The 72,089-nt window shown below is 40.5% G+C and overlaps 1 protein-coding gene across 1 annotated transcript; it reads right to left on the bottom strand.

Annotated features, from left to right (window-relative positions):
• Window positions 1-22,685: 22,685 nt before the first annotated feature.
• ufm1 (ubiquitin-fold modifier 1) lies at window positions 22,686-67,607 on the bottom strand. The gene is made up of 6 exons (XM_080197949.1): window positions 67,546-67,607; window positions 65,828-65,884; window positions 64,386-64,443; window positions 44,324-44,363; window positions 42,228-42,260; window positions 22,686-23,245 (listed from the first exon to the last, which is right to left on the bottom strand). Coding segments are annotated over exons 1-6 (258 nt in total). The 5' UTR covers window positions 67,548-67,607; the 3' UTR covers window positions 22,686-23,177.
• Window positions 67,608-72,089: the final 4,482 nt, after the last annotated feature.

Below are 72,089 nucleotides of genomic sequence, written 5' to 3'. Positions count from 1 at the left end.
TGAAATATTTTTTGCTATCAGCACAGTTACGTAACAAAGTTAGCTAGACTTTTATAAAATGTGCTGCCTCTGTTCCTTATTTTTAGTCTGCAGGGAACATGATTTAGCTATGTTTCCATGGGATGTCCATCCTTGTGATCCTTCCTCCTCTGACTTTACTGCAGGAGAGATGAAAAATCAATGGTTACAAGATCCTACAATGTGATCATGACTGGGTAATTTATTCAATTATGGTTGATGGATAATTCGTCCATCCTTGTGGTCCTTCCTCCTCTGACTTTACTGCAGGAGAGAGGAAAAATCAATGGTTACAAGATCCTACAATGTGTTCATGACTGGGTAATTTATTCAATTATGGTTGATGGATATTTGTCAAGCAAGACAGCAGGATTTAAGTTAATCTTCCTCTTCACCCTAGTTATGACTGTAACACTACGTGCTGTACTCTCTCCTTTCCTTCTCAATGAACGGTATGTTTTGTCTGTATAGTGCACAAGAAACAATACTTTTCACTGTATGTTAATACACGTGACAATAATAAATCAAATCAAATCAAAAGTACTGCCTTGCTCTCTTCAATTTTTTGTCATGGGAATTTATATGTCCACCTGAGGTAGGAGGGTCTCAGTTTAAGATTTCATCAAAGGACGATGCCTCTGGCAGTGCAGCACTCCCTCAGTGCTGCACAGAAGTGTCAGGCTAGATTATATGCTCAAACACATATCTGATTGAATCAGGTATGAGTGCTACCACTGAGCCAGAACTGACAACCCTTCGGTTGCATACCTGTGAAAATAAAGGCATCTTTGAGATTCTGGAAACAACCTTTATCGAAGGAGATTGAAGTTTGGAAAAGTATGCTGTAACTTAACTGCAATATCCACTACAACTCTCAACAATTCTTACAGATGTACCAGAAAAAAAATCCTTTTCATTTGTATCACATTGCTTTGACCAAGACCACAAGAAACTCCAGTGGGTTGTGAATGCAGCCTAGTCCATCACGCAAACTAGCCTTCTATCCATTGATTCCATCTATACTTCCTGCTGACTCGGAAAAGCAGCCAGAATAATCAAGGATCCCATGCGCTCTGGACACGCTCTCTTCCATCTTCTTTCATTGGAAAAGAAAATACAAAAGTCTGTGATCATGTACCAATTGACTCAAGAAAATCTTCTTCTCTGCTGCCATCAGACTTTTGAATAGACCTGTCACATATTAAGCTGATCTTTCTCTGCCATCAGACTTTTGAATAGACCTGTCACATATTAAGCTGATCTTTCTCTAGCTATGATTGCAACATTACATTCTGCACCCTCTTCTTTCTCCCTTATGTACTCTATGATTGGTATCCTTTGTATGCGTAGCCCGCAAGAAACAATACTTTTTACTGTATCCCAATACATGTGACAATAATAAATCAAATCAAAGTATGGCAGGAAAAGCAGGCAGTGGAGCCACGGACAGCAGAGCATTTTTCCTGCCTGAGTTGACACTTAGATTTTTTTTGCTTTGATTACACCCATGCAAGAAAACCCAGGCCAATGTTAAATGGCATTGGGTGGAATTGACTTGCCCTGGGTGTTCCAAGCATGTCCATCTCTTGGTTCCTTCCCCTTGAACTGCTGCTGCCCTTGTATAAAGGGGCTTGCATGATGGTGTCAGGGAATTTCAGCAATTGCATGATGGAGCATGGTCCTCCAGTGAGTGTGGCAATTATATTGGACATCATTGACAAAAAGAAATGTTGCAAGAATTTTCAGAAAAGCCTGGAATAAACTTTTCCAGTTAATTCTTCATCCGTTGCTGATAACATCTAGTAATATCGGGTCAACAGACAACCTTGTCTCACTTTTTTTTCCAGAAAGATAGGTTTAATCATCTACAAACAAACAGAGGAACACATCTCAAGTAAAAGATTTAACTATGTACCCTGGCTATGGAAGATTGGCCCCTGTGATTTGTTGCTGGATATTCCCATCCCTTTGCCACATAGAGTTATAGAGGTTTACAGCTTGGAAACAGGCCCTTCGGTCCAATTTATCCATGCCACCCAGTTTTTACCACTGAGCTAGTCCCAGTTGCCCGCATTTGGTCCATGTCCCTCTCTACCTATCTTACCCATGTAACTGTTTAAATGCTTTTTAAAAGACAAAATTGTACCTGCCTCTACTACTACCTCTGGCAGCTCATTGGGGGCAGCATGGTGGCGCAGTGGTTAGCACTGCTGCCTCATAGCGCAAAGGACCCGAGTTTGATTCACAGCATGGGTCACGGTCTGTATGGAGCTTGCACGTTCTCCCAGTGTCTGTGTGGTTTTCCTCCGGGTGCTACGGTTTCCTCCCACAGTCCAAAGATGTGCAGGTTAGGTGTATTGGCCAAACTAAATTCTCCCTCAATGTAACCGGACAGGTGCCGGAGTGTGGCAGCTAGGGGATTTTAACTGTAACTTCATTGCAGTGTGAATGTAAGCCTATCTGTGACTAATAAATAAGCTTTAACTTCAACTTTTTGTTCCAGACACTCACCACTCTCTGAGTGAAAAAAATTACCCCTCTGGACTCTTGTATCTTTTCTCTCTCGCCTTAAACCAATGCCCTCTTGTTTTAGACTCTCTTACCTTTGAGAAAATATGTTGACTATCTGGCTGATCTATGCCCCTCATTATTTTATAGGCCTCTGTAAGATCATCCCTAAGCCTCCTGTGGTCCAGGGGAAAAAAAGGCCCAGTCTATCCAGCCTCTCCATGTAACTCAAACCATCAAGTCCTGGTAGAAACCTTAACTGTGTTTTAGAACACAAGCATAATGTGTCCTTTAGACAGCGTTTTAATCTGCCTCAGAAGATCAGTCCCAAGGTAGGCTGGTGATTCCTTACACTGTTCACTAAAAAGATGGGCCGAGTGGCCTTCCATGCTGTAACTTTTCTGTGGCTCTATTGCTATCTCCAATACTCCTTGCAACTTAGCGTTTAACCTTGCCCCTACCCAATTATCAACCAAAGGGTGAGCAATCCAGTAGCATGCCCATTATCCATTATCCATCAAGATAATTTTTTCTGGGCCTTCCACTCGACCAATTTTTCTGACCTCAGTTCAAGTGGATGCTGTGCCACAGCCCACTAATGATTGAAAACAGACATTAGACAAATGGAAAAACAACTTTACACAATGATTAAAAGCAGCACATGCATCAATTAACTCATTATCTTTGCTGCATAGAGCACTTAGCAACCGATAAACACCCAGGTATAATTTGATTTGCAACAATGACACTTGTGATGTGTAGAATGCTGTTTATTTCTTTTTAACTGTTCAATTATATTAACTGTTAAAATGATCTCAGTGTAAAACCAATTTTTAATATGTTGATTGACACAAATGGTGTTTACAATCATTGCATTAAACTTTCCTGTATATAATGTTCCAAAGTCAATTTTTACTGGGCTAAATTCTGTTAGATTTGTGATCAAAGGGGCACTCAGAGTTGAATTGACAAGCAATTGTTAGGAAAGCCATTTGTCTGAGAAAGCTAATGTTGCCCAGGGCGCAGTCGTCTTAAGACGCAGTCCTGTGAAAATTCAGAGTGGCTTGATATGTCACTGTCGATCTGCATCATATATAGGTGAAATTGATTTCCATTGAAAACTGTACATTGGTAGGAATACAATTGTTCTTAGCTGAGACCTATCCCTGACCTTGTATTCTGTACTGCCCTTTCCATGCACTCAGTCCTATTTCTGCCTCTCTTCAGTTCTGAAGAAGTCATACAGACTTGAAACATTGGGCATGATTCTCCGACCTTGCCCGCAGCTGGGATTCTCCGCTCCCGCTGCAGTGAACGGAGAGCGTCAAATTCTCCATTCTTGCCGACAGCGGCAGCGACGCGTGGACGGTGGGAGAATTCCAGCCGTTAACTCCGCTTCCCATCCCACAGGTACTGTCAGATCTGCTGAGCTTATCCAACATTTGTCTTTTTAACGCAATTGTCATGACGCTTAAAAATGCTAGCACCAGCAACAGAAGGTTGAGTTTAATTGTAAGAAAAACACCTTCGCTAAAAACGATTAATCACACTCTTCATTATTTTACATGTCCCAATCCTTGTTGAATTACATTTACCATTTGCTAGTTAAGTACTCTGTGCTGTATGGCGAAGTAACTGACTTCACTGACACCTCTAAAAGTACTGTGAAACGTTTAATAAACTCCAATGTGTTAATTAAACTTATTAAATAGCACAAACATCCTTCTGCAGTGAACTACTGTGAGTTGACCCTGCCTCCTTTGCAATATAAGCAGATACACTTCTTCACAGTGACAGAACTTGTTGAGGCTTTATGCACAGCAACGATATTGGTGACCGGGGGCAAAAGCTGTCCTGGACAATTGGTGCACAGTGGGATTATTAAAATAGACAGAATTATGCTGGTGAGCTGCATAAATCATTAACAGGGCTAATAAAAATTGTGGGGATTTATTTTTAAATAGGTTCTGCTGAGCAAAATTACTTACAAATCAATCATTCCATAGGGATTCTGTTTCGCTAGATTCCTTCAAGATGAGAGAACCTCTTGTAAAATGAAGTCATTTCCAAAAGTTGAAAACTAATTTCCAGAGTCTTGAGGCTACTGTGTGAGCATGCATTATAACTTATGCTGATGAAACATATCTGAATCTAATATTAATGATGATCATTGAGTTAGGCTGCTCACCAGTGAACATGATGGTAATGAGTTATTTTGAGTGCCTATTTGCAAAGACAGCACAAAATACATTCTTCAGTAGCTTTTTTCAGATTGCTCCCATTCCTAAGCTTGGAAACTACTGTTTCTTCGCAAATTATATACAAAATAGAAAACTTTTTGTTTCTTGTATGTTTCCATTGTTAATATATCGGTGATATAATTCTCAAATGTCTTTGATTTGATTTGATTTTTTATTGTCACATGTATTGGGATACAGTGAGAAATATTGTTTTTTGCACACTATATAGACAAAGCATATCGCACATGGGGAGAAGGAAAGTGGAGGGTGCAGAATATAGTGTTACACTCATAGCTAGAGTATAGAGAAGGATCAACTGGATGCAAGGTAGAGCCATTCAAAAGTCTGATGGCAGCAGGGAAGAAACTGTTCTTGAGTTGGTTGGTATGTAACCTCAGACTCTGGTGTCTTTTTCCTGTTGGAAGAAGGTGGAAGAGAGAATGTTCAGGGTAAGGGGTGGGGGGTGGGGGGGGAGGATTATGCTGCCTGCTTTCCTGAGGTAGTGGAAAGTGTTGACAGAGTCAATGGATGGGAGGCTGGTTTGCATGATGGACTGAGCTACATTCACAACCCTTTGTAGTTTCCTGCGGTCTTGGTCAGAGCAGGAGCCATACCAGGCTGTAATACATTTGGAAAGGATGCTTTCTATAGTGCATCTGTAAAAATGTGAACATGAGTGCACCAATTAGCTCCTTGAGGTGTTCCGCCATTCATAGATGATATTATAGTTGATATGTTAACTAATTCCACATGCTTGGCCTGTATCCCAAAATACCTTTAACAAAAATCTATCAACCTTAGTTTTAAAATTAAGAATTGATCCAACATGAAATGTCACTTGTGGAAGAGAGTTCCAAATTTCTACTTCCTTTTGCATGAAGCAATATTTCCTAATTTCCCTTCTGAAAAGTCTGGCTCTAATTTTTACATCATCCTAATCCTAGATTATCCACCTCCCCCCCCCACCACCCCCATCTCCTCTTCCACCACTCCCCCTCCAACTGAAATTGGGAAAATAGATTATCTTTATCTCATCTATTGGTTGCCCTTCTGAGTAACATTCACACCACACAAGGACCAGGCAATGAACAGCTCAAATAAGAGTGAATTTATTCATCTCCCCTTGACATTCAATGGCATAATATTCACTGAATCCCCCATTATCAACATCTTCTGGAGTTGCCATTGAGCAGAAAATGAACTGGACCAGACATGTAAATATAGTGACTACAAGAGCCAGTTAAACTTTGGGAATTCTGCAGTGACTAACTCAATTCCTCACACCCAAAAGTTTTCCTTCCATCTCCAAGGCACATATCTGGAATCTGATTGAATACAATCCACTTGCCTGGATAAGTGTGGCTCTAATAACACACAAGAAGTGCAACATCATCTAGGACAAAGTAGTCCACTTGATCAACACACAATCCACCAATCTAAACATTCACCTCTTCCACCACTGATGCATAGTAGCCCCAGCTGAATATAAACTGCAAGCAACTCATCAATGCTCCTTAAATAGCACTTCCAAACCCACAAACTTTACCACATAGAAAGCCAAGGGCAGAAGATGTATAGAAATGTCACCAAATGCAAGTTCCCCTCCCAGCCACATACAATTCTGATCTGGAACTAAATTGCTGTTCGTTCACTGCTGCTGGGTCAAAAGCCTGGAAGCCCATCCTAATTGCACATTGAATGTTCCTACACCACATGGCCTAAAGAAGCCAGCTCTCAAAGACAATTTGCAATGTGGGCAGTTCAGGCCTTGCCAGTGTTGCCCACATTTCAAGAAAAAATAAATAAACTCTTAAAGCACCAATTAAATGACCTTTTAACAGTTTAAATTGCTGGAAGATAAAGGGGGGACGGTTTAGAACGGAGTTGAGGAGGAACTTCTTCACTCAAAGGGTGGTGAATCTCTGGAATTCTCTGCCCGTTGAAGTGGTGGAGGCTGCCTCGCTAAATATATTGAAGACGCGAGTTGATAGGTTTTTGATAAGAGAGGGGATTAAGGGTTATGGGGAGAGGGCGGGAATGTGGAACTGAGCCACGACAGATCAGCCATGATCTTATTGAATGGCGGGGCAGGCTCGAAGGGCTGGATGGCCTACTCCTGCTCCTATTTCTTATGTTCTTATGTAAGTACAACCCTAGTTTGTTTAATTTTTCCTTAAACCTTGGAACACAGGTATCCTTTCAGCATGTCTGCATTCCCTCCAGTGCCAATATATAGGCCAATTCCCAAGATGTAGTGCCCAGAATTGCTCACAGTCTGCCGGGTGTGGTTTAACAGGGCCTTTGGCTGCTGGAGCATGACTTTTATTCCTTTGTTTTCAATTCTCTAAATATAAAGGCCAACATTCCATGAGCCTCTGCTTACTTTCCATACCTGTTCATGACACAATGGCACACACTAGTTAGCACTGTTGTTTCACAGTGCCAGGGACCTGAATTAGATTCCCAACATGGGTCACTGCCTGTGTGGAGTCTACACGTTCTCCCCATGTCTGTGGGGGGTTTCTCTGGGCATTCCAGTTTTTTCCCACAGTCCAAAAGATATGCGGGTTGGGTTGATTGGCCATCCTAAATTGCCCCTTGGTGTCAGAGGACTAGCAGGGTTACACAGACAGAGCCTGGGTGGGATTGTGGTCAATGCAGGCTTGATGGACCAAATGGCCTCCTTCTGCCCTGTCGGGATTCTATGATTCTATTAAAGGAATCAAAGTTGGCCATTATCTTTCAACCTTCCTTAGATTCAGAGGTGGTATCAATGGACTGGGGAATTGCAAATGATACGTGTTCAAAACAGGGTCTAAGGATAAGCCCAGAAACTGCAGGCCAGTCAGTTTAGCCCTGATGGTGGGAAATCTCTTAGTGATGAAGTAGATTGTTTAAGGAAAGCCATCATGCACTTCTTAAAAGCAAATCATGTAAAACTGAGTTGATGGAGTTTTTTGCTGATGTAACAGAGATGGTTGATGTGGTATTTGTTCCCTGTGACACAGACAGAGCCTTGTGGTGACTGGTTGTTTTTCAGACTGGAGGATGGTAGAGAGAAGGGCTTCAGCACTAGAACTGCTGCTTTTCTTGATCTACGTGCATGACATTGGATGCTCAGGGCACAATTTCAAAAATTGAAGGCAAAACAAAACTCAAAGAGATTGCAAACTGTGAGAGGGAGAGGGTGGGAAGGTGGTGGGGGCGGTGTGTGGTTGCAGGCATACGCAGGATGGTGGCAGAACGTGTGTCAGATAAAATTTAACTTGGAGAAGTACAAAGTGGTACATTGAGGTAGACAGGATGAGGAAAGGAATGACAATACAAAGGACACAATTCTAAAGGGAATGCAGGAGCAGAGGGATCTAGGAGTATGTGTACACAGATTGTTGAAGGTGGCAGGGCAGTTAAGACAGGCATGGGGTTGAATTTTACATATTTCACTGGAATGAGAAAGACAGAGTAGAAAATGAATGGTTGATTTGCTCCCGATTCTCGGTTTCGGATCATCGGAACAAGCCAATTAGCTTCCTCCAGGTGCTCTGATATTCTCCCACAGTCCAAAGATGAGCGGGTTAGCTGGATTGGACATACTAAATTGCCCTTTAGTGTTCTGGGATGCTTAGGTTAGAGCGATTAGTGGGGTTACGGGCATTAGGCCGAGGTGGGATTGTTATTGGTGCAGACTCCTTCTGCACTGCAGGGATTCTATGATTCTTGTATGAATGGTGGACCTTTATAAACTGGAGTTTTGTGTCAAATTTTGTACTCCACACTTCAGACAGTATGTGAAAGCATTGAGAAAACATTGTTTGAGGGATGAGGGACTGCTTACACAGATAGATTGGAGAAGTTTGGATTGTTCCCCTCAGGGAAGAGAAGGTTGAAAGGACATTTGATTGAAGTATTCAGTATCATGGGGCATCTGAACAGAATAGTTAGGGAGCTATTGTTCCCCTTGACAGAAGGGTTGAGAACAAAAGGACACTGATTAAAGGTGAGTTGCAAAAGATCTGAGGAAAAAACTTCTTGGTGCAAAGAATAGTTAGGACTTGGAACTCAAGTTTGAGATTGGTGAGGAGACAAATTCAATTGTAAGTTTCAAAAGAGAATTGGATAAGCAACTGGAAAGATAAAGAATTACAAGTAAAAGGCAGAACCCTTGCAGAGAGTCAGCATGACACAACGGACAGAATGGCCTCCTTCTGTGCTGTAACCATTCTTCTCTGACAGCTCTAAGAAGCCATGAATCTGCTATTCTTGTTCTGGATAGTAGAGGTTGCAGGTTTGAACTGTGCTGGCATAAGATCCTTGACAAGTTGCTGCAGTGCATCTTGTAGATGGCATGCACTGCTGCCATGGGTGGAGGGAGTGAATGTTTGGGTGGGTGGAGTGTTAACACATGGGTTCTTTTTATTCATTCATGAGACGTGGGTATCGCTAGCTGACTAGCAGTTATTGCCCATCCCTAGTTGCCTGAGCAAGTCGACAATATTGCTGTGGCTCTGGAGTCACATAAAGGCCAGACCAGGTAAAGGACAGCAGATTTCTTCCCCAGTGGAACATTACTGAACCAGGTGGGTTTTTCTGACAATCAACAGTGATTTCATAGTCATCAGTAGATTCTTAGTTTCAGATATTTTTTAGTGAATTCAAATTTCACCATCTGCCATGGCAGGATTTGAACCTGGGTCCCCAGAACATCAGCTGAGTTTCTGGATTAATGGTCTAGGGATAATGTCAGTAGGCCATCGCCTCTCCTAAATTCTTCTAAATGCTGCCAATCTCCTTATATGTTGCTGGTAAGTGGAGAGTAATCTACTGCGCTCCTGACTTCCACCTTGTAGATAGCGGCATCAAGGAGTCAGTTACTCAATGCAGATTTCCCAGCATCTGACCTGCTCTTGAATCCACAGTATTTACATGGCTAGTCCAGTTCAATTCCTGGTCAATGGCACCCACCAGGGTGCTGATGGTGGGAGATTGAATGATAATAGTAGTTAGATTCTCTCTTTGTTGCAGATGGTCACTATCTTGCACTTGTGTGGCACAAACCTTACTTGTCGTTTCCCAGCCAAAGACATTGTCTGTTTCTTGTGGCTTGCTGCATTGATTGCTTCGGTATCTTAGGAGTTACAAAGAGTGCTGAACCTTGTGCAAACATCAAGAAACATCCTCATTTTTGACCTTACACTGGAGGGAAGGTCATTGATGAAGCAGCTCAAAGCGGTTGAGCCTAGGACATTACCTGGAGGAACTCCTGCAGTAAAGTGTTGTGACTTTCATGGTGTACCTCCAACAACCTCAACAATTTTCCTTTAAGCGAGGAATGACTCCCTTGGAGCATTTCCAGGATGGATGGCTGCGTGAAGAGATACTGTTTGGCGGGGTAACAACAATTATCCATAATTAGTGTTACTTTGACATTGCTTTCATCCTATGCTGACATTTTAATTACAGGAATATCGTTATAGAGAAGTTGAGAGCAAGACTGGTGAAGAACAGCATGGTGAAGCTCAGGTGCTGCGCAAGTTCTGAAAATCTGACGTGAAGATGAAGGAAGTGTTGTAATTAGAGAATAAGTCAGACAGCAACTCTGTTAACCTCTCTTTTACAGGTGCTGCTGCTCTATTTTTCCTTTGGACTTTTTCTCAGAACTTTTTTTTCTCCAGACAATTTTAATCCACTATGAAAGTTACATTGAGAACCATTGAAGGTGTAATCGCACATCAGAGGCCGCTATTAAATGTGATTAAATTTGGACTGTGCTTGTTCACAAACACAGAGAATGCTAAGCAATATTATTAATTTGGCAGTTTGTATATTACAATATCAATAATTAATACATATAATTATTAATATTAAATATTAATATTGGTATTATATACATTAATAAGTATAAATATATACAGAATCAACACACTTTTATTTCAAGAAAGAGCCAATTTGAAGCCATGGCTTTCCTCGCAATCATTCTTCTCCACTGGGAGTGCGGGAATACAGATCCCCTAAAATATCAGGAGAATCTGTCAAGTAATGATTGATATGACCATTTGTGAGGTCCATTACAAGCACACGTGGGGGGACTTTTCTAGACACCCACATGCTGTGTTTTGCAACAGGGGAGGCAGCCGCCATTGGCCAGTGGCAGGATTTTCCAGGTCCACCAATATTGACCTTTTTTTCTCATTACTTGCATTCTCTGCCGCTGGGGAACCTGCGTGGTGGTGGTGGTGGTGGTGGTGGTGGTGTTGGGGGGTGGGGGTGGGGGTGGGGGGGGGGAGGTGGTGCAGGAATTGTCAGCAACAGAATTTGAAGATCCCACTGGTGAGGAGGGCCGGAAAATTATTTGATTGGTTGCCATTTAACGGATTAACGTGGAAATAGTAATTCATTGTCAGCTGTCAATATCTGAGCTATTACAGAATTGGAATTGCAATGATCTAATGCTTCTTCTGTGTGAGCTACGTCTAAGTCAGAAAGTTGTGGGTTCAACTTTCAGATATAGGAAAACAAAACCTACGTTAACATTCCAGTGCAGTACTGAGGGAATCCTACACTGTCAGAGGTAAGAGGTGCCATTTTTTTGATGAGGCGTTAGACCCAGTCCTCATCTGTCCCCTGAGGTGAATGTGACAGTTCCCAGGTAGTATTTCAGAGAAGGGTGAGGAAGTTATCCCAAATCTCTTGGCCAATACTTATCCCTCAATGTACATCATAAAAACAGATAACCCGTTCTTGTGGGAATTCAGTGTGCACACATTCTTACGTCACAATAATGCCTACACTTCAAAAGTATTTCAACAGCAGTAAAGTACTTTAGTGTATCCTCGAGATAAAGTCACTGTATTCTCAGATGACCATAGGCTGTTCTTCCCTTTGAGGGAGAAAGCTGGCTGTTGGTGATTTAACCTGAGGATCACTGCACCTCAGGCGAGGGGCAAGGTTGAGAAGGTAGGACCTTCATGATTAACCTCAGCTCGTACGGGAGTTGAATCTGTGCTGTTGTCGTCACACTGCATCACCAGCCACTTTATCCAGTTAACTGAGCTAAGCTGACACTCATCCTAAGGCTATACAAAGCACTGACCATATGCAAGTCATTGTTTCTGGGTTTTATCATACATAAATAGATTATTGCACTGAATATAATCACCAGGGTTTTAAATATCAGGAATGACTTTCATGATCAGTAACAGTGATATCATGCAGAAACCTATTTAAACATATGTTTCTGTGCTGATTTTAAAGAGTCATAGAATCATAGAGGTTCACAGCATGGAAACAGGCCCTTTGGCCCAATTTGTCTATGCTGCCCTTTTTTTAAACTCCTAAGCTGGTCCCAATTGCCCACATTTGGCCTATATCCCTCTATATCCATCGTACCCATGTAACTGTCTAAACACTTTTTAAAATACAAAATTGTACCCTCCTCTATGACTACCTATGGCAGCTTGTTCCAGATACTCCCCACCCTCTACATGAAAAAAGTGCCCCTCTGGACTCTTCTGTATCTCTCCCCTCTCACCTTAAACCTATGCCCTCTAATTTTAAACTCCCATACTTCTGAGAAAAGATATTGACTATCGAGCTGATCTATGTCCCTGAAGCATCACATACTTAAACTAAAATGAAGAATTGTGACAACCCGAGGAGTGACACTTTCCGGCTCTGTTGAAGAATAGAAAAAAAAGACATGATGAAAATGACAACTGGGAAGAATGCCGAAGTTCCTTCACCACATTAAATTCATCACATTTAATTGCCCAACGCTTTGGGTTCATCATTGATAAAAGTGGTCTGATTTGCAGATATTTTGCAAGGTGACATATTCACCCCTGTGAGAATCCATTCTTACAGCTCTCAACTATAGCTGCAATCTGAACGATTTTTGGGAGAGAATATTTCTGTTTACTTCAACACTGAACCTAATTTGTAGTGGGATGAAGACTTTTCTCTGTTAGATATGGAAGGAACATGAAACACTATGAAATGAGAGAAGCCCATTGATTAACATGATTGATAATCAATGAAATCCTACAAGTTAAATGAGAAAAAATGTATTTTCTATAATGTGCAGTAAATATAAATGTATAGTGGATGGATCATATTTTGTATTTAGAAATAGGAACATGTTAAGGGGCAGACAGTATTAGAATTGTTTCATATATTGGTGGCTGGTTTCTGGAGTGCATAACATATCTTATCGAGAGAGATTATAATCTTACTCTGGTACTTGAATAACGCACGGGAAACTCAGTTGAAGCCCGAAGTATCTGAATTGCCTGCCTGATTCCACTGACAGCTCTCCTTTTGGAAACCTCACCTGGAGAGGGACCTATTTCAGAGAGTCATCCAGACAGGGATTTTCATCCATTTCTCTGGCTGTCCCCACCTTTACAGAGCTTGGATTTATAAATCCCTGCATCAAATCTGTCCAACACTGTCAGAATTTTATGTGATTCAATGAGATTCCCCCTCATTCTTCTAAATTTTGGTGAATACATGTCTCATTTGATAATCTTGCTATCCCAGGGAACAGTTTGGTGAAACGTTGCCTGCGCTCCCCCCATGGCAAGTATATTCAGAGACCAAAATTGCACACAGCATTCCAGGTGTGGTCTCACCGAGGCCCTGTACAGCTGTAGGAATGAAATGGAAATGTTAGCGTTGGACTGGGGTAAGCACAATAAGAAGTCTCAGAACACCAGGGGAAAGTCCAACAGGTTTATTTGGTAGCACAATCTTTGAGAGTATTCCTCCTTCTTCAAGTAAGTGAGGAGTTGTGTTCATAAACAGGGCATACATAGACACAGACTCAATTTACAAAATAATGCTTGGAATGCGAGTCTTTACAGGTAATCAAGTCTTAAAAGTACAGAGAATGTGAGTGGAGAGAGGGTTAAGCACAGGTTAAAGAGATGTGTTTTGTCTCCAGCCAGGACAGCTAGTGAAATTTTGCAAGTCGTGGGGGTTACAGATAGTGTGACGTGAACCCAAGATCCCGGTTGAGGCTGTCCTCATATGTGCAGATCTTGGCTATCAGTTTCTGCTCAGTGATTCTGCCTTGTTGTGTGTCGTGAAGGCAACCTTGGAGAATGCTTACCTGAAAATCAGAGGCTGAATATTTGTGACTGCTGAAGTGCTGTCCGACAGGAAGAGAACACTCCTGCCTGGTGATTGTCAAGAGGTGTTTATTCATCCATTGTGGTAGTGTCTGCATGGTCTCCCCAATGTACCATGCCTCGGGACATCCTTTCCTGCAGCGTATCAGGTAGACAACGTTGGCCGAGTTGCGAGAGTATTTACCGTGTAGCTGGTGGAGGGTATTCTCACGAGATGATGACATCCATGTCGATGATCCGGCACGTCTTGCAGAGGTTGCTGTGGCAGGGTTGTGTGGTGTTGTGGTCACTGTTCTCCTGACGGCTGGTACTTTGCGGCAGACAACGGTATGTTTGAGGTTGTGTGGTTGTTTGAAGGCAAGAAGTGGGGGTGTGGGTGGCCTTGGTGAGATGTTTGTCTTCATCGATGACATGTTGAAGGCTCCGGAGAAGATATCGTAGCTTCTTCCCCTCCGGGGAAGTACTGGATGATGAAGGGTATTCTGTCCGTCGTGTCCCTTGTTTGTCTGCTGAGGAGGTCGAGGTGGTTTTTCACCGTGGCGTGTCGGAACTGTCAATCGATGAGTCAAGCACCATATTCTGTTCTTATGAGATCATCTATCAACATCTGGAGGTGTCTGTTGCGATCCTCCTCATCTGAGCAGATCCTATGTATATATAGAGATCTTGTTCCATAGGGGATGGCTTCTTTAACGTGTTTAGGGTGGAAGCTGGAGAAGTGGAGCATTGTGAGATTATCTGTGGGCTTGCGGTAGAGTGAAGTGCTGAGGGGACTGCACTTGATGGAGATCCCTGTATCCAAGAATACAACTGATTCCACAGTGGGTCTGATGGTGGGATGGAACTTGTTGATGTCATCATATATCTGTTTCAGTGATTGTTCACCATGAGTCCAAAGGACCAAAAAGTCCTGCATGTATCTAATGTATAGCGTTGGTTGAAGGTCTTGTGCGGTGAAGAGGGCTTGTCTGAGCCTGTGCATAAAGATGTTGGCATATTGAGGTGCAAATTTGGTCTCCATGACTGTTCCATGTGTCTGGATGAAGAACTGCTTGTTGAAGGTGAAGACATTGTGATCCAGGGTGAAGTGGATGAGATGTAGAATTGCATCTGGAGATTGGCAGTTGTTGGCGTTGAGTACTGAGGCAGTTGCAGCAATGGTGTTGTCATTGGGGATGCTGCAGTAAGACATCCTTGTGTCTATACTTAAGTCCTTGTGCAAAGAAGACCAATACATCATTTGCATCATAACTGCTTCTCATATTTTCACGCTTGCTTTCAGTGACTGGTGTACACACACCTGTTATCACGTCCTTTATAATAGACTCGAGCATTTTCCTGACTATTGGTGTTTGGCTAACCGGTTTACTATTCCCTGTTTTCTCCCCCTCCTTTTTTAAATAGTAGGCTATGTTTACTACCTTCTAATCTGTCAGGATTGTTCCAGAATTTTGAACGATGACAACCAACACATCCTGTATTTCCATAGCCAGCTCCTTTAGGATCCTGGGATGAAGAATATCAGGACATGGGGATTATTCAGCTTTCAATCCCCTTAATTTCACCAACACTGTTTCTCATTAATACTAATTTCCTTCAATTCCTCCTTCTCATTCGACCTTGATTCCTTAGCATTTCTGGAAGGTTACTTGTGTCTTCGTCCATGAAGACAGAACTAAAGTCATTGTTTAAATGCTCTGCCATTTCTTCGTTGTTTGTTATAAATTCTCCTGTTTCAGACTGTACGGGACCGATATTTGTTTCCGACTGTATGGGACCGATATTTGTTTCCATTAATCATTTTTCTTTCTATATACTTAAATATGCTTTTGCAGTAGGCTTTTATATTCCCTGCAAGTTAACTCAAACTTCTCCCCTTTGTCCTCCTTTGCTTAATTCTGAACTGCTGTCAATACGCAGACTCACTATTTATTTGAGCAGTTTTACGAATCCTCCTTGTAGTTCATACTAACCTTAATTTGTTTTGTTATCCACGGTTGGGCAGCTTTTCCTGTTGTATTTTTTATGCCATAAAGGAACGAGTAACTGTTGCAATTCACACATTCGCCCCCTTATGGGTGACATGATAGCACAGTGGTTAGCACTGCTGCTTCACAGTGCCAGAGACCCAGGCTTGGGTCACTGTCAGTGTGGAGCTTATATGTTCTCCCCATGTCTGTGTGGGTTTCCTCCGGATGCTCCCGTTTCCTCCCACAGTCTGAAAGACATGCTGGTTAGGTGCATTGACCCAAACAGGTGCTGGACTGTGGCGACTAGGGGAATTTCACAGTAACTTCATTGCAGCGTTAACGTAAGCCTTACTTGTGACTAATAAATTAACTTTAAATATTACCCATTGCCTCTCCACCGTCATGCCTTTTAATGAAGTTCATCAATCAATCTTAGCCAACACATACCTCATACCTTTGTAGTTTCTCATGTTTAGATTTAAGATCCTCATTTTAGATTGGACTTTTTTCATTTCCATTCTAATGAAAAATGTCACTGCTCTCTGAAGGACCTTGCACAACAAGATTATTAATCAACCCCCTTCTCATTGCATAATACCAAATCAAGGATAACATATTCTCTAGTTGGTTCCTGAACATACTGGTCTAAAAAAAACGTTAACACAATCCAGGAATTCATTTGCCACAATATTGCTGCTGCATTGGTTTGCCCAATCTATATGCTCCTACACACACTAAATTTGCCTGAAAAATGATGTGGAGTTTTGACAAAGGGTTGTCTGGACTTGACACGTCAGCTCTTTTCTCTCCACACAGATGCTGCCAGATCTGCTGAGATTTCCCAGCATTTTCTCTTTTGGTTTCAGATTCCAACATCTGCAGTAATTTGCTTTTATCAAATGATGCGAATCATTCAATCTGGAGTAATTGAAGTTCAAGTAAGCCTCAATTTTTGCCAATCAACCTTTATGGCTGTTACTATTTACTTTTCCAACTCAACTGAGTCTCAATTCATCAGGTTTTAATTATTGTTGAAGACATTTAAACAAATATTTTCACTTTCAACACTATATTTTCTTTCTCTCATCTCTCTTAATCTCATCTTTCTCTCTGTCTCTTTATTTTAATATTTGTTTATGACCTGACATTCAATTAAAGATTTAACAGTTCCTTGTTCAGATGCTTGTATGCCTCATTCATTAATTGGATTGCTTAAGGAGATACACTTGTTTATCTTGTTGATAATGGTTCCAGATTCCCTGTAGCGAGCACCACACTGAAAGGTTTTCTAACCACAGTAGGTTTTAGTGGATATAGTTTCAAATTTATTTACAAGTAATTAGCCTTTACCAGTCAAGGTGTAGGAATTATCTCTATCCACTCACAGCTGTTGATTAAGGTTATGTCATGCATACATAAGGGTATAGTGTCTAATTATAACTTTTGCATATTATATCATCAAGCAATAATAACTATTTCTCTGACCAATGGGATATCAACCTTTTCCATTGTTCCTTGTGCTAATGGGCAAACATGAACTGCAGCTGCACAGCGTTCAATTAAATTTTGCTCTTACCTGGGTCTGCTTTAATCAAGATCTGTGGTTTGCACACAGCTTTCCCTGTATGACTGAGGTTTAGTTCACAGCTTATGTGATTTTTCAACTTGTGTGATTATTAACCCTTTCACAAGAATTGTATCATCTCCTCTCTGGGTTCTATGAATAGCCTAGGGTGCATGCCATCACTATTTTCTTCTGAACCAAACCTTTCCCTAGTCATTATTAACCATGCAGTCCCATTCTCATTCCTGCAATCATTTTCAAAAACCAATACAAACAATTTCCCCATTTTAATGTCGCTCCATTATTCAATTTACTCCTTCAATCTTGAATAGTTCTTTCACGTTAAATACGCTATTGTTCTTTAATCATTTAACAAAGTCTTTAACATTTTACGTATCTGTTAGCACTTTTATTCCCCTTTCCATCTCCCAAGCATTCTATATTTTTTCACTTTTCTTTAAACCTAATTTTGAGAACAAATAATTATTCTAGCATTTAAATTTCCAATAGTTTTAATCTACTGATTAGCAATATTAATGGAACTCTAGTCTTTGATGAACTCCCATTCCATCCTAGAGGACTGTATTTATTTTGCACTCCACGCTGCTGAATTGAAGAATTTCTGTGCTGAAGTCAGCCTGTTTGCTACTTTTCTCATCCTATTCATTTGGACCAGATCCATGATTTTACCAACCCCTTTTTCCAGCCCAGGGTCCTTTGTTAAAAAACTCCCCATTTCTTTTTTTCTATGCTCAGTGAGCCTTACTTTAACGTCATTAGATTTGCTTCCTGACTCTTGCATCAGTTAAGTTGCCACACTTAATTTCATATAACTAAGTTAAGCAATGCTTCTTATCTGTTAAAACTCCATTAGCATGCATTACTTCTATTCTCCTCTGCTTTGATAAGTTCAAATTAGCCATTATCGAATGAAAGACAGGTTTGCATTAAGGCATACCCACACCTTTCATCAACATGGCACTCTGTAACCTCTTTACAGCATAGTCACGTATGCAATGTAGGAATGTATTGCATTGCTATTCTTGTACACCTCCAAACTACCTATGCATTTGCCCCTTGACTACATCTAGAGCAGCATGATGGCGCAGTGGTTAGCACAGTGCCAGAGACCTGGGTTCGATTCCAGCCTTGGAACTTGGAGTTTGCACAGTTCTGCGTGGGTGTCCTGTGGTTTCCTCCCACAGTCCAAAGACGTGTAGGTTAGGTGGATTGGCATGCTAAATTGCCCCTAAGTGTCTCAAGATGGGTAGAGATTAGCAAAGTAGGTAAGTGGGGTTATGGGGATATGGCCTGGGTAAAGTACTCTGTCAGAGAGTTGGTGCGGACTCAATGGACTGAATGGCCTCCTTCTGCACTGTAGGGTTCTATGATTCTATGAAGACTGAAGGAGCATCTATTGCAATTTAACCATTTAATGGCATTTAACTGAGTAACACTATTTCACTACAAACCAGCATATCTGTAGTGCGATTGGCTTGCAGGGTCATTGGGATTTGAGTGCGAAGAATCTCTGCTCCCGTGTGACAGGTTCTACCCTTCAGATCTTATTAACAAGCTGGTCTGTCTGCTCAATTAATGCTCTGGCACACTGTAACCCTGGAATAGTGGGGCTGCTACACAGAAATTATTCAATTCCAATATTCAAATCTCAGGCAAATTGCCTCAGAATCTGCGAAAAAGCATATCATGCTTAACAACCTTTCAGTTTGAGCGCTCATTCAGGAAATAGCAGGAAAAAGGAATCAGCAGCACAGATTGCTATCCCTCTCAGCAATGCAGAGACAACACCATATCAAATCCAAGCGATTCGACAAGTTTGATATGCAGAGATTTGCTTGTTGAAACCCAGAGTCACTGTATTGGAAACATCAGTTTTATTCTCGTAGCCTGCTTCATGCAATGTCTTCTAATAACCTTTTGACCCAGTTCTCAAGTTCATTGTTAGCTATAGAATGCACCTTCAGCTTACTGGAAAGGACAGAATATAATTTGCCAATTGAAATCTGGAATAGACAATTGGTGCTTGTGTCCACTGCTTCCAGACTGCTCACCATCTTTTTAGAGATGCATCATTGAAAGCATTCTTCCTGGGTGTATGTTGGTATGTCTCCTGCTCTGCCTAAGACTGCAAGGAACTACAAAGGGTCATGAACAAAGTCCAGTCTATCACGTACACCAGCCTTCCATCCACTGACTCTGTCCACACTTCCTGTTGCCTTGGGAAAGCAGCCAGCACGAAGACCCCACGCACCCCAACATACTCTCTTCCACCTTCTTCCGTCGGGAAAAAGATTCAAAAGTCTGAGGTCATGTACCAAGCAACTGAATAACAGCTTCTTCCCTGTTGTTGTCAGAGTTTTGAATGAACCTACCTCACATTAAGTTGATCGTCTCTGCACCCTAGCTATGATTGTAACACTATATTCTACACCCTCTCCGTTCCTTCTCTATGTACGGTATGTTGTCTGTATAGCACACAAGAAACAATACTTCTCACTGTATACTAATACATATGACAATGATAAATCAGATCAGACCAGCTAAAAATCTTCAGTTTTTCACGTGTTAATGGGTTCATCAAGCCAAGTAGATGCCTAAAAATTAAGTCATTTTGATCACAAATGAACATATACAAATCTGTCAGAAATTGAATGTTTGAATTCCCTACTTTATGGAAATAAATCCCTTTCAAAGTCTTCAACTTGTTAAATAATGGGTTGCAAAAAAAAAACAGAATTGCAAAGTTGGCTTTGTGATTCATATGCGCTTCACAATAACAGCCTTAATATTATTTTATTCATTTGGACATGGGCATCATTGGCTGGTCAGCATTTATTGCCAATCTCTAGTTACCCGAGGACAGTTGAAAATCAACCACATTGCTATGACTCTGGAGTCACATGTTGGCCAGATCAGGTAAGAGTGGCAGATTTCCTTCCCTAAAGGACTTAAGTGAACCAGGTGGGTTTTTCCGCCAATTGACAACGCTTTCATAGCCTCGATAGCTTCTTAATTCCAGATATTTTTATTGAATTCAAATTCCACCACCTGCTGTGGTGAGATTCAAACCCAGGTGCCTAGAACATTAGCTGAGTTCTGGATTAATAGTCTAGCAATACCACTAGGCCATTGCCTCCCCAGGTTCTGGTTGAAGTAGACTTGGGACCTACCTCCTTGCCCTGCTCCTGAGAGTGGAAAGCAATGGCAAACCATCACTCACAAAACTGCCAAGAAAACAGTTCAGGATAAAGACAGAAAATAGGTGCAGGTGTAGGCCATTTGGTCCTTTGAGCCTGCACCGCCATTCAACACAATCATGGGTAATCATGCATTTTCAGTATCCCACACTTGCTTTCTCTCCATATTCCTTGTTCCATTTATCCACAAGGGCCACATCCAGCTCCCTCCTGAACATATCTAAAAAATTGGCTCCAACGGCTTTCAGTGGTAGAGAATTCCACAGCTTCACAACTGAGTGAAGTTCAGTCCTCAATAGCTTATCCCTTAGATTGTGACCAAGTCTGGACTTCTCCAAAATCAGGACCATTTTTCCCACACCTAGCCTGTCCAGTCCCATCAGGATTTTATGTATTTCAGCAAGGACCTGCCATGGGATAAAGCACAATGAATTCAAACTTTGGGTAAACATGTAGGCCCTCTTTTGTTCTTCTGCCAAATATCGAGAAGACGGGCAGGTCCTTGAGCACGCAGCTCGCTGACTCTTCTGATCAATCGAAAAACATTGGCTGTTGGAGGTCACAAGGTCAAAACCGGAAATTATGAAACTGTGTCAAATGCATGACATTTTGAAGAAGGTTCCCATCTAAAGTACTAAATTGTCTTTCTCTTTCAGTTGCCGCTTCCTGCATTTTAAAAATTGACTTTTAGATTCATCGTATTTGTTAATCTTCAATTTAGCACAAGGTTAGCAGTTTTCAACTTGTTCACCTTCAGGAAGTAAGTGCTTCTATCACTTCTGAAATTGGCGAAGGATGAAATAACCTCACCAGCACTTTATCAGTGGAACACAAGATTAAAATATATGGTTGATGTATACTGGCTTTGGCCCAGTTTATTAACTGAACATATGCTGACAGCATAAATTGTACAAATTCAGATTAATAAATTTATTACTCTAAAGCAGGGTTGCATTAAGACTATAACTCATGCATGCCTTCCATTTATCTAACCCACACTAGACACTCTTTTCTGTTGTTTTTAATTTTATTTGTCCATCTCATCGTGTGAAATCATCACCACATGGGAAAAGCAAATTCTAGAGCAATGGGTTTTCAGCCCACTGACCTCCATGAAGGAGTACCTCATTGGGCTTTGATTCTAGAGTCAGGAACCTGCATGAACCAATATTTCTTTTCTCTGTAGTCTCTGTACTGTAAAACCACTTTTCTCCAACCCTCTCTACTGTCTGACTGTGAAGGTGATGTTGTGAACCCACCTTTGGGTTTTGAGTGTGCACAAATAAACTAATCTTTTGAGTTCACTGTATTTTGTTTGCACTGTGGAATTAATAAAATCTTTAATCATGCAAAAACCAAGGGATTGGGGAAATATGCCGCCACTCCTAAAGAGGGAAGCACCAGTGGTGAGGGGAGAAATCACCGTTTAACTTAGCCCCCACATCCCTTTGGTAACTAGTGTGTTGCCCTCACTTTTTGGGGTATATCAACCAATCTGATGTGGTGGTGTGCTACAAAGGCAAGGAAAATGTCAAGTTTGATCACGTGGTGGACAGCAGTTTGCCTTAAGCTGAAGAAGAAAATGTAACTGGGGAAGAACTCTTGCTAGCAGAAATGAGGGCCAAGTCAGATACAGACATTTACAATTCAGTCAATCAATGCAACTCCGATACAGGATGTCAGGAAAAATGTACCTCATCAATTACTCTAATACCTGCTTCAGAAAATTTTGTCCTAGTGAGATACACTAACCCAAATGAATGATCTATCAGTGGAAGCTCCTACACAGTATAAAACAATAAATGCCACATTTGAAAACTTATAGTCCAACATAGCCCTGCTTCCATCGGACTTTTGACTGGACTACCTTATATTAAGTTGATCTTTCTCTACATGCTAGTTATGACTGTCATACTACATTCTACATCCTCTCCTTTCCTTCTCTATGAACATTATGCTTTGTCTGAATGGCACACAAAAAACAATACTTTTCACTGTATGCTAATACATGTGACAATAATAAAGCAAATCAATTTCAGAGATAAAGTATCATCTGCAGTTCGTCTTTATTTTAATTTCAGAATGCATACCTCAATACAGAAAGCAGATGGTATAAGATTACAATGTGTTGAAATCTTTGCATGAAGAATTTAATGCCAACTATTTTACAAAGGCTTTGTATAATACTTTGAGATAACTTCATTGTGTAGGGATAAAGCTGGACACAAAATGTCTATACTCTTAAGGTATTAGCACTCCTTACTTCAGGATTATAGTTCTTTTGAGCTCGGTCCATTTTAAATTGCATTAAAGACCACATTTTGGAGAGGACTGCTATTAGAATTTGTATTAAATGCATTTCTTAGATTTTCTCTGCTTGAAAGAACTGCCATTTCATTACACCCTTGGAATCCTACTAGAGATTTTTGTTAAAGGAATGCATGTTAAAAGTGACAAGGACACACGGGAGTAAAAAATTCCAAAAATAAATATTCTTTTCTTCTGCAGGAAAAGGTGCTCTGGATCTCAAATAGTTAATGAATTCCAACTCGGTCCCTGGGGATAAGTCTCAGTTCTGATCCATGCTTCAGGAAAATATTTCCTGCAATAAAATAATTACAAGAAAACTAGTTAGTTAAAGCATACAGAATGTTCTTAAAAAGTGTTCACCTGACACGATTGTTTCAACTGTTTATGCTTCATACTTTTATCTAATATTTTGTACATCCCAAGAAAAACACAATGTAAACAAAGCAGCTTAAATAAAGACCAGAATTCTCCAACCTTGCCCGTGGCTGGGATTCTCCAGTCCCGCTGCAGCGAATGGCATTATGGCCGAGTGCCAAATTCTCCATTCTCGCTGACAGCAGTGGCAGGGCGAATGAGATCGGAGAATCCTGTTCACAGTCATTTCAGAGATGCTCTTGTTTTTTTATTTGAATGTGTTAAATAACTTGAATTCACTATGTTTTGAACCTGTACCATATTATTTCTACCCTGCATTTAAAATAGATATTTGCCTACTAGTACTGGCAATGTAATACTGACACCCACGTAACTATTTTCCAATATAAAATATGCATCACATGTCCAAACACTGAGCATCACTGTGGCTTTTTTCTCCTCTTACCACCTTTGTCAGAGGAAATAGGGGAATTTCACATGTAAGCCTTACTTGTGACTAATGAATAAATTTTACTTTATAATTTTTCACATTCTGATCAAGAAATAGCGATAAAACTTGGTAACATGAATCACTGAATTCCACCTACTTGATTTTGTTCAATAGTCATTTTATTCAGTTTAAAAAAACTTGAGGCATTAAAATTTCCATAGAATCTAAAAATTACAATTAATCTAATTAAGTAAGATTAAAGACCATGATGAAGTCTTTTTCATTACATTACATAACTGTAAAATCAGCAGAATAAGAGTGGGAGTCAATTGTTTTAAAGACTTCCATCCTCTGCACTGCAATTCATAACTAACAAAACTGGCTGATGACTACCTTACTTGCACAGTGCGCAGGTCACATATGAAACGCATCTGGGACAAAATAATCCCTAATATAAAGAGCTAACCCTGAAAAGGCATACAGTTGGCAAGTGAGGCAAGTAGACAATTCAGTCTGATGTGGGCTGGAATTCTCCGATCTCGCATGCCCCGCTACCAGCGAGAAGAGAGAGTTTAGCAAGGGAGCCAAATCTCTGCTCAGAGCAGTGGGACTAGGTTAGAGAATTTCGGCCATAGTACATGGTGCTCTTCTCAGGTTAGATAACGAAATATTGCTGTGACTGCATGAAAAGTAGCAAAAATTGGGCCACGGCAGAGTAAAATACCTTACTCAACATTAAGTCGTAAACCACGAGAAGCTCTCATTGTCGTCACTTAGAGGCCAAATTGGATATGCATTCTGTTCAAGCTCGAATGATGAGCACTCAGAAACAGGTGATAATAAATAGGAGCAGGCATGGATCACTTGGACCATTGAGCTGCTTCGCCATACAATACAATCATGGCTGATTTTGAGCTTCAGCTCCATCTTCCCACCTGGTCCCCATTCTGTGACACCAAAACTCTGTCCATCCCAGCCTTAAGTGTATGCAACAGTTTAGCATCCATAACACCAGAAGTAATTTCTCCTCGTCTCACTCCTACATGATCAATCCCTTATCCTGAGACTGTGCCCTCATGCTTTGGATACTCCAACCAATCTCTCAGCATCCACTCATCAATCCCCTTCAGAATGCTTGAGGTTTCAATGAGGTCATGTTTCATTTTATGAAACTCCAGAGACTATAAACACACTTTCCTCAGGCTCTCAATATCAGAAACCTCCTCAACCCAGAGGCCAATGTAGAGAACCTTTGCTCTCCAGTGCAAGTATGCCATTTCTTAAATGTAGAGACTAAAACTATACACATTATCCCAGATGTGGTCTCACCAAAACCTTGTATAAATATAACAAGACTTCTTTATTCTTGTACTCCAATCCCCTTGCAATAAAGACCAACATGCCATTTGCCCTCCAGGTGTTTGCTGCACCAGCATGGTAACTTTTTTTGCATCCCTTATACTAAAACTAAGTCTCTTTGAACATTAACACTTACAAATTTCTCACCTTGTAAGAAAGATTCTGCTTTTTTCTTATCAAAGTGAATAACTTCCTACCTCCCTACATTATGCTCCATTTGTCATCTTGTTGCCAATTTAACTAACATGTCTACACCTCCCTTCTCCCCACAGCTTCCCTTTCCATCTAGTTTAGTGTCATCGGCCAACTTAGATACATTACTGTATATACTTTGTCTCTTCATTTTAATATAGATTGCAAACAAATAAGGCCCCAGTGACAAACCTTGTGGCACCCCACCATTCACTGTTGCCAACTTGAAAAAGCCCAATTTATGCACATTGTTTTCTATCCATTCATTAATCCTCCACCCAAGCTAAAATATCACTCCCAATTCCATGAGTCCTTATTTTGCCCATCAACCTTTTTTGTGGCACTTTATCAAATGCCTTCTGGAAATCCAGGCATATTATATCTGCTGGTTTCCCTTTATCTACCCTATTAGTTACATCCTCAGAAAACTGAGGCTGTACCTAATAGGGTAGACAAAGGAAATAGGATAGATAATAGAGAAAACTCTAAGTTGCTTATTTGTTCTAATCATTCTACGCTTTTCAAAGAGTGTTGTTAAGATTTCCTTAATAATAGTTTGCAGCATTTTCCCAATTAATGTTTGGTTATCCAGCCTGTAATTCATTGCTTCCTCACTCCCTCCTTTCTTTAAAAGCAGTGTAACATTTGCCAAATGCCAATCTAGTGGGACCATTCCTATATCTAAGGAATTTTGAAAAATCATTGTTAGCACATCCACTGTCTCCTTAGCTATCACTTTAGGCCATCAACAGGAGGATTTGTCAGATTTTAGTCCTTTAATACTTTATCTCTGCTGATACTAATCTCCAAATTTCCTCCCCCTTTTTAGCTCCAAGGTTATCGTCTATTTCTGGATTTCTGGTTTGGAATTTTTGCCTTCTACCATGAAGGTAGACACAAGATATTTGTTTGATGCCTCCATCATTTCCTTGTTCCCCATGATAATCTCTCCTGTCACTGGTTCTAAGGGAGCAAGATTTATTTAACTACTCAATTTTTTTACATGCTTATAAAAGCTCTTACAATCCTTTTTATATTTCTGGCTAGCTTACTCGCATTTTCTATTTGGGGTACACCATTCAGCCTCGAGCCTGGATGAATTAAATCATAGCTAATTTGTATATCAAATGAATTTATCTACCTTTATCTCAGAGACCCTTACCTAATAACATGCTGTGTTGAAAATGTTAAATGAGCCAATATGCACAATGTTTTGGGGGAGTGAATTCCATATTTCCACAGCTCAATGTAACAAAGTGCTTCCTGATTTTGCACTTGAGCGATCTAATTCTAACTTGTGCCCCTTCCCATTACAGACTCTTTGGCTAAACATCAACACCAATACCATAGCTTCTCGATATAAATCTCATCAAATCCTTTTATCATTTTAAACATCAAATGAAATGATGCTGTTGTTTCAGCTGACTTGCAGGGATGTTGGTTGACTGGTTTACTGGTTTAACCATCGTGAAGCAGTGTACTAATTTGCTGTTTAGATTCTGTGGTAGATTACATCAACCCTCAACCTTGTAAACTTGACAATACAGGCCAAGTTTAGGCAACCTGTCCAGTAAGTTAACACATGAAGGCTTGATGCAATTGTGATGAATCTGTGCCATAATCTTTCAGGCTGAACATATCCTTTCTGAGATGTAGTGACCCAAAATGAATTATGTAGTCTAAAAACAGGTGCATATGTATAAATAGTAATCACTGATGCAAACTGAATGGTGGCCTTTATTTTAAAGTGGCTGAGGTGCAAAAGGTAAATAAGTTATGGTCAAAAATTTATCTTTTCCAACTAAGCCACTTTAAAATAAAAGCCAATATTCAATTTGTATCGATGATTGCTATTTATAGACGTGCACTTGTTTTCTTTTATGATTTGTGCACTTGGAAACCACCATCCCTTTGCTTCTCCAGTGCCTTGTCATTTAGAAAATATACTGATTTGTCTGTTTTGTATGCAAAGTATGTGACCTGACACTTTGCCACACTGAAATCTATCTGCTGCAGTTTAGTCTAATCACAACCTCTCAATGTTCCTTTGAAACGCCCCAGTCCTATCTATACAACTAATATAAAGCTAGTTAGCCATCTGTTGTATCATTCACATGCAAAATATTTTTAAAGTACACTGACCGATAGATTTATTGCACGAAAGAGGCTGAAATATTTCTGGCTATTCCATAATCATGTCTGCAGTCATGGTATACAGGGCAGCATTAATCCCAGTGTTCTTACATGATTTGGAGACTGGATAACCTCCAGCAGGTATTTCAAAGCAATGGAGAAGTACTGTCAGCAGTACTTTTGCAAGATCCCTCAAATGCCCAGTATCAAGGTACCAATCACTTAAAACCAACACCGCTGTGTGGGATGTGTTGTTTGCATGTCTGACATCAGTTCCCCTAATTAGAACTTGGTCATGGCTGGAGAACAGCAAAAAAACTTCAGGGACGGAGAGATCAAGCACCCCTCCTGCTAACTCGCACTTGGGACTAACCACAACGGAAAAGGTTTATTCAGGAAAGTACCAAACACACAGATTTTTATCAGGTGGACAAGGCAAAATCCAGGGCTCGGAGAGGATGCACAAACCTCCAATCACCTCAACTGAACATCTCTTTGAGCACCAGTTGCCCTATATGTGGTAGAGTCTACAGATTGTGCATTGCTACTATAAGCCATCTCAGAACCCTGTGATTAGCAGTGCTGTCTCACAGTACTAGGGGGCCTGGGTTCAATTCCAGCCCCGAGTCAACGTCAGTGTGGAGTTTGCATATTCTCCCCGTGTGTGCATGGATTTCCTCCAAATGCTCCGGTTTTCTCCCACAGTCCAAAGATGTGCAGGTTAGGTTGACTGGCCATGATAAATTGAGTCTAGCATCAGGTAGATTAGCAAGGTACATGTGTCAGGTTATAGGAATAGGGCCTGGGTGGGATTGTGGCTGGTACAAATCTGATGGGCCAAATGGCCTCCTTATGTACTGTAAGATTCTATGAACCAAAGTGAACACTTTGATCCCGAGAGTCTGGGTAAGATGACGTCTGCAGTACGTGCATCAAATATCCACATTATAGTGAAAAGGAAAAAAATACACGTAGCAACAAAATAATGAATGCTAAAAAGATGCAGAAAACGGATGGAAGTCATTTACCAAATTCAATATGGGGTCTGAACTTGAATCATCAGGTCAGATGCTGTAAATTTGTGATTCAACACCATGTTAAACCGTTGCTTTTCTAGATATATAATAATGACCTGGATTTGAGTGTACAAAGCACAAATCCAAAATGTGCACAGCTCAAAGATTGGAAACATTGTGAACTGTGAGGATAGTGATAGACTTCAGGAGGACATAAACAGGCTGGTAGAATGGGAAGGAACATGACAAATGGAATATAATGCAGGAAATCTGAAGTGATGCACTCTTTTAGGAAGAAAGAGGCATTATAAAATAAAGAATACAATTTTTAAAGGAGATGCTAGAACAGAGATCTAAGTTCAGGTTTATTTGTTAATGTCACAAGTAGGCTTACATTAACACTGCAATGAAGTTACTGTGAAAATCCCCTAGTCGCCACACTTCGGCACCTGTTCGGGTACACTGAGGGAGAATTTAGCATGGCCAATTAAGTTAGAGACTTGTGCGCACAAATTGTTGGAAGTGGCAGGTCATGTTGAAAAAGTTATTAAAAAGATAGAAAGGATCCCGGGCATTAGAAATAGACATTTATGTTAAAAAAAACAAGGAAGTTATGATAAACCTTTATAAAACACAGGTTCAGTTTCTACTGGAGGGGAAAATTTGGTTACCACATATCAGGAAGATCATAACGTCTTTAGAGAGGATTCAGAAAAGACTTTGAGAAATATTCCAGGCTTTAGGGGCTTCAGTTAAATGAGCAGACTGGAGAAGCTGGGATTGTTCTCCAAGAGCAAGTTCAGATTTTCTGCACCTTTTTAGCATTCATTATTTTGTGCTGCTGCTTGTATTTTTCTCCTTTTCCCTATAATGTGGATATTTGATGCACGTACTGCAGACATCTTCTTACCCGGACCCTTGGGATCAAGGATAACTTGTTCATAGAATCCTACAGTACAGAGGTGTTTAAAATTATGAGGGGTCTGCAGGGAACACAGAGAAAAACTGTTCCCGTTGGCCAAAGGGCAAGAACAAGAGGACACAGATTTAAGGTGACTATCAAAATAAGCAACTGTGACAAAAGGAGGAACGCAGTGAATGGTTAGAACCTGGAATGCATTGTCTGAGAGTCTGGCAGATGTCGACTGAGTTCTAACTTTTCAAAATGGAATTTGGATAAGCACCTGAAGAGAAATAATTTGCCAGGTTAACAAAGGGCAGGAGAATAGGGCTCAGTTGTTCTTGCAGAGAACCAGCATGGATATGATGGGCTACATTGTCCCCTGCTATGGTGTGTGCCATGAATAGGTATAGAAAATAATCAAAAATGCTAAATTAAAACGTAAAATTTTTACACTTTTGTAAGATGCAGCACAGAAAATCACCAATGCTCCTTCAACAGCAACTCCAAAATCCACCCCCTTGACTAGAAGATAAAGGGTAGCAGATACTTGGGAACATCTGCAAGTTCCACTGCAGACCACACATCATCCTGACTTGCAACTTGCTTTTCCTTCTGTGTCACACCGTCAAAATCCTGGGACTCCCTCCCTAACAACTGGTTTGACCTAAACCACATGGCTCGTAGCAGCTCAAGGTGGCAACTCCTTAAAAGCAATTAGGAATGGACAATAAATGCTGGCCTAGTGACACCATACTCAGTGAAAGAATAAAAAAATACTGCATCAGTAGTTCTGATATTTCCTACACAGCTCCTACTAATATAAAACATCCTCTGACTCACTGTAAACATTTGAACACATCTGCACAAGGAATAAACAAGGTATTCATGTTATGAATATTTATACAGAATATAAGAGGAGCGAGAAAGACATCAATTCAGCTAGGATCTAGTAGGCTGAATAATCAGAAGCTACTACTGCAAACGTTTTTTTTTAGAATTAAACTTAGTTAATTGTCCCTTTAGTTAAGCATACTTTGCAACCAGAATTTGCAACCAGCAACCTACTGCTTTTAACATGTAGGAATCCATGAAACATACTTAAAGACAGAGTCATTAAAATATTCATTGCCAAGCATATTAATTATAGGGAGACAATTTTAGTTGTTGAATAGCATTTGGACAACACTCCAATTTGTGTGAGCATACTAAATTAATGCGCAGATAAAAACAATCATAAAAATTAAATAGAACTGGAAAAAGCAAGAATACTATCTTGATTATATACAAGCTTGCAATGCTGAAATAATAAGCAACACTGGGAAATGTATCATCTTAAGTGGCCTGAAATTCTTTACTTAAAAAACACAAATGAGATTGTGAATGATATAATATGAATGATAAATAATAACAGTACAATAATGTGTTCACTCTATAATAAAATGTGGAGGAGTGAAACTCAATTAAAATGTAATACTAATTTCTGCTGCTCTGTACATTCTTATGAATGCAAAATGTAAAAACATTCCAAATCTACTGCCGGCTTCTTAATTTGATTCTCAATTTTTTGATTTGTTACTTATAAACCATCAAATTAGTACATTCCTAGAATTATTGCTCTCTTCATTGTCCCTAGGCAATCCCTGAGCTAATTGTTTATTTAAATGATGTGCTGCCTTATCATTACAGCTATATTGACACATTTCTACGATGCTTTTTCATAAGGTTTCTCGAAGAATTTTCAAACCACTGTGGGAAAGAGTTGTGCTCATCAGCCCTCGAGGGCAGCCTGCAGAATGATTGAGAAGTTTGAATCAATATCACATCAGTTCCCATGTGCTATTCCTGCAGCTAAACATGGCATTAGTACAAATTGGGAATGTGACAAAATCCAAACCAGGTTAAGATTTTATGAAAGAAATTACAGTTGTGACATTTTAGTCGTCGTTTATTGACCAGTTTGGTTTTTTTCATCTGTGTGTCAAGAGCTACATGACCTATTTTCATGTCTAAAACATTTAACTTACACATGTATTTTTCTTACAGCTGACTAGCATTCAGACTGTTAATATTGCAGATTAAACCCAGAGCTCTCTGTACGCAACCAGCAGATAAACTTCTCTCACACACCAATATGCAGTGGTTATAAATTCTAAAGGGTTTGTGTGCCCATGCAGCACCATAGATCTTTACAAGATGCACATGCTTCAACTTCTTGTACTGCCAAACAAGTGAGAATAAACACTAAACATTGGTACAGAGAGCAAGAGCTCTGCATTAAATTACTTTATTTGCAGCTACACATTCTATTTCTACAATGTTTTCTCAAAACAGCATGGATATATTTGAATTCTATTCAAAATGGATGAGGGAAAAGAGTCAACTATAGACTGGTTAGCTTGACATAAGTAGTAAAGATAATGATAAAATTTATCGTTGGGAATGTGGTATCAGGGCACTTTATGCAATTAGATAGTGTCAACATAGCTTTAAGAAAGAAAGAGTGTTAAGTGTTTTTGGAGGTTGCAAAAACCTACTAACAACAAGGGTAGTTGAAAGGGAAAATATGAGCAGATACAGTACATTTGGATTTCAAAAGGCATTTGATAAGGTGCATACAAAAGGTTATTGCACAATACTGGTGTTCATGGATTGAGGATGGATTAACACATAGAAGACAAAGAATAGGCATAAATGGGTCATTTTTGGGTTGCAGGATGCAAGCAGCTTGTGAGTTTACTATCAAATAAATCGGTTGGGCTTAAACCTGGTGTTGTCAGACTTCTTACCGTGTTTACTCCAGTACAACGCCGGCATCTCCACATCATTGCAAGACGCAACCAGTGGGATAGTGCAAGAATCAGTACTTGAGCTTCAGATATAAACAACCACTATCTATGACCTAGATGAGGGAACTAAGTGTAATATATCAACATTTTCTGATGTCACAAAGTTAGATGGGAAAGTGAGTTGTGAGGAGGAGGCAAAGAGGCTGCAGAAAGATAAGAATAATTGGGCAAAAATATGACTGGTAGGTTATAATAAAGATTTTGATTTGATGAAAAGTATTGTTTTTTGCGCATTACATGGACAAAATATATAGTGTTCATAGCGTACATAGGGGAGAAGGAAAGGAGACCATGCAGAATGTGGTGTTACAGTCATAGCTAGGGTGTAGAGAAAGATCAACTTAATATATGGTAGATCCATTCAAGTCTGATGGCAGCAGGGAAGAAGCTGTTCTTTTTTGGTTGGTACGTGATCTTAGACTTTTGTATCTTTCTCCTGATGGAAGAAGGTGGAAGGGAGTATATCCGAGGTACATAGTGTCCTTGATTGTGCTGGGTCAATTAAATCAAACAACATGGCGGGTAGGCTATAATATAGAGATATGTGAAGTTATCCACATCAATAGAAAAAAAATAGAAAAGCAGAATGTTTTTTAATTAGTGAGAGAATGAGTGAAATTGTTATTCAAAGGGAACTGGATCTAATCTGTACACAATCACAACGTTAAGATGCAGGTACAGTGAGTAATTAGGAAGTCAAATGGTACGTTTGGTTGTATTACAAAGACATTGCATATGAGAATGAAGAAGTCTAAATATGATTATACAGGGCTTTGGTGAGACACCCACTCTTGGAGCATGAAGTACTTTTTTTGTTTCTCTTACGAAAAAGATATACTTTTTATAAGAAGTGTAACAAAGATTACACTAGACTAATTCCTGGGTTGAGGAGATTGATTGCCTTAAGACAGGAGATTGAGTAGACCTATGGATTTAAAGGCCTATAATCCCTAGAATTTAAAATGAAGGGATTTGATAGAGTAAATGCTAGGAGGTTATTTCCCCTAGTTGGGAATCTCAAACTATCAACTACAAACTATGAACCAGAGATCGTAGTCTCAAAATAAGGGGATCTACCATTTAGGACCGAGGGGAGAATTTTCTTCATTCAAAAGGTTGCCGATCATTGGAATTCTCTTCCTCAAGCGAGCTGTGGATAAGCATTTGAGCATTTTTGAGATAGAGATTGATACATTTCTGGATATTTGGTGAATTAGGAGATATAGGGATAGTGTGAAAAGGTAGAATTTTGGTGAAAGTGTCGCTACGATTGCAGTGAATTGTGGAGGAGGCACCAAGGGACAAATGGTTCTCGACTGCTTCTAATATTCTTAAAATGACACAAATTCAAATTTAAAACAAAATAATGAAATGGATATAACCGACGATTAATTAGTTATTCTTAAAATAAATTGCCTGTTGCCAACTTCAATTCATTCCACATTTGAGTACAAAAATCTATTGATAAATGTTATTCCTTTTATACAAAATCAACAATACACTGATGATGAGATGCTCCTTTTAATAAATTGTTCTCAGAATTTCAAACACTGCAGAACATCCATCACTTTGTTGCTTCATCTGACTTAAGATGTTTGTTGGTCTGAATAAAAACATAAAAAAGAATGCCAGAGGGAAATTCTTTGTACCAATGCCGTAGAGCTAAATGTTGAAATGGGAATTAAAAACTGATATGAAAGCTGGAAAAGCAGCTGCAAAATACAGCAAAGTTACCTTTCAGAACTCTTTAAGCCCATTATCACTAGCAATTCTGATCAATTATGTTAAGCTAACAAACCATTTTGTTCATAATTCCATGTCATTGCTGCATAAACTTTAGAATATTCGGTGAAAGTCCAAATGATATCATCTGGACTTCTCTTCAATGGTCCAACTGGGGAGTTGGCAAGCATCTCCAGTGTTATTTAAAAACTCCATTAGGCAAAATACTAGATTGCCAAATTGGCATAAGGAATTTCTTTCTATATTTCCCACTAGATATAGATGCTTATTAATTGGAAAATTTACCCTTATGTCTCTTATGGCACAGGTGGAAATTGGAAAGTTGAAGCAAACAATGTGACATCCAAGATAACCTGGGAGACCAATGGAGCACTTATTCCATTTTATCACCCCCACCCAGCTAAAAAGTCAGGGTTGACCCACTGTGGAGAACACCAGCTGCCCGCAACCATTAAATGGCAATTGGCCATTTGATGGGAGGTAGAATTTTCACTCCTCATGGATACCAATCCTCATGGATGCCTTAGAGTTTCTGTCAAATTAAAAGTACTTAAGGTAGAGGTGTCTAGCATTAGATCAGGTTTGGGTCAGTGTTTATAGATCTTGCCAGCTACCAAGCTGGCAGGCCTGCTGAAGAGGATAGGGGACTGACATAGGCCAATGATTTGAAGAGATGGGTGGGGGAGGAAAAACTGACTTACAGGGGAGGGGTGGGGGCGCAGGCCCATTAAAGAGGAACCCAACCTGGCACAGAGAAACCTGCTATGCTGGCTGTTTAGGCCTTTCCTGCCAGTTAAATCTTGGCAGGAATGGGAAAGGAAGTAGGAATTAACCAGCTGATGGTGGGTGGACTGCCCAATGCCAGCCAGTCACCTCCCCCAACCCCACCACAGGGGCAGGGACTGGAGAGTAGGTGGTGGGCAGCCCATCACCTGGTATTAAAGGGGGCCTGCCCCCCACTCTCACCTACCATTAACCTGCCAGCAGGTACACAGCAAAATCCAGTCCTGAGAATATAGCAGAAGTATCCTCAACCTGTTTTATCTAATCTAATATTTACTTAAAAATAAAAATTCCATTCCTTCTCACTGATTACTTCAAACTAGACCGAGTACACGTCACCTCATTCATTTCTCTGGAGGCTTCTTTATATCCAGGCCACTGAATATTGGCTATTGCTTGCACTGCATTCAATCAAGTATTATGGGGAAATGGAAACCTATTATCCTATTAACAATTTAATTACCATCTAGATAGCAAGGTCTCACCTTTAGTACTGCATTAACTGTTTCAGAACAAATGGCAAATCGCAGGATCTTTCTCAAATAACAGCTTTCATATTATTTTGTTGCCAGAAAGATTATAAAGGATATTTAATCTGTGTGCGTGTTTGTATTTTAAACACTTGTGAAAGACATGCACTTTGTGTCCACAAGCAATGCTTAATGTAACACTTTTTCTTGTTACTTAGAATAGAAACATTCCATAACATGTGTAATAGGTCAAGTAACAATCATGGCTTCAACTAATTCACTCAAAACAGGTTATTTTTAAGTTCAAGAGTAAGGGACATAATAGATTGGAAAAGATTGTGCAAGGGGAGGGAGAGCAACCAGTTACTGCGGTCTATCTGGGAGCTAAAGTGTGGCAAAGTGAGTTTAAGAGATTGGAGTGAATCCGCTTAGAATGATAGCTGGACTTTAAAAGACTGCTATCATTCAAACTGTCTCCATTAATTCAAAGTAAAATAGACACAGATTCTCAGGACCGTCAGACAGAGTTTAGGGGAAGAGAACCCACAACAGGTGCCTATATTACAGGCAGAAGAAAAGATCTGCTTTTGGATTGGGAGGGCTGGTGAAATGTGAACCTATGTTTAAGGAAACAAGAGTTAAAGACCACAGAATCACCAGACAGTGCCTTGCAACATTCAAAGTCCATTTGATTATGCTGAGTTTATGAACCAGGTGAAAAAGGGAGATGTCTTCACATTGAAGAGACTCTTCCTTATTCAAAAAGGGAGAGAGGCAAGAAGTAGGAAACTATAGGCTGGTTAGCTTGATTGATTCCAGCAATTTCCCCACCACACAATCATTAAGGAGGAGATGAATGAGCATTTGAGCTCAATCCACCATTGTCCGCATGGCTTTATGAAGGGAAAATCATGCTTGACAAACTTGCTGGAGTTCTTTGAGGACATTACCAGCTAGGTGGATAATGGGGAGCCTATAGATGTGGTATAGCTGGATTCTAGAAGGCATTTGACAAGGTACCACATAAAAGACTGATCCAGAAGGTGAGATTGCAAGGGATTGGGGGCAAATTACTGGATTGGATTGAGGATCGGTTGACTGACAGAGCATTGGGATAAATGCATATTTCTCTGGCTGGCCAAATGTAACCCTGCGGCACGGATCAGTCCTCTAAGCTAGGTAAATGATCTGCGAGCAGGGACAGGGTATAACATAGCAAAATTTGCAGATGGTAGTAAAATAGGTGGGAAAGCAGACAGTGAAAATACAAAGACTTTACAGATGGATAGGCTAGGAGAATGGGCCAAAATTTGGCAAATGGAATTCAATGTGGATGAGTGTGAGGTTGTCCATTTTGGCGGAAAAAATAGAGAGGTAAATTATCACCTAAATAGAAAGCAGATTCAAGCAATTCCACAACCAATGGATTAAATCCAAGCTCTGAAGTCCTGCCACATCCAGTTGTGAATGGTGGTGGACAATTGAACTACTCACTCGAGGTACAGCCTTCACAAATATCTCCATCCTCAATGATGGAGAAGCCCAGCACATCCATGCAGAAGGTAAGACTGAAGCATTCAGAATCATTTTCATGCAGAAGTGTCAAGTGGAAGGTCCATCGTAGCCTCCTCTGGAGATCCCCAGCATCACAGTTATCAGTCCTTTTCCAATTCGATTCACTCAGTGTGAAATCAAAAAAATGATTGAAGGCACTAGATACTGAAAAGGCTGTGGGCCCTGACAATATTCCTGCAATACTACTGAAAATTTGCACTCCAGAACTTGCCGTGCCCTTAGTCAAGCTGTTCCAGTACAACTGCAACCTGGTATCTACCCGGCAATGTGGAATTTTGCCCAGGTATGTCCTGTACAGAGGAAATAGGACAAATCCAACTCAGCCAATTACTAGACCAATCAGTCTATTCTCAATCATTAGTAAAGTGATGGAAGGAGCCATCAACAATGTTATCAAGCCACTTACTCAGCAATAACCTACTCACTGATGCTCAGTTTGAGGTCTGCCAGGTTAATTCAGCTCCTGACCTCATTACAGCCTTGATTCAAACATGGACAAAAGAGCTGAATTCCAAAGGTGAGGTGACAGTGTCAGCCCTCAACACCAAGGCAGTAAAAGGAACCCTAGCAAAACTGGGTCAGAGGGAAAACCTGCTGCTAGTTGGAGTCACGCCTGACACAAGGAAGATGGCTGTGGTGGTTGGATGTTAATCATTTAAGTTCCATTATTGCAGGAGCTCCTCAGAGTAGTGTCCTAGACCCAACCATCTTCAATTGACGTTCCTTCCAACCATCATAAGGTCAAAAGGGGAAATGTTTACAGATGACTGCATAATATACAGCATCATTTGTGGCTCCTCAGATACTGAAGCAGCTGCATGCCCGAATGCAACAAGACCTGGACAATACCCAGGCTTGGGCTGACAAGTGGCAAGTAACATTTGCGCCACACAAGTCTCAGACAATAACCATCTCCAGCAACAGGATCTAACCATTGCCCTTTGCCATTCAATATCATTATCATTGCTAAACCACCCACTGTTAACATCTTGGGGGCTGGGGGTTACCACTGACTAGAAAGAGAACTTGCCAAATAAATACTGTGGCTATAAGAGGTCACACCCAGGAATCCTGTAGTAGGTAACTCACCTCCAGCCTCCCCAAAACCTGTCCACAATATACAAGGCACAAGTCAGAGTGTGATAGAATACTCTCCACTTGTTTGAATGAATGCAGCCCCAACAATACTCAAGAAGCTTGACAGCATCCAGGACAAAGCAACCTGCTTGATTAATCTTTGTGGTGATATCCTACAAACATTCAATCTTTCCACTACCACTGACGAACAGTAGTAGGAGTGCATAGCATCGACAAAATGCACTGCAGAAACTCACCAAGACTCCTTAGGCAACAGCTTCCAAACCCACGACAGATCTCATCTAGAAGGGCAAGGGCAGCAGACACCTGGGAACATCCTCGTTATCTCCAATTGGCAACCCCTTACTCTGAGATTATGCCCTCTGGTCCTAGATTCTCTCACAAAGGGAAACAACCTCTCACTGTCTATCCTGTCAAATCCCCTGAGAATCCTGTGTTTCAATAAGGTCACCTCTTATTAAGTTCCAGTGGGTACTGGCCCAACCTACCCAACCTCCTCAAAAAAATCCTCCATGCCTGGGATCAATCTAGTGAACTTTCTCTGGACTGCCTTGAATGCTCATATACCTATCCTTAGATAAGGGAATTAAAACTGTTCCCAGTATTCCAGGTGTGGTCTAACTAGTACCTTGAATAGCTTTAGCAAGACATCCCATTTCCATTTGCCTTCCCTATTACCTGCTGAACTTGCATTTTGATAACCCAAAGCTGCAGCTTTCCGGAGTCTTTCTCCATTAAATAATGTTCAGTTCCTTTATTCTTTCCACCGAAGTACATAACTTTACATTTTCCCACATGATACACCATTTACCAAGTTTTTGCCCACTCACTTTACCTGCCTATATCACTCTGTGGGTGCTTCGTGTCATCCTCACCTATTTTGTGGTAATCCACAAACTAGGCAATAGTATATTCACTTCCCTCATCCAAGTTATAAACACCGATTGCAAATAATTGCAAGTAACTGCAACTCCAGCATCGATCCCTGCAACACTCCACTAGTCACATCCTGAAAATTCCCCTCTTATCCCAACTTTGGCTTCAATCAGTTAGCCAATTCTCTATTCCTGCTAATGTACTACCTCCAACACCATGGACTCTTATTAAGTAGCCTTTTGTGGGTACCTTGTTGGATGCTTTTTAGAAATCCAAGTATATTACATCTACTGCTTCCCCTTTATCTATCCAGCTTTGTTGCCACCTCAAAGAATTCTAATAAAGTTATCAGGCATGATTTTCCCTTCATGAAGCCATGCCAACTCTGTTTGACTATATAATGTATTTCTAAAAGTTCTAATATTACACCCTTTATAATGGACCCTAACATACTCTCAAATCTCTTTGCTCTTTAAGTAAACAAGTAATTAAATGCTATAGACAGATATAATAAGCTATTAAAAAGGCAAAAAAAGAAAGAATTTTACCATAGAAACCTAGGAACAGGAGCAGACTATTTACATTCTTGAAGCCAACTCATTTCCATTATAATTGATGTGCCTACTAGCTCTATTTATCTGCTTTAAATCAATGACCCTCAATATTCTTTGCTAATAAAAATGTCAATCTCAGATTTAAAATTAACTGAGCTAGCATCTACTGCTCTTTGTGGGAGAGAGTTCCAAACTCCTGCCACCCTTTGTAAGACATGTTTTGTGTCTTCTCTTCTAAATAGCCTAATTGATTTTAAGCCCCTTGCTCTAGATTACATCATTAGTAGATACCAAAAGCAGTAGAAATTCTCTCTCCTAAAAGGCTGTGGTTCACAGGGACAGTTCTAACATGCAATACTGAGATTGATCAGATTTTTGATCAGAAAATAAAAGGCTTGGGTTGAAATGTTTTAAGGGGTATGTGGAGCAAAAGTGGGTACTTGGAGTTCAAGTACAGATCAGCCGTGATAGAAATGAATGGTGGAGCAATGCCCAGAGAGATTGCTTAGTTACCTCATTTTGGTCATCAAGGCCTACAGTTTATAATCAGACGCCGATGAATAAATATATCTGTTTACAAAGTTCCACTTTAAGCCAATAGTAAATGTAATGCAATATTGTGCACACTTTGTCACTGCTTTGATGAAGCATAGAGCACAAATGCAGTCAAACCAATGAGAAAAGCATGTCTCAATGACTATCGCCTAGTGGCTCTGATATCAATTATTATGAAGTGCTTTGAAAAGTTAGTCATGGCCGGATCAACTCTAGCCTCCCAGATTGCCTGGATCCACTACAGGTCGCCTATCACTATAACAGATCCACAGTAGACGCTCTCTCCCTGGCCCTACACTGAACCCTGGAACACCTGGATAACAAAGACACTTATGTCAGACTCCTATTTATTGACTACAGCTGAGCCTTCAACATCATTATTCCTATGAAACTCAGCTCCAAATTCCATGGCCTAGGACTTGACTCTTCCCTCTGTGACTGGACACTTGCTAATCTACAGACCGCAATCAGTTAGGATAGGCAACAATACCTCCTCCACACCGGGGCCCCGCAAGGCTGTCTCCTCAGCCCCTTACTATACTCCTTATACACTTAAGTCTGTGTAGCCAAATTCCCTTCCAACTCGATTTTCAAGTTCGCTGATGGCACCACCATAGTGGGTCTGATCTCAAACAATGATGAGACGGAGTACAGGAAAGAGATAGAGAATCCGGTGAAATGACAATAATCTCTCCCTGAATGTCAGTAAAACGCAAGAGATAGTCATTGACTTCAGGAAGCATAAAGGAGAACATGCCCTTGCCTACATCAATGGGGACGAAGTAAAAATGGTCAAGCTTCAAGTTTCTAGGTGTTCAGATCACCAACCTGTCCTGGTCCATCCACACCAATACTATAGTTAAGAAAGCCCATCAATGCCTATTCATTATCAGGAGGCTAGGGAAATTCAGCATGTCCGCTATGACTCTCACCAATTTTTACAGGTGCACCATAGAAAACATCCTTTCTGGATGTACCACAGCTTGACATGGCTCCTGCTCTGACCAAGACCACATGAAGCTACAAAGGATTGTGAACACAGCCCAGTCCATCATACAAACCAGCCTCCCATCCACTGACTCTGTCTACATTTCCCAATGCCTTGAAAAGCAGCCAATATAATCAAGGGCCCCACGCATCCCAGACATACTCACTTCCAATTTCTTCCGTCAAAAAAAAATTCAGAAGTCTGAGGTCAAGCATCAAGTGACTCAAGAACAGCTTTTTCCCTGTTGCCATCAGATTTTTAGAACATAGAACATAGAACACTACAGCGCAGAACAGGCCCTTCGGCCCACGATGTTGCGCTGACCAGTTAAAAAACAATGACCCACTAACCTAAATCAATCCCTTTCCATCCATAAACCTATCCACGGATCTCTTAAACGCCCCCAAACTAGGCGCATTTACAACTGCAGCAGGCAGGGCATTCCAATCCCTCACCACCCTCTGGGGTGGTGACTGCATCTACACCCTAGCTATGCAACACTACATTCTGCACCCACTCCTTTCCTTCTCCCCTATGTGTGCTATGAACGTTATGCTTTATCTTATAGTGTAAAGAAACAATACTTCTCACTGTATTCCAATACATGTGACAATAATAAATCAAATCAAACTGGCATCTAATGTGAGGCCACTTGGTGGAGAGTCTCCCAATACTTTCGTCGGTACGTTGGTTGCAGTTGCACATTTAAAAGGATAAAATATTATCCAGAAGGATCTTTGAATTTCCAATGTTAGAAAAAGTCGATTCAACTCAAACTAGTTTTCAACTCAAGACAAAAGTTCAGAAACTTTTCTGGAAGTTTCAGAGGGGTCAGAGAAGGTTTTATAAATTGGTAACCCTCCAGTGTCAAACAATACGCTGCAATAAATTCTCTCTTGTGCTGAAGCAGTCCGGTTTATTTCATAATTTTGCTCTAATGAGATGATGTTAAAGGTCCTGGAGAAAACGGTACCACTACTTCTAAACACAACCAGTGGCATTATATACACAAAATGTATTTTGTACATTAAGTTTACTTCAAATTTAAACTGGTCAAATAGAGTATATACAACTAAATATTCTATAATTTACTGATATCTATAGAATGGTAACACTGAAAACATTAAAAGTATAACTGGCAACTCAGGAAAATACTGTAAATAAGGTATCTCCAGAGCTGAACCATTCTTGATATTGAATACAATCTACTCATATTAAACATTCAATTATTTTAATACTCAAGGCACAAAAACTCACATTATTAATGTTGTGATTTGGAAACCACTAAAAAAAAATTAAAATTCATTACATTATAAAAATTGGTGCAATCAACTACAATGCCCCAAAAGGATTATCAATTTAAATATTTTTACTCACCTGCAGTTTGAGCAGGGTTGATACCTATTCCATCTGTAATGAGATAAATCCAGTTTAAATTACACTAATTCCAGGAGAAAGACAACTTGCCTTCTCAAAGAACAGTAGATGGTCATATAGTTGAATTAGAATTAAGCAGGGCACAGTTGGCACAGTGGTTAGCACTGGACAGTGAAGAAGGTTATCTAGGATTGCAACAGGATCTTGAGCAATTGTATCAGTGGGCTCATGAATGGCAAATGGAATTTAATTTAGACAAATGCAAGGTGATGCATTTTGGTAGATCAAACCAGGGCAGGACTTACTCAGTCAATGGTAGGGTGTTGGGGAGAGTTATAGAACAAAGAGATCGAGGGGTACAGGTTCATAGCTTCTTGAAAGTGGAGTCACTGGTGGACTGAGTGGTGAAGAAGGCATTCAACACGCTTGGTTTCATTGGTCAGAACACTGAATATAGGAGTTGGGACGTCTTGTTGAAGTTGTACAAGACATTGATCAGGCCACACCTGAAATACTGTGTACAGTTTTGGTCACCCTATTATCGAAAGGATGTTAAACTAGAAAGAGTGCATAACAGATTTACTAGGATGCCACTGGGACTTGATGGCTTGAGTCTATGACTGTGACTCTTTGAGTGAAAAGAAGAGGCTGTATTGACTGGGACATTTTTCCCTGGAGCTTGGGAGGCTTAGGGATGAACCTAGAGGTCTATAAAATAATGAGGGGCAGAGCTAAATTAGGTAGTCAATATCTTTTTCCAAAGGTAGGGGAGTTTAAAAGTAGAGGGCATAAGTTTAAGGTGAGAGAGGAGAGATACAAAAGGGTCCAGAGGGGCATTTTTTCCTTACACAGAGGACAGTGAGTGTCTGGAGCAAGCTGTCAGAAGTAGTAATAGAGGCAGGTACAATTTTGTCTTTTAAAAAGCATTTAGACAGTTACATGGGTAAGATGGGTATAAAGGGATACGGGCCAAACATGGGCAATTTGGATTAGCTAATCATAGAAACCCTACAGTGCAGAGCGAGACCGTTCGGCCCATCGAGTCTGCACTGACCACAATCCCACTCAGGCCCTACACCCATATCTTTACATATTTACCTGCTAATCCCTCTAACTAACACATCTCAGGATACTAGGGGACAATTTTCGCATGACCAATCAACCTATGCCGCACATCTTTGGACTGTAGGAGGAAACTGGAGCACCCAGTGGAAACCCACGCAGACATGAGGAGAATGTGCAAACTCCACACAGACAATGATCCATGCCGAGAATTGAACCCAGGTCCCTGGAGCTGTGAAGCAACAGTGCTAACCACTGTGCTACCGTGCCGCCCGGTAAGTGGTTAAAAAAGGGCGGCATGGACAAGTTGAGCCCAAGGGCCTCTTTCCATGCTGTAATGTCTCAGCATCAGATAGCTGGGTAAGATGCTATGTCAAGAATCGGTGCAAACTCTGGGTCAAATGGCCTCCTTCTGCACTTCAGGGATTCTAATTAGTTACTATTTGGACTGTACAGATTGAAATGATACATCTGCAAAATTAGTATATGCCATCTTTGATAAAACTGCTACATTTAGATAGGTTTTCAGCAAATTGGTTTCAAGATCTTCAATTTTAGTTTTGGAAATCTACATTTGTTCTTCTGCTTTGTGGCGAATGTTGGAAAGCCAGCATGAAGAAAATCTTAGGAGATAGCAGATAAGGTGTGCATACCAGTATTTATATTTAATATTTAACATTATCCAGCAATCAAAACATTTTTAAAAATAGCTTTAATATTTGCATTCTATTTGGTATATTTCAAAAGCAATGTCAGATTGTATCAATTTTGTAATGTTACATTAATCTTTAAAAACATGAAAGCCATCTTGCTCAATGCACCCCACACTGCTCTAGTGTATATTAAACACTGCCATAATAAACTACTGACATCGATCTTAGTTTGCAACCAGAACTTTTAAATGCTGCATCATCGCATTTCAGGATGTGGAACATATGCTGTATTGCAATTATTCTGAATTTAGCATGAGCAAAATGGCAAATAAACATTCATCTTTAATGTTACTGTAATAAAATGCTTAATTATTTTCTTACCATTTGTTATGATAGCACTGCTTGCTGCGGGCACTTTAAACTGAAAGCAAAGGAAGACATTGAAAATGAATAAAAATCTGATCTTTGTGAAAAGAAACAGTGAAATGATTAATTCCTCTAATGTGGTTTCTGGAGATCATGCAAAACTGGGTATGAGTAATGAGCTAGCGTCAAAATGGTTTATATATCTTGACTTGCGTAGGAGTCAAAACGTTGCATCAGTGTCACTGTTACTGACACTAAAGGGCTTTTGTATTAACAGCAATTTTAACTATATTATTCTCTCCAATTTAACACATTTACTTTAAAATACTCAAGATGACAAGCAGAATATACTTAAAACTTAAAATAATTGGAGACCATCTAATATTGCCTTTTATTTTAAATTCCTCTCATTTTATTTCCTCTCCTCTTCGTGTTTCTCTATCAATTATCTGTCCAGAACTAAGAGCGGGACAGCTCGGATCTCTGACAATATCTGTGCCTACTGAATACCGGAATTGCTTTTGAGCAAAACGTTCATCTTGTGTAAAAATAAGTTGTAAAGCTGTCAGTTCACATCCATTTGTTTCCCTTTTTCTTCCACCCACTACTAACCAGCAGAGGAATCACCCCAAACGTAATTTGCCATAAAAAGTATGTAAGCAAAATTAATTCTGAGGCCCCAACAGCCAAAAATGGCTCTGCCAAAGAGAAATATTTTGCATATACACAAAGCAAACTCTTTGATTTGATTTACTGTCACATGTATTAGTATACAGTGAAAAGTATTGTTTCTTGCGCACAACACAGACAAAATATACTGTTCATAGAGAAGGAAAGGAGAGGGTGTAGAATGTAGTCTTAGCCAGAGTGTAGAGAAAAATCAACTTAATGAAAGGTAAGTCCATTCAAAAGTCTGACGACAGCAAGGAAGAAGCTGTTCTCAAGTCAGTTGGGATGTGACTTCAGACTTTTGTATTGTTTTCCCAGTGGAGTGAGGTGGGAGAGAGAATGTCCAGGGTGCATGGGGCCTTTTAACAATTGTTTAGTACTGAAGTATTGAGAAAGGGCCAGCAGGCAATAGCAATGTTAATGTAAGTCATTGACATCTACACCATGTAATTTAACATTAATAGCCCAAGAAGGCAATGTCCCCCAAATGGGAAAATACCTCATGAAATACTGACATGGATAGGACTAAATGTAGAATAGAAAAGTCAAACACCGTATGGAGAAGACAGCACAATGACACACTGATCTTGTGACACATTCGATGCATGTTCAACTTGTTCAACTCCATGATGCAAGTTGACTAACATCTGGTGTCAAAAAATGGATGATTTGAGTCAAAAAGCCCAAGTAAGAGTAAATCAGAGAAGACAGAATGAGCTTAACATATTCTATGCCCTTTTTGTGCAAGCAGTCGGCGATAGCATGGTCTCCACCCTTGAAGCCTCAGATGAACTGTACCCAAGGTCACCACTGCTGACATCAGAACAGCTTCCTCCAAAGTCAACTCATGGAAAGTGACTGGCCTGGATGAGGAACCTGGACAAGCACTCAGATTCTGCACGGACCAGCTGGCGGGGGTATGCACAGATATCTGCAACTCGCTTTAGGTCCCTACCTGCTTCAAGACAATGCCTATCATCCCAGTTCCAAAGAAAAATCAAGCAGCGTGCCTTAATGACTATCATCTGTAGCTCTGACATCCATCATTATGAAATGCTTCAAAAGATTAGTCATGGCATGAATCAATTCCAGCCTCCCAGACTGCCTGGGTCCACTACAGTTTGCCTACCGCTGCAACAGGTCCACAGCAGACAGCATCTCCCTAAGCCCTACACTCAACCCTGGAACACCTAGATAACAAAGACACCTATGTCAGACTCTTAGTTATTGACTACAGCTCAGCCTTCAACACCATTATGCCCCATGAAATTCATCTCCAAACTCCCTGGCCTGGGGCTCAGCTCCACCCTCTGCAACTGGATCCCAGACTTCCTAACGCACAGATTGCAATCAGTAAAGATTGACAACAAGAATTTCTCCACGAACATCCTCAACATCTGTGCCCCACAAGGCTGTGTTCTCAGCCCCCTACTATACTCCTTATACACCTATGACTGCGCGTCCAAATTCCCCTCCAACTCGATCTTCAAGTTTGCTGACGACACCACCATAGTGGCTTGGATCTCAAATCACGAGACAGAGTACAGGAACGGGATAGAGACTCTGGTAAACTGGTGCGGCGACAATAATCTCTCCCTCAACGTCAACAAAATGAAGGAGACTGTCATCGACTTCAGGAAGCGCAGTGGAGAACATGCCCCTGTCTACATCAACAGGGATGAAGTGGAAAGGGTCAAGAGCTTCAGGTTTTTATGTCCCAGATCACCAACGACCTGACCTGGTCAATCAGTGGCGATGCTATAATTAAAAAAGCCCACCAATGCCTCTATTTTCTCAGACAACTAAGGAAAAATGGCATGTCAGCTACAACTCCCACCAACATTTATAGATGCACCATAGAAAGCATTCTTTCTGTTGCATCACAGCTTGGTATGGTTCCTGTTCTGTCCAAGACCGCAATAAATTACAAAGGGTCATGAACAAAGCCCAGTCCATCAATCAAACCAGCCTCCCATCCACTGTCTCTGTCTACACTTCCTGCTGCCTCGGAAAAGCAGCCAGCGTAACTAAGGACCCCACGCATCCCGGATATTCTCTTTTCCACCTTCTTCTGTCAGGAAAAAGATACAAAAGTCCAAGGACACGTATCAACCGACTCAAGAACAGCTCCTTCCCTGATGCCAACAAATTTTTGAATGGACCTACCTCACATTAAGTTGATCTTTCTCTACGCTCTAGTTATGACTGTAATACTACATTCTGCACTCTCTCGTTTCCTTCTCTATGTATGGTGTGCTTTGTCTGTAGAACAATATTTTTCACTGTATATCAATATGTGATAATAATAAATCAAATCAAACAGTGGTAATGTCACTGGACTACTAATCAAGAGGCCTAGGCTAATGGTCAGGGAAAGGAGGATCAAATCCCACTATTGCAGCCAGTGGAAATTAAATTTGATTCATAGGTTTGGAATATGAAGCTGGTCTCAGTAATGATCACCATGAAAGCTATTGTTGGTTTTTGTTAAAAATCCATCTGGTTCGTGAATGTCCTTTGAAGAGGGAAATCTCCCATCCTTATGCAATCTGGCCTATGTGTGACTCCAAACTCTCAACAATGGCCTAGCAAGTCACTCAGTTCAAGAACAATTAGGGATAGGCAACAAATGCTGGCCTTGCCAGAGATACCCACACCTCATGAATGAAATAAAGCCTTCATATACATTTATAATTACCACTAAACTGGCACTGCTTATAATAAACCAAAATTTATACAGTTTAACAAGGACAAAGCATTAAATATGTTAATAAAAAAGTACTGTTCTGCACCAAAATGCAGCTGACTTAACCTGAGTCTACCCCTTTGTTGTTTTGACCACTGAAGTGAAAATATTTTTCCTACGGTTAGCTTGCGGCTAAGAGTCAGCCAGCATGAAATGACTGCCATTGTTCTTATACTGACAACATTCTGCTGCATACTGGCAGATGTTAGAAAACTAACTTCTGCTGTAGGATGTTTTCTTGCTACATTTCTTGCTTCCTCGTCTTTTTCCAAATTTCTCTGTGATCTCTTGCTGATCTTTAATCTTTTTTTCTGCAATCTTTTTGATATTATGCAATCTCCACAATCCTTTCTTCCTGGCAGTGAGTGGGAGTGTTTTTATCAATCATTTCTTGCTCGGAGTCTTTCCAGCGTGCTTGAGTAATGTACAGTTCTGCATTTACTTTGGATTTCACATATATGCTGATGACACCCAGCCCTACCTCACCACCGCTTCTCCCAACTCTTCCACTGCTGTTAAATTATCAGACTGATTCTTTCATTAGGTCGTAACCCAGCATTTATTGTTTATACTCAATTGCCCTCAAGAAGGTTGTGAACTTCTTGTGAATGCTTTTAACCCCTACAGTCCATGTGAAATAGATGCGCTCGCAGTGTTGATAGGGAGGGAGTGCTATGATTTTAACCCAGTAACAGTGAAGGAACGGTGACATATTACCAAGTCAGGATGGCGAGTACCTTGGAGGGGAACTTCCGGGTGCTGTTTCCAAGTATCTGCTTATTGTTTTAGTTGGTAGAGGTCGTGGGTTTGGAAGATGCTAGCTAAGGACAGTACTGGATTTAAAATTTCCTCTATTTACATCAGAATGAAGCAGTCATTTTCAATCCCCACTTCTTCAGAGTTCTGTTTACAAACCTGGTGTCATGTATGATCCCAAAATGAGTTTCCCACCTCATTTGTGCTCCACTAAAACCTGCCAATTCCATCTCCTCAGTATTTCTCAACTTCACCCCAATCTCAGCTCATCTGCTGCTGAAACTCTCATTCACACTATCAGCACCTCGAGAACTGACTACTCCAAAACACTCCTGGTCTCCCACATTCTATCAGCCGCAGAGTTGAGGACAACATAAAACTCTGCAGTCCATGTCTTAACTCTCAACCTTTGCTGGTTGATATAACATGGACATATTCAGTCTGATTTTCCTTTTTAAAACTAAAATATAAAAATGAGGGATACTGATGTCTACGGTGTCCAAAGAATACTAGATGAATAAAGGAAATGCTGAAGGAATGGAGGAAGGGTGGAGGGGGGGTGTGGGAGAGCATGCTAGCAAAACCCTACAATTTAAGTGTGTCTAAAAGACCATGAGCTCCGATCACTATTTGAATACATTTCTACAAATATTGCACTACTATCTCACAATGGGGGCAGAATGGGGTTAAGAGAAGGAAAAAGTGTATATATATATCCTTGCCACCACAAAGGTCTGCCATTTCCCCCAAGAATCATAGAATCCCTACAGTACAGAAGGAGACCCTTTGGCCATTGAGTCTGCACCAACCACAATCCTACCCAGGCCCCATTACCATAATCCCAGACATTTACCCTGTTAATCTCCCTCAGACAAAAGGGCAATTTAGCATGGCTAATCAACCTAATCTGTACATCTTTGGACTGTGGGAGGAAAATAGAACACCAAGAGGAAACCCACACAGAAATGGGGAGAATGTGTAAACCCAAGGCTGGAGTTGAACCCGGGTCCCTGGTGTTGTGAGACAGCTGTGCTAACCACAATGCTGCCCCTCTGTAGCATCACCTGCTTTCAACCATGCCTCAACCCATCAGCTGCTGAAACCCTCATCAAGTCTTTGGCACCACGTGGTTCGACTATTCCAAAGCTGTCCAGGCCAGCCTCCTCCTAACCATCAGAACATTTCAGCCCATCCAAAAACCTGCAATGTGGCAGAGGCCACTGTACAATTAGGCTAAACCAGTGTGGTGAAGATGTCAATGAGCTTCATACATAATCTAGCGAGCAACTTAAAACAAAAATTAATTTAAAAAATGCAGACTCTGTATTAAAGTGGGAACATTTGCTGTTCAATATTTGTGATTCATGACACAAGCCACGAGTGAACTTTAAGCCATTCCCAAAAGATAAAAAGCTGCACAAACGAGTCGTGTCAGAATCAATGTTAAAAAGTGGTCAGCAGTCGTGACAGTCCTTGCAAATGCTGCTGAGGAACACAGGTAATAAGCAGAAGCATTGTAGGACACCACCTCCACATTCTGTGCAACTAGGGGCAGCAATGGTTTTTGGCAGTTATTTTGGGGGCAGGGGTAGTACGAAAGGGGTAGGAATATACAATACACTGCAACAAAAAACTTAAAGCCACAGAGTAACAAAAAAAAAGTACCTGCAATTCAAATGTTATTTTGGGGTTGGGGTGGGGGGCAAAATCAGTAAATGCCTCCAAAACGTTTGCTTTCTGTAAATGAGGAGCTCAGCTCAAGGTCAAATAGCACGTTGAAATTGTGAACAGTTTGGCTCAATCTGCTAGGGAGAGAAATTAAACTAATGGTAAGCAGGGTGTGAGCCAAAGATCGTAGCTACAATCTTCCCAATGTTGACCTGGTGGAGAATCCAGTTCATTTATGACTGGATGTTAGGTAAGCAAACTGCCAACACAAAGGCAGCTGGCATGTCGCAAGAAGTGATGAATAGATAGTGTTGGGCAGAGCACATGTGAAATCTGACCCCGTGTCCTCGCAACATGTCGTGAAGGGGTAACATACCTCACCATTGCAATGCAAGAATTGGAATTCAGTTTTTTTTTTAAATCTGAAAATATAAAATGCACTCAGCCTTTTTATATCTCTAGGTTTGCTCGCCCCTACAAGAGAAAGAATTCTGTGCATCCATGTGATCAAAACATTTCAATAATTTTAAAGAGCTCTATTAGGTCAGCATTCTTTTTTCAAGAGACCAAGCCTGCCGGAGCTTTTTGGCCTGTGAAAACCGTTCATTATTCTAGGATCATCTTGAATGCAAAGGTAACAGCTGGCTTCTTTTGCAAACCATATTCTTAAACTCCTCTCCCATCTCCTCCACCCTCACCTCCAAAAGCAACTCCTGAATTTGTCACCAAAAGCAAGACCATCCAATCAGCTGTCTCTGCCACTTCTGTTCCTTCACCTTGCCTGCCAGGCTGAACTTCCTCTAAGGTGATCCCCCTTCCCTAGCCCTGAACTTGTACCTTGCTCTGTTTCTCTCTCATCTCCCCTCATATGCTCTCTGAAATCCATCAAACCAAACCCCAAAATCTCTAACTCAGAGAAAAGGTAGGTATTCATGGTATAAACTCTCTCAGCCCCCAGGAACACCTTGCCTAAGGTTGGATTTCCAGTTTATGTTCATGAATGAGCATGTCAGATACCATTTGTAGAGACACCACTAGATTAGTTGTTGATAGCTTTCTGAGCAATGTACATTAAACACATATCCACTCCCAGTATAAAAGTAATGTCTTTCCAAAGCAAATCTCTAATTTAGCAGTGTTTCTATTCTTTAAGAGTCACTGTTTTTCAAGTGTTTATCCACTAAATTTCTTTTAAGAAATGAAATCATATTGAGGCTGTTTCAGATCTTCTGGAATTTGTCCTGAATTCAGCATAAATGCATGGGCGGCATGGTGGCACCGTGGTTAGCACTGCTGCCTCACAGCATCAGGGACCCCGGTTCAATTCCCGGCTTGAGTCAGAGTCACTGTCTATGTGGAGTTTTCACATCCTCCCTTTCCTCTGGGTGTTCAGGTTTCCTCCCATACTCCAAAGATATGCGGGTTAGGTTGATTGGCCATGATAAATTGCTCATTAGTGTCAGGAGGTTAGTAGAGTAAATAAGTACTGTTATGGGGATAGGACGTGAGTGGGATTGTGGTCAGTGCAGACTCGATGGGCCAAAAAGGCCTCCTTCTGCAGTGTAGGGATTCTATGAGCTGTCAAATTATCGGCATAACTGTGCCAAGTAAGCTGATCACTGCTGAAGCAGCAATATGGGTAATAATACTGTTCTCACCACCTTGCCACAGTGACTACACTTCAATGGCTGTTAAATGCTCTGGGGCAACCTGACAAGGCACTATGAGAATGCAAGTTATTTTCTTCCTTTCAAATTTAAAGAGAGAAATAAAGTTTAAATCACTTTCATCACCATTGCTTTTGAATAACACGATTAGTTGATTTGTGAACGAATGCAAAGCTGTTGTATTTACATTTTCCATGAGATCAAATGTGTACTCACCTATATGAGCAAATGAAATAAGAGTAGGCCATTCAGCTCATATAGCCCGCTCTGCCATTCAACAAGATCATGACTATACACCATCTCTATATCCCATTTGCAGGCCAGACATATGGCCTGGTCCCAGGTACAATACGTAGCTAAATATTCTACCTCATTTGCAAGTGTCTTTCGTTCTTCCTGGGTGGGTTCAGCCATCTTTGCCACATTTGCACTGGGTGGGGTAGGGTCAAAGTTTGCTGCGGTGTGGGGAAAAATGTCTGGTTTTCCACAGCTCTCTCAGTGGGATCTGAGGTACTCTGCAGTCCAACAACCTGGTTTTGACATTCCACAACATTTGTAGGTAAAGGTCAATTGCTTCAGATGTGGACAGTCAGATGTGCTGCAAGTGATTACAATGGGTTTGTTGCGACTCTCTGTTGGTGCTCCAGCTACTTAGAAAACATAGGCCACACAGTTGCAGTGTCCTCCAGTCAGCTGTTTAAAACATTCATACTTGACTCTGCAAACTACATAAATGCAGTAAACAAGCCGCACAAATTAAACTAAACCAAATACTTCATTAAGAAAAATATTGAAGCTCACTAACGAATTAGAAAAGTCACAAAGTGCAAATCAATCACCAAACAAGCAGTTTACTTCAGAAACATTGATGAAAAAGTGACAAATTTCAATAATTATTTTGCAATTATCAGTGAAATTTGGTGTTAACATAATTTTCTCATGTTTAGCTTTTGATGGATTTCACATATATTACTTTTCTGAATTAAGATGCAGCGGATGCCCTCACTGCATTTTTTTTGCTTCAAATAATCTTTAAAGTGGGAAGCTTCACAACTTGTGCTTGTGATTTTGCACCACAGCAGACTGGAGCCGAGCATTACGAACGCAGCAACAAATCCCCAGGAAGAAATTTTAATTCTCCACAAGTGGAAAGGAGAAAAAAAAGGACCAAATTCACACAAACCTGAAAGATTCTCCTCGTAACCAAAGCACTCCTGGTGTACACATTTGTGATTCTGGTACAAAATCCATTTAAGTTTAACATTTTTGCTGTCAAAGAAGCTTACTATGCCACTTTACAAACACTGTACCCCACCAGCAAAACTAAATTTAATCCAGGTTTGACTACATTACTTTTTGATAAGGTCACTGCTGTCAGCTTGGAATAAGCCTGCAGCATCACAGATCAGTAAAAGCTCAAATTAATCCGGAATCAGGCTGGCAAAATACTTAACCTTTTTCCTGAGACTATTTAATTAGGTGGTGTACACATAGGGTAAAATAATTCCAAGAAACAAAATCTAGACACCATTAACAAGAAAAAAATGAACCCTTATTATTGATCATTTGTTTTTGAAACACATCATCTTTGAACACAGTGACAGATCTTCCGAAATTATACTGTACCCATTAATAATTTTGAGAGCAAATAATTTACCAATATGTCTAATACATATGATTGATATTTTTGTTGATCATTGCATTATGTATTTTTTACTAGTGTACACGTTAAAAAAACATACTTGCTCATTCTGACATGAATTTAAACAAGATCGCAGCTGCAGTACGTTACAGTAACAAGGTAAATGGTAACGGGCAATTCAAGTGAGAGTGATCTATGAGAGGTGGAACTATTCATTACAGCCTTTAACACATGCAGTTACAAATTCACAATTTGCAACTCTAAAACTAAACATTCAGCACACACAGATCTCACGTCTTGTTCCAATGCTATCAGAAAAGATCAAGTAATTTTTCAAAACTAGCCCACTGTGACCATACAATTCAGACTAAAGCCACCTCAGCAACTGCAACTCAAAGTAGGCCATGCCACTTAAAAGAAGAAGAAATGGCCCATAACTTCCTGGCCAGTGTTGGATTTGGATTTGGAGAGGGGGTGAGGGGCTACACCAAAGTGTTAGAATCCCTTGGATTCTCTTGGGGATGTTTCCAGGTTAAGGGTTTACCCAGCAATTGTCCAGAAATGCTAACTTCTCCTGGACAAATGCCCTGGGCTGGGAGTCATCTAATCACCAACTTTGAATAGTTCTGCCAGTGTTACATTCATAGTTACTCTGAGTTAGAAGAAATAAACCTACTTTAACTTCATAGTAACTTTATTAAACAGACTGAACCCCACAAGGGACAGCCCCCAAACTCCCAAAGAACTCCCAGGTACAGCCCCCGCATTAAGCAACCCACCCCTCACAGTATTCCCACCAGCGATCTCCACCAACACAGGATTCCTTCTGCCCTCCCCCCAATTAGACACTTACTTTCTCCCTGGCCTGTTAATTTAATGATATCTTTAAAAGCATCTGCTTGATGCCAGCTAGTGCTGTCCCCCTTCTTTCCCCCCCTCCCCCCAGTTGATGCTGGAGCCAGGGACCCGGAGTACTGTCCAAATCTCACCAGCCTGAGTCAGGAAAGTCAGGTGAGACAAGCACTTAAAGAAATTTAGCACAGGTAAATCAGTACGGAGTGACAATTTAATGCTGATTGCCTCTCTGAAAAAGTTATGGCCCAACATTGACTCACAAATGGTCCAATTTTTGAAAATTAGAAGAGCTATTAATCTGCTCATAAACCCCTATGTTTCAAAATTTTGGAATTATAATTTTGATTAGTCTTCCTCCCTAGCTGTAAAACTACAGTTTTGGGAATGATTGTCTTTCTGGTACAGAATTTCACTACTGTCTGACAGAATGACATTTACCTTTCCATTCACTTGTGCTAAATTGTACTCAATCATTCTGTACCTTGACTTTTTTTTTCAAATATGTACAGCTTAAAGGAAACAACTACGGTTTCTATTCAGAAACACAAGAATATCAAGATGAACTGCCAAAGTAGGTTAAGTGAGTGGGCAGAAAATTGGCAGTTGGAGTATAATGTGGAAAAACGTGAACTTGTCCACTTGGCAGGAAGATTAAAAAAGAAAATTATTTAAATGGGGAGGTGCTTTGGGACTCTGTGGCACATCAGGATCTGGCTGTCTTGGTATATAAATCACTAAAGATTAGTATGTAGGTACAAGTAATTAGGAAGGCAAATGGAACGTTGGTGTTAAATGCAAAGGGAATGGAATATAAAAGGCAGCATGTGTTGCTACAGCTGCATAGGGGCTTATTGAGACTATATCTGCAGTACTGTGTGCACTTTTGATCTCTACACTTAAGGAAGGATATAACTGCATTAGAAACAGTTCAGAGAAGATTCATCAGACTGATTCCTATTTTAAAGGAGTTAGCTTATGAGGTAAGGTTGAGCAGACAAGGCCTGTACCAGCTAGAGTTTAGAAAAATGAAAGATGATCTTATTAAAAAAAGTCTTGCGGAGGCTTGACAAGGTACATAATATGAAGATGTTTCCTTTCTTTCCTGGTCCCTTTGTACAACTTTTTCCAAATCTATCACTATATAAATAACATTCTACCATTCTGTTTTTCCCACTGAAATGGATAATGTCACACTTATCCACATAACATTGCATCTGCCATGTATTTGCCCACTCACTGGACAATCACAACCTGGGGCCATTCCTCCTCACCACCTCACATGCCCACCAAATTTCATGGCATCAGCAAACTAGGAAATATATAATTAGCTCTTTCATCCAAATTATTGATGTATATTGTGCTGGGGCCCAAGCAGCAATCCACATAGGACCCCACTAGTCACCCTCTGCCATTTTCTACACTCTATTTATTTCCTGTCTGCTAACCCAATTCTCAATCAATACCAGCATATTCTCACCAGTCCCACGTACTTAAATTTTCTACACTAACTTCTAATGTGGAACTCTCAAAAGCTTTCTGAAAATCCAAGTACACCACATCCATTAGTCCCCCCTTAGCTATTCTGCAAGTTAAATCCTCAAAAAACTCCAGTAGATTGGTCAAAAATGATTTCCCTTTCATCAATCCATGTTAACTTTGTTTCATCCCATTGATTTTTCAAAGTGTCCTGTTATCACATCTTTTATAATACTCTAGCACTTTCCCTACTACTGATGTTAGGCTAATTGGTTTGTAATTGCCTGTTTTCTCCCTTCCTCCTTTTTTTTCAAAATAGCAAGGTTACATTTCTATCTGTCCAACTTGCTGCAACTATTCCAGAACCTACAGAATTTTGATGATGCCAACAGTATATCCACCATCTCCTCTCCACCTCCTTTAGTATCCTGGGCTACAAATTATCGACTTTTAATCCTACTCATTTCTCCAGCACTAGCTTTTTTACTAATAATAATTTCCTTCAATTCCTTCTCCTCACTAGACTCATGGATCTCTAGCACTTCTGATAAGTTATTTACGTCTTCTGTGAAGACAGAACTAAAGTAGTTGAATTATCCTGCGATTTCCTTGTTTGCCTTTATAAATTTACCCATTTCAGACTAACTGTCTTCTTTTTATGTACTTATAGAAGCTTTTATGGTCTGCTTTTATATTACTTGCAAATTTATTCATATATTTTATTCTGCCCCCACCCAATCAACCTCTTGGTCCTCCTTTCCTGAATTCTAAGCTGCTCTCAATCCTCAGGCTCACTACACATAAGCCATTGCCTATCCACTGTCATGCCTGTTAGTGAAGTTTCACAATCTATTTTAGTCGGCTCATCTTCATAGATCCTTGTTTAAATTTAGGACCCTAGCTTCAGATCAGACTTCTTTACTTTCTACCCTAATGAAAATTTCTGTCTTATGGTCACTCTTCCCTAAAAGGCCCCGCACAAAATTATCAATTAACTCCTTCTCATTGCACAATATCTAGAATAGTTCCCTAGATATTATGGTCTAAAAATAGCAATGTCCAGGAATTCATCTGCCATAGTTTTATTGCTAATATGGGTTTGCCCAGTAGATTAAGTCACCCATGATTACTGGAGCACCCTTGTTACAAACATTTCTAATTTCCTGTTTAATACTGTCCCCTAACATACCACTGCTGTTTGGAGGTCTATAGACAACTCCACATGTTTTTCGCCCCTTGTTGCTTCTTTGCTCCACCCAGGCCAATTCTATATCTTGATTTTCTAAGCCATCCTCTCACTATCAGAAGTATGTCATCTTTTACTAACAATGCCAACCTACTTCCTTTTCCGTTTTGCTTGTTGTTCCTAAATATCAAATACCCATTTATATCTATCAGCTTATTGTGAATGCTCTGTACATTCAGATAGTGCCTTATTAAAATCTTTCCTTCATAGATCATTTGTTTAAATTTAGGAACCTAGATGAAAACACCCTAATGAAAACTTCTATGTTAATGGTCACTCTTCCCTAAAAGATCCCACACAAGATTATCAATTAACACCTTCTCATTGCACAATGTCAAATCTAGGACAGTTTCCTAGTTGGTTCCTCTGTTTTGTACTATGGCCCTATTTGTTGCTAATTCTCATTTCTTCTGCCTTCCATTTTTGCTTTCTACTTTTTGGTTTTCATCTGTCTTTGTTCCTCCCCCTCCCCAATCCCCACCCAACAAACTCAGTTTCCCATTCCCTTGCCCAACAGTATTAGCAAATAATACTCTTGCAATCATATTAGTCCTGCTGGGGTGAGGCTTTAACCTTCCCCCGAACCTTCTTAAGCTCTGCTGTTTCCATGGCACATTGCCTTTCGGGGCTCACTTTTTAAATTAAATGGAGTTCTAATTTCCAAAACAAGCCAAATCTCTTTGATAGCAGTGTAGACCACTTGTTTTCAATTCTCCAGCTAAGTAAGCCTGTTAATTACATGTACCTCACATAAGATGTGACCCCCAAGCCAGCATCTTGTTCTCATGCCCACATGCCAGTCCTTGCAATGCTCCAGTGAGGCCTAACACCAATTAGAGGTATAGCACATTACAACTCTCAGTACTCAACACTGAGTTCAGCAACTTTGGACTGTAACCTTTCTCCTCCATCTTGACCTTTTTTATATCCCAAACATTCTATTGTCTCAATATAAACTAGACCACCTGTTACTTGTTCTTAGTTTTACTTTTACTGAACAGTGACCTTTATTCTAACACACTAGATATCTTAACTTTAACTATTAGCACCTTCTCCTGCCATTAATGTCTCCTCCTTCTTGTGACTTAGACATCTTTGTTGCAATCTCTCCTAGCTCCCACCAATCAAACCTTCTATTATGCTCCAGCAACTCCATCCCCTCTTATACAGTATATAAAGCCAAAACTTTTTTCCCTCTCCTTAGCTCTGGCAAGTCATGCAGACTCGAAAAGTTAACTCTATTTAAACAGAAAGGCAACATGACCAGGGGGAGGCAGTGGCACAGTGGTATTGTTGCTTAACTAGTAACCCAGAGGCCCAGGATAATGTTGAGGGGATTTGGGTTTGAATCCCACCACAATAGATGGTGGAATTTAAAATCAATAATATCTAGAATTAGAAAGTCTAATGACCAGTTGCTCACTATTCTAACTTGGAATAGTATCACCATTCATTCACTGTCGCTGACTCAAATTTTTGGAACTGTGGGTGTGTCTACACCTCAGGGACTGCAGGGGTTCAAGAAGGCAGTTCACCATCACCTCCTCAGGATCAACTAGGAATAGGCAATAAATGCTGACCTAACCAGCAATACTCACATCCCATAAAAACTATTGAAATGAGGCAGGAAAGTGGACTTGGTCAGTGTTAGATGAGCCATGATCTTAATGGGCTGAATGGCCTACTTTTGTTCCTATTGCTTATGGTTTTATAGTCTTATGGTCTTATTTTCTCTCTCTACAGATGCTGCCAGCCCAGAGTTTTCCAGCATTTTCTGTTTTTGCAACCTTGAAATTCAAATCGTTGGATTTTAAAATCTCCACACAAACTTTCTGAAGCAAAGCTGTTACTTTGGCTTTGAAATTCTATGCAATATCTATCCTTAACTTTCTTCACTGAACTATCTTCAAAAGTGTTTGACAAAATAGAATTTTAAAATAATAGGCATCATCCTATTTATTGAATTTCCTCTACAATCTTACGATGCATGTTGCCAGCTAAATTGTGCTTTGATTTTCTTTTAAATTGATAACCAGCACCCTGTGTGTTTGTATTTGAAATCATCACTGGTCTGAACATCGCTACTGAATTTGAAGCCAGCAGTTTGATTTTACATAAAACTATGTTTTAATCAACTTGAACCAGGCAGTGAAACAGAATTACTTTTTAAAAATGAGCTGGCATAACTTTTAAGAATGTTTTAACATCTTGTATTCTCAGCATTTTAATTAACCAAGCATAGGATTCTGAATTTCCAAATACAGCAAGTCCTGCTTTGTACTGTCCTGCTTTGATTTGTTCTGCTACACTATAGGCAGCTATTCACATTTAGTGTCAGGAGTTAAAAGCAAATTAGTGGAATCTGAAACCAGAGAGAAAATGCTGGAAAATCTCAGCAGGTCTGGCAGCATCTGTAAGGAGAAAACAAGAGCTGACGTTTCGAGTCCAGATGACCCGTTGTCAAAGCTCAGTTGCTGCCAGATCTGCTGAGATTTTCCAGCATCTTTTTTTTAGCGTCAGGAGTTGTTTTAATGTCATTTTGTGCCAGGTCTGCAGGGTCACGTGATCGGATTGGTATTTTGGAGCAGCCTCTTCCTCTCTCTGATGTTTCTGATCGCTGCCGGCCTTCCCTCTTGATGGAAGAGTAGAGCAATCCTGGAAAATGCCCTGTTATATCTGCCATTTATCATGCAGCTTCTTTGTTTCCAATTTTTAAAAGTGTTGCCTGGAAGTTTATAACGTAAGATGCCTGTACTGGGAGGGAACTTGAAGTATTATTTAGTTAACATCTAAGTCCACATTTGCTAATTATACTTGAGTGTAATCTTCCTATCCTGGTCCCACAAACAATGTTTCCAGGGCTTTGTTTAGAAATTAAGAAAGGAAGTAGTGTTCCATTTCTACTTCAGCTATTATAAAATGAACATTTTAAAATTTCAGGTCTGAAATGTCAGATGGAAATTATGTTTGAACTCTTGACTTTAAAGCCGTAGACTATATAATTAGTCATTCAAGTATAGCCATCTCTTGTCCTCTATATATTGGAATTAGTGATTGCTTGCCGGATTGCACAAGTGACATTTCAAGACTTTAACAAGATAATCAATACAAAATGATGATCTGGAGGAGGGAACCGAGTGCAGGGTGTCGAAATTTGCTGATGACACCAAGATTGGGGGAAAGGCAAATTGTGCGGAGGGTGTGGAGAGTCTGCAGAAGGATTGAGATAGGCTGGGCGAATGGGCCAGGAAATGGCAAATGGAATTTAATGTTGGCAAGTGTGAGGTGGTCCACTTTGGTAGGAAGAATGGTAGGAAGGACTATTACTTACGTGGTGAAAAACTGCAGCAGGCGACGGTGCAGAGGGACCTCGGGGTCCTTGTGCATGAGTCGCAAAAACCCAGCTTGCAGGTGCAGCAGGTGGTCAGGAAGGCGAATGGGATGCTGGCCTTCATAGCGAGGGGGATTGAATATAAAAGTAGGGAGGTCTTGCTGCAGCTGTATAGGGCATTGGTGAGGCCGCAGCTGGAGTACCGTGTGCAGTTTTGGGCGCCGCACCTGCGCAAGGATATTTTGGCCCTGGAGGGAGTGCAGAGGAGGTTTACTAGGCTGATACCGGAGTTGAGGGGATTGAGCTATGAGGAGAGGCTGAATAAACTAGGCTTGTACTCGTTAGAGTTTAGAAGAATGAGGGGAGATCTCATTGAGACGTATAAGATGATGAATGGGATGGATAGGATAGAGGTGGAGAGACTCTTCCTGCTCAAAAAAGACAGTAGGACTAGGGGGCACAGCCTCAAGATAAAGGGGAGGCGGTTTAGAACGGAGTTGAGGAAGAACTTCTTCACTCAAAGGGTGGTGAATCTCTGGAATTCTCTGCCCGTTGAAGTGGTGGAGGCTGCCTCGCTAAATATTTTTAAGAAGCGGGTTGATGGGTTCTTGATAAGAGAGGGGATTAAGGGTTATGGGGAGAGGGCGGGAAAGTGGAACTGAGCCACGACAGATCAGCCATGATCTTATTGAATGGCAGGGCAGGCTCGAAGGGCTAGATGGCCTACTCCTGCTCCTATTTCTTATGTTCTTATGTTCTTAAAATGTACAATTGACAATCGCCCAATCCTATCTGACCTGATGTCTATACGTGCAGGTCTTAAATGTACAGCTGTTGAAATAAAGGATCTCTTTTTTTTGTTATTAATAATTAGAAAGATTGCACACCAACAGGATATTAACAGCCTTAGCCTTCTTGTAATTGGGTCAGTGAGTAATAATCAGCTTCATGTCTAAATTACTCTACCATCCAGTAGAGAATTCAACATCAGCACCTGTATATGGAACAAAATATTCTAACGTTTGATGCAGAATGTACAGAACAAATATGCCAATTGTTATTAGTGTAGATACTCCTTAAAATCTGTAACTTGTGTTGTAGTCACCTCTGCAACCTGTTTGCCCTAGAATTAATCAGACATGTTTATCAAAGGGGCAGATTATTGGTGGAGAATTTGAACAATACCGTGCAGATTACAGTTCAGTGAGCAACACTGAAGTACCATATCTCACCATAGTAATCCAGTTAGCCCACGACCATCAGAATCAAATGTTTTAAAAGTGCCCACATCATCAACCTATAAAGTAGCTGATTGCTATGTAAGATATACTATGGTCTCCAAAAAATACAGTGCACATCATCTTTTACTTTTCTTGTCCCAGCAGAACACTACACTACAGCACAGAGGCACAGTGGTCAGCACAGCTGCTTCAAAGCACCAGGGACCCAGGTGACTGTGTGGAAATTGCATATTGCAGATTATTACAAGCTTAAATAACAGGTATCATCATTCTTAATAGCTGAATTATCAAAGTTTGTTTTAATCTAATTAGCATGTAATTAGACTCATCTTTTGGTTGTCAATCGACATATCAACCGCGTTAAGACCCTCAAGCCACCTCTAGAGCTAAAAGTTGATGGACAATCCCATGTCTGAACAGAGAAACATATTCAGCAGCTCACTGTCAGTTCTTCCTCTTTAACTTTGCCACAACCAATGTAGAAGTGCCAACGGATGGGGACTCAACTACACATTTAAGTTTTGTGTTATCAATTCTGGTACAGATGACAGTTATTCAGTAAACTAGTCATGACCTTCAATTTTTGCATTTTGACGACAGTTAAACTTTCTATCATCAAGTCATAATAGCTTATTAATCTTTTGCCACTATTTTTTTCTTTGAACATGAACTAAAAGGTCGGTTAGATGATCATTCTTCTGTTATCCAAAGGCTATGAAAGCTGAATGGTCCGTTCCTGAACTTCTAGATATTCCGTACATTAAGTTCAGGGATAGCAGAAGTTTACCATAAAGGAATCATTCATGCATTGAAGTCCTAAGTATGTCTATATTGTTCACAAGCTAAGGTGAAGATCTTAGGTTGATACAGCGGAACATGATATGCACTTAAGAAATAGGAGCAGAGCAAGACTATGCTCCACCTTTCAATTCCAAGACAAGAGATATCCAAAGGCTAACACCTCTCCAACACAAGAAATTCCTCATCTCCATCGGAAATGCTTATTTTTAAATGGTGCCCCATTGCTTTAGATTCCCTGACAGGAAACATCCTCTCAGTACCAATCCTGTCAAATGTCCTTAGAATCTTTTTGTTTCAATAAGATTAAACTCCAATGAGTCTGGGTCCAATTTTCTCAACGTCTCCTCATAAGATACTGCCTTTTATAACCTCTGGACATCCCAAAGCACTTCAAGCTGGTGAAGCACTTTCAAAGTGTTATAACATAGGAATATTCAGCAACCAAACTGTAAGACCCACAACATCAGTGAAATAAATCATCCGATAATCTACTTTCATAGTGTTTGTTGAGGGATAAATGTTGGTCAAGACATTACAAAACTTCCCTGTTCTTCTTTGAACAGTTACATAATATTTTACATCTGCCTGAGTGGGAAAGTGCAACCTCCGCGTAAGGACTTGTCTGAAAAACAACAGCCCCAACAACACAGAACTCTCTCTAGGCTACAGTCTGTTTTTTGGAGAAATGCTTAAACCCATGACCTCTGGCTCAGGTGAAAATCAGTCGAGGCTATTGGTGGAGGCATATTTGAAGCTCAGAAGCAATCAGAGGAATGGTCAGAAGAACACTGATGGGCATAGAATAAAAAGGAAACTAGGTGATAAAGGAGCTGGAAATGTGGGAGGAACTACCTATTGGGTGACAAGTTTTATTTTACACCCTATCCAGGGTTGCAGGACAGATGCTGGAACTCTTTTCGTTCTTGAACCTTACAACCATGGAAAATTCACAGTTCATCTGTCTGGAGAGGATTAAACCCAAGTCTGACATTTGAAAGGGTAATATGCAAACACATTATATTAATTGACCCCACAAAGTCATGGTCAGCACCTTGGCACAATGGTTAGCAATGCTGCCTCAGTGCCAGGGGCCTGGGTTCAATTTCAGCCTTCAGGTCACTGTCTTGAGTGGAGTTTGCACATTCTCCCACTGTCTTTGTGGGTTTCCACAAAGATGTGTGGGTTAGGTTGGTTGGTCATGCTAAATTGTCCCTTAGTGTCAGGGGATTAGCAGGATATATATGTGTGGTTATGGGGATAAGGCTTGTGTGGGATTGTTGTTGGTGCAGACTCGATGGGCCAAATGTCCTCATTCTGCACTGTAGGGATTCTATGATTCTAAATGTATTGCAGTAACAAACTACATTGCACAACTCAGGATACAATTAGTAAAATTTCACTTTGTAAGATTACAGATTTGTACATTACCCTGATTTAAATACTTACATTAACAGCAACAGCTAATCCTTTCAGATTAGAATAGACATGAAATCTGGGGGATGAGGGGCAGGGGGTGGGAAGAAAGTGAAGGAATTCCTAAAGGTCATACAATTACAGCAGATATTTAAGCGATGTCAAACAATCACAAATGAGGGTATAATATCACAGTGACCCAGAGAGCACATTTACATTAAAAAATGAAGCATGATAGAGAACTTGCTTTTCCAATACAAAATTGATCAGTATATACAGAAGTATTGAACTGTCCTCTGTACGTAAATAAACCACAACAGGAATCTGACAATTGATAGTTATTGTGTCTGAATTGGTGATGAAAGCAGATTCAATACTATATTTCAAAAGATAATTAGACGTGCACTTAAAAAGGAAACATTTGCAGAACTACGGAGAAAGTAAAAGAGTATAAGACCACTGCATAGCTCTTGTAAAGACCTGGCACAGGCACAATTTCCCTAATGGCCTCCGTCTGTGCTGCATGGTTCGATGATTCTATCACACACACACACTGATCTGCTTACCTCTTCGGCTGCAAACTTCAAAACTGCCGTGAAAGGTGTGACTTCTGGTACACTCAATCTGAAACACAACCAATCATTAGTTCTGTCTTACTCTAAGAATAGGACTAAAATTCTATTTATTTTTCAAATAGCTGGACTGAGACAGTTAATGGATGAAAACAAAGGAGGGTGAAACGTTTACAATACAGGAACAGTGTCTCCAAACCAGCAACCCTCAGAACCCAGGCCATGTCGGATTTTGTATCTTGCTGAATTTTGGGTGGAGTCAAAGGTCAAAGCAAATTGTCCAGTTAAGTTTTTCGTTACTCAATTAAAATGAACGTGGGCGACATATGAAAAAATTCCAGTTTTGCGACTACTCAAGTTTTTGTAGTCAGACTTGAGGCACTAACAGAAATGTTGATGAATGATAACAATCAATCTCTATCAATTAGCTTAAAATAGACAAGGACAAAGTCAGAATAAATCCTGGTGGTGGAAAGGTTTGGGAACCAGGGGTCCAAAGGCAATTGCTCTTCCCAAGAATGCTACATTTAGTGTATGGCATGACTCAAATTACTCGCACCCCATATCATGCAGTTTCACTTACAATCTAAAACAAAATTAGTGGTTTACATCTACAGTTCCCACATTTTTGATCTGTTTTACTTCCCTATTGCTTCTTCTTTTCTGCAATATCATAATATAAGAGCAGAATTCTGGAGTTACCCATTACTCACTAAATCTTTCTGATAATTTTGAAGTAGTATGGCTAAACTGAAGACAGTGCAGCAGCAGCAGTTGGGGGGATATGGAGATTTTGTCTGTCAGGCGCATGTTAGAAAATCATAAAACTGTCCTTTAACAACAACTTCTGACTGTTATAAATCCCAGAGAAAATTATACTAAACATCACCTTACCAGAATACACAAGGTTATAATGTACTCCTAATTAGAATTAAATGTCTTTGGATAAATAAATATATATTATTTAAATGTGTATTACAACCACTATTACAGCCATCAATTGCCTGAAAACTTAATGCAACACAGACTACAAAGTGACACAATAGCCCACTGGTTATGAACTTTAACGTTGTTACCAAAATACAAATAGTACTTTTAATTTAAAAGCCTGTCCTTCAAATTAAAGGAAAGCATGATAATGTGTTCAAAATGACCAATAGTGTTTACATGTTCAAAACAAAAACATTTCTGCAGCACAATTACTGACATAAATACTTTAAAAAGGATAAAAGTTGCAAACAGTGTTATAGTTTATAAAAATAGCAACTTAAAAAAAAGAACCATTTCCCAAACCACTGTCAATGGAAACTATTTTTAAAACAGCTCCAAACATCTTATGAATCAGTGATGGATCAACAAGCATTCACTAAGAGGATGAAAAAGTGTATCAAGCTTTGGAGCAGCAGCTCCCATTGACTATTCTCAGCCACACTTACACTTTGTAGGGCAACTTTGGATCCGATGTCAACGTAATTTTAAATGTAACTTTTGACCTAAAAGAAAATGAGTACAGAATTACCCAGTCTTCATCAGCTACAGTAGCTCACATTGTTGAATGACAATGATCAGGTTATTCATATTATTGTTAAAGTTGTTAACTTAATGAGTTATCTAAGTTAAGCTACTGAAATTGGTGCTTTTCTATGACTATCAGTGTTCACACCCATCCCATTCTACACAGTAACCAATATTAACACTACTGTAATAACGTTTCAATTTATTTCACATGTATTAGTATATAATAAAAAGTATTGTTTCCTGCACGCTATACAGACAAAGCATACTGTACATAGAGAGGGTACAGAATGCAGTGTTGTAGTCTTGGTTAGGGTGCAAGAAAGATCAACTTAATAAAAAGTAGGTCCATTCAAAAGTCTGATGGCAGCAGAGAAGTTGTTCTTGAGTCAGTTGGTACGTGGCCTCAAGACTTTTGTATTCTCCTTAGTTAATTTTTTTGGGGCATGCTTTAAGTTAATAATGTTTTAGCATCAATTAACAAGGCTTTAGCATCTATATTTCTGTTGATGGCTTTTAAATCATCACAAATGTGTGGTTACATTTACATGGCAACTTCTCATTCCCAGGACATATTTAAGCACTTATATAGGCAAAGATGACAAGTAATTGTGTAAGTAACAATTATGAATAGTCCTTCTTGATCAAAGATTTAAACGAAGATTAGAATACGAACGCACTAGGAGGTGAGGAGTCACAAGTACATCAGTCAAGAAAAGGATAAGAGATAAATGGGATAAGCTAAGGACAGGAGGTGGGAAACAGGTGGCAGAGTTTTGTTACAGTCAAAGTTTACCAGGGATGTTGGACAGGCCAGGTCAAGAAGTCACAAAAAAATGCAAGAATTACAGATCAAGCAGCAGCCATGGAGAGAGAAAGAGTTAATGTTTCACATGTGACCTTTCAAAAGGGCGTTAAGTATCCATACGTTCAATTTTATTTCTGATTTCCAACACAGGGACTCTATCATTTTTGTAACAGTTCCAACAAAGGGTCATCCTGATTCAAAACATTGGCCCGCGCTGATGAAGGGACATCCCTACTCGAGATGTTGGCTCTGTTCTCTCTCCACAGATGCTGTCAGACCTGTCCAGAATTTTTTATTTTTGCTATTGCTTTTGTAGACGGTGGAACAGCTGAGCCTAGAGGTGATAGTCAGAATCAAGAATGTGGGTCATGACAGGTACAGCAGCAGAGAATAACAAAGAAAAGGGGAAATCTGGAGCGAGGGGGTTGTTAAGGAAGGAGGGTAAATGATGACAGCAAATCCATTTTGGGGTGGGTAGTAGTAGCAGACAAGGGGTTAAGCTGCAAACAGCAGCTGGCACAGGCAGCAGGGAGAGTGACAGGTCTGGGAGAGAGGTGGGGAGATCCCATGGACAGGATGAGCCTGGGCTGGTGACAGAGTAGGACACGGGTTAGAGGGACAGGAACAAACAGCCACGTTAACACCTGCCTGCCGCACTGATTAACCTGTCGGCAGTGACGTGACTGCTCTGCACATCCCTGTGATCAGGAGCAGGATGGATTTCCCGGGGGTATAAACACTGAATAAAGTCAGGGCAGCTGCAGACGGCCTGCCCTCCCCGGAGCCCGGAGCCCCGCTCCCCGCCGGCCCGCTGCCGGCCCCCCAGCTCACATTGTCCCTCCTGAACCGCCGCTGCTGCAGCCACCGCCGCCTGAGCCGGAAGTGGCCGCGCCGCCGCCTGACCCGGAAGTGAATGCGTTAGCCCACGTCACCGTTCACAGAAAGGACCGGCCATTTGGAGCTGTCCAACATAACTCCTGACAGAAAATAGCCTGGCTGGAGAAAACAATGCTGCCAGTTACAACAACACCACCCATTCAGTTAGCCTCTTATTTTTTTTAATGGTCTTGGTTCAATTGCTGTGCTCTTCTCCCATATTCAACAGCATCCCTATCCTGGAGGACAATGTGACATTGAGGAGAGTTTGGATGACCCCTTATTGTTCACTGGCCTCCTTACATCCCTGCACTCACCCACATGGAGTTATACAATCAGGGTACCTCCACCATCCTGCTTCTTTAGCCGGTTCTCCCTGTAGCCCCTCCCCCCATGTTCCAGATGTTGTCTCTGGACTGGCCCGAACTACAACCGACAATCTACTTCTTGATCTACTCACACCTCAACTCCATCAGCACCATTTCACCACTCTTAGCCATGCCATTTTTCAACTCCATCAAACCCTTCAAACTTGCCACCACTCCCTTTACACCTGCAGTATTTGGGGAGGCGTCGGCCTAGTAGTGTTATCGCTGAACTATTAATCCAGAAACTCAGCTGTTGTTCTGACGATCTGAGTTTGAATCCCACCACGGTATCTGGTTAAATTTGAATTCAATAACAAATAAAAATTCTGGAATTAAGAATCTACTATTGACCATGAAACAATTTTGTTGATTGTCAGAAAAAACTATCCGGTTCACTAATGCCCCTTAGAGAAGGAAATCAGCTGTCCCCTGGTCTGGCCTACATGTGACTCCAGAGCCTCAGCAATGTCATTGCTTCTCAATTGCCCTCCAAGAGCACTTAGGAATGGGTAATAAATGCTGGCCAGCAAATGCCACCCATGTCACACGATTGAATAAAAAACTTTCATCAGAACACTGCCATAGAATAATAGAACCCTACAGTGTAGAAACCAGCCACTTGGCTCCCATATATATTTAAATAAATTATTCAGCCTCTCGCGGGAAATTTGGCTCTCCTAAAATCACAAGAGCTGGTAAAAGTCCTCCCTTGGTGTATCCTTGCACTTCTATTCTTTGTCGCCAAGTTTATAAATCTGGTTTTCACCCAGCCACCCACACTATAGTCAATGTGTGATGTGATCATATGATGTTTCCCATTTTTGTTGGGCTTACCTTTGATTCCATTGTGGTATTAGGGTGTTTAGCGTTGCAGGGGTTAATGTGTGGGACTGGAGAAGAAGTATCCCCCACATAATGGTGTAAGAAAGAGGTGCATGACTAAGAGTCAGGAAAGAGAAAGCTCACAGTTCAGACTGATAAGCAGGTATAATCTTTTATGTACTGATGTTCATCCAGTAAACCAGTTATTATTTAGACATATTTGAGTCTCTTCAATAATTCTTAAACAGTCCAAACCAACATAAAGTGAGGTCAAAGAGATAAAATAACTAAAGAGTTTTGAGGATAGTGGGGTGAAGTAAGAGTGACAGTCCTTGATACCAAGGCCACATTCGACAGAGTGTGGCATCAAGGAGTGTGGTCACACCTGGTACATAGGCAGGCGGTTGTGGTTGTGGAGGGTCAGTCATCTCAGCTCCAGGACATCTCTGCAGGAGTCCCTCAGGGTAGTGTCCTAGGCCCAACAATCTTCAGCTGCTTCATCAATGACCTTCCCTCCATCGTAAGGTCAGAAGTGGGGACATTCACTGATAACTACACAATGTTCAGCACCATTTGCAACTCCTCAGATACTGAAGCAGTCCATGTTCAAATGCAACAAGATCTGGACAATATCCAAGCTTAGGTTGACAAGTGGCAAGTATGTTTGTACCACACAAATGCCAGGCAGTGACCATCACCAATAAGAGACACTCTAACCGCCACCCCTTGACATTCCATGGTGTTACCATCACTGAATCCTGCACTGTCAACATCCTTGGGGTTACCATTGACCAGAAACTCAACTGGACTCACCACATTAACACAGTGGCTAGAAGAGCAGGTCGGAGGCCAGGAATACTGTGGTGAGTAACTCACATCCTAACTCCCCAAAACCTACATGGCACAAGTTAGGTGTGTGATGGAATACTCCCCACTTGTCTGGATGGGTGCAGTTCCAACAACACCCAAGAAGCTTGACACCATCCAGGACAAAGCAGCCTGTTTGATTGGCACCACATCTGCAAACATTCAATCCTTCCAACACCAATACTCAGCAGTGTGCACTGTCTACAAGATGCATTGCAGCAATTCACCAAAGATTCTTAGACAGCACCTTCTAAAAGCACAACCACTTCCACCTAGAAGAATAAGGGCAGCAGATATATGGGAACACCACCACCTGCAAATTTCCCTTTCAGCCACTCACCATCCTGGCTTGAAATTATATTGCCGTTCCTTCATGGTCGCTGGGTCAAAATCCTGGAATTCCATCCCTAACGGCATTGTGGGTCAATCCACAGCACATGGACTGCAGCATTTCAAGAAGGCAGCTCACCATCACCTTCTCAAGGGCAACGAGGGATGGGCCATAAGTTCTGATCAGCCAGTGATGCCCATGTCCCACAAATGAATAAATTAAAAAGTGTGCATAAAAGTCATTGAAGTTTCTGATCAGCCATGATTGTATTGAATGGTGGAGCAAGTTTGATGGGCTGAATGACCTCCTCCTGTTCCTAATGAATCAACACAGAAGGAAGCCATTTCACCCATTATGTTTTCATGGGTGCTTGAAGAGCAATCGAATTGATCCCGAACCCTTGCTCTTTCCCCATAACTCTGCAAACTTATCCCTTTTATATCATGGCCAACTGTTACCAATCAGTCTAATTTCTGGTTAACAACTGTAATTTGGCTCTTCCTGTTGATTCTTTTTAATTTTTGGCAAAAACTGAACCCATCCTTGATTAACTTCCAGCACCTACATTCCTCTGGCTTTGCTCCCCACATCCAAAATGTTCGCAAAACCTTAGATCACCTACTTCTGAGAAATGGCCCTCGTTCCTTCAAAATTATCACTTTGTGCTCATTTGTTATCTGAAGTTGCAACTTCAAGCGTCTCCTTTCAAATCTTTCTACTTCCACCCTTCACAAACAAACTCGTGCGCAACATCATGAACAGTGCGTTCCCATCACTCAAATCATTGGCCCCAAGTGGCTGTCTGTTCGTGATTCTCTCCACCCGCTTGACTTTTTCTTCTGCACCTTCCAGTGGTTGGGAGTTAGAGTTTGACACCATATAAGATTTTTAGAGGTCGGTACGTAGGTGGATTCCACCTTCAAGAAAAGGGAAATTATTGGCAAAAATACATGGCTTTATTGCAAGAAAACTGAACTGATCCAATAGATCACAGACCTTTTGAGAAATCCAGTGAAGTCTCTCTGTGCTGGGAGCCTTCCCAAATGAACCCCTCACATTTTGGTTGGCCACCATGAATTTTCAGAGCTGTTTGACCTCTCAGTGATGCTTTAATGACACCTCAAAACCTTTTAATTGGAGGTGGCTTTGAGTGATGTGCACCTCCGTGCTGAGGTCTCTCATTTTTTTCAAAATGGCCTCTCCACCTCAACTGCTACCAAGCTGAATGACAAATTGCCTAAATCTTCCGTCTCAATTTCAATGTCTTCACAGTTATTAGCCAAGCTGATTAATCTCCTTCAACTACCCCTGCATGCTAACTCTTCCCTCCACAATCAGCAGTTGCCTTTAAGTCACTCTGAAGCTCCACTGGACCTATCATTCAGTCTGTGATACACTGGATCAGACTGACCTGTCTCCAATCATTTCAGTTTTCTTGTATTTAAAGCCACATGTTTTTGCCCATGATTTTACCTTCACTTGAAGGCGGAATCCATTTACGTACCAACCTTTAAAAATCTTATTAGGTGTCAAAATCTAACTCCCAATGACTGCAAACAAAAGAAAGCTGACAACCTGAGCTGCTGAAGTATTTCCAGCAATTAAATAAAAATGAACACATACCAACATGTTCTGGAACCCAAGTTGATTGTCAAGTGAAATTAAATATGACAGAAGTTCATAGTGTTAGAGTTCCTCCAAAAACATGTAATTCTTCCAAGCTTGAAGGATTGACAAAGTGGAAAATATATTTGGTGCTGCAGGGGAGACAGATCACTTCAATGTATTCACCACATGACTAAAAGGCATCAAGAATGTGTACACCATCAGCCCACTATGTTCTGATAAAAAAACTCTGAGTGTCATAATGCATTCACATCGAGCAAATACAAGGCAAATTAGACAAGTAATGACATGAATTTATTGAATGAATGAATGAATGAAAAGGCAAATTATTTTCTCAGATTTGCAATTGTGACCAGCCACATATACATCAGATAGCAGAATATTCAATATTTGATTTGATTTATTATTGTCATATGTATCAGTATACAGTCAAAAGTATTGTTTCTTATAAGATAGTAAGAAGTCCCACAACACCAGGCTAAAGT

The sequence above is a fragment of the Carcharhinus amblyrhynchos genome, chromosome 10, assembly GCF_965287045.1.
Source record: "Carcharhinus amblyrhynchos chromosome 10, sCarAmb.v2.hapA, whole genome shotgun sequence".
Taxonomy (NCBI): domain Eukaryota; kingdom Metazoa; phylum Chordata; class Chondrichthyes; order Carcharhiniformes; family Carcharhinidae; genus Carcharhinus; species Carcharhinus amblyrhynchos.
The sequence above is the reverse complement of the archived record's forward strand: the minus strand, read 5'-3'. Positions and strand labels throughout refer to the sequence as shown.

What these genes read in the sequence shown, in the direction of transcription:
- ufm1 (XM_080197949.1), bottom strand. An exon ending in CAGTGCTATCATAACAAATG is followed by an intron (nt 42,261 to 44,323) that starts GTAAGAAAATAA and finishes ATCTCATTACAG; the next exon opens with ATGGAATAGGTATCAACCCT. An exon ending in CAACCCTGCTCAAACTGCAG is followed by an intron (nt 23,246 to 42,227) that starts GTGAGTAAAAAT and finishes ATTTTATTGCAG; the next exon opens with GAAATATTTTCCTGAAGCAT.